The sequence below is a fragment of the Akebia trifoliata genome, chromosome 5, assembly GCF_017979445.1.
Source record: "Akebia trifoliata isolate Shusen 1 chromosome 5, ASM1797944v1, whole genome shotgun sequence".
Lineage (NCBI taxonomy): Eukaryota > Viridiplantae > Streptophyta > Magnoliopsida > Ranunculales > Lardizabalaceae > Akebia > Akebia trifoliata.
In genome coordinates, this window is record NC_141379.1 from 2,572,373 (window position 1) to 2,633,320 (window position 60,948).

The 60,948-nt window shown below is 34.6% G+C and overlaps 2 protein-coding genes and 1 pseudogene across 3 annotated transcripts; all 3 read left to right on the forward strand.

The window, feature by feature from the left end:
• Positions 1-20,449: 20,449 nt before the first annotated feature.
• On the forward strand, positions 20,450-22,976 carry LOC147400967 (cytochrome P450 71A1-like). Its single transcript, XM_086442034.1, has 2 exons — positions 20,450-21,407; positions 22,261-22,976. Exons 1-2 carry the CDS (start codon positions 20,484-20,486, stop codon positions 22,870-22,872), a joined length of 1,536 nt encoding a protein of 511 aa, XP_086298160.1. The 5' UTR covers positions 20,450-20,483; the 3' UTR covers positions 22,873-22,976.
• A 20,448-nt stretch (positions 22,977-43,424) lies between these two features.
• Positions 43,425-47,515, forward strand: LOC147400968 (cytochrome P450 71A1-like; annotated as a pseudogene). Its single transcript, XR_015178195.1, has 2 exons — positions 43,425-44,364; positions 46,880-47,515. The product of XR_015178195.1 is annotated as a cytochrome P450 71A1-like (transcript).
• An 8,291-nt stretch (positions 47,516-55,806) lies between these two features.
• On the forward strand, positions 55,807-60,734 carry LOC147400969 (cytochrome P450 71A1-like). The gene is made up of 2 exons (XM_086442035.1): positions 55,807-56,753; positions 60,106-60,734. Exons 1-2 carry the CDS (start codon positions 55,824-55,826, stop codon positions 60,712-60,714), a joined length of 1,539 nt encoding a protein of 512 aa, XP_086298161.1. The 5' UTR covers positions 55,807-55,823; the 3' UTR covers positions 60,715-60,734.
• Positions 60,735-60,948: the final 214 nt, after the last annotated feature.

Genomic DNA, 60,948 nt, shown 5'->3' on the forward strand with positions numbered 1-60,948 from the left:
GCTGAACGGGACCCTATATATATATATATGTGGGAAATGTTCAGCACCCTAAGTTTTACCACACACTTTAACAAACGTTTTTTGTCCTACATGGGTTAGAAGTTTTGGAATGAGCTGATTTTTGGTGAGGATGATCTCTATGATTAGAAAGATCATCCTCCCCAAAAATCAGCCCATTCCGAAATGTTAAGCCCCATGTTTACACGTTGAAAAACGTGGACCGTCCATTTTTTGTAAATCAATTTTGATGGGGTTAGAAGTTTGGAATGAGCTGATTTTTGGTGAGGATGATCTCCTCACCTAGAGATCATCCTCACCAAAAATCAGCTCATTCCGAAACTTCTAACCCATGTAAGGACAAAACGCGTTTGTTAAAGTGTTGTGGTATAACTTAGGGTGCCGAACGGGACCCTATATATATATATATATATATATATATATTATATCTATATATATTCTATATATATATGTGTGTGGGAAATGTTCAGCAACAAACATTTTTCAAAAACATGGTTAGAGGTTTTGGAATGAGATGATTTTGGTGAGGATGATCTCTACGGTGAGGAGATCATCATCACCAAAACATCAGCCCATTCCCAAACTTCTAACCCTATCAAAAATGTTTTACAGAAAAGGACGGTCCACGATTTTTTCAACTTGTAAACTGGGGTTAGAAGTTTGAAATGGGCTGATTTCTGGTGATGATGATCTCCTCACCGTAGAGATCAACCTCACCAAAAATCAGCCCATTCTAAGACCTCTAACTCATGTTTTGCCAAAATGTTTGTTGCTGAACGGGACCCTATATATATATATGGAAGCGGTTCAGCAGCCCCAAAGTTTGACAAACATTGTGCCAAACATTTTTCAAAATATAAGTTAGAAGTTTTGGAATGAGCTGATTTTTTGTGAGGATGTTCTCTACATCGTTAAAGATCATCCTCACCAAAAATCAGCTCATTCCAAAACTTCTAACCCATCAAAAGTGATTTACTAAAAATTGGACGGTCCATGATTCTTCAATTTGTAAACTAGGGTTAGAAATTTCAAAATGAGTTGATTTTTGGAGAGGATGATCTCTTCACCATAGAGATCATCGTCACAAAACATCAGCTCATTCCAAAGCTTTTAACCCATGTTTTGAAAAATGTTTGGCAAACCTTGGGACTGCTGAACCGCTCCATATATATATGGGTCAGGTTCAAGGCACATATGAGAAAATATATGTAAAAACAATGTTAACATTAATAAATTTTCAAAATATGAGTTAGAAATTTTGGATTGAGCTGATTTTTTGTGAGGATGATCTCTATGATGGGACAATCATCCGAAAAAAAAAATCAGTCAAATATGAAACTTCTAACCCCATTAAAAGTGATTTAGAATGTGGACCCTCGATTTTTTGTCAATTTTTCTCAATAATTTGTAAATCACTTTTGATGGATTTAGAAGTTTTTGATTGAGCTGTTTTTTGTGAGGATGATTTTCTCATCATAGTGACCATCTTGCAAAAAATCAACTCAATCCAAACCTCTAACCCATATTTTGAAAAACCATTGTTTTTTCATATGTTTTTACATATGGCCCTTGAACCACCCTTATATATATATATATATTATATATATATTAGGGAAATGTTCAGCAACAAACATTTTGACAAACATTTTTGGCAAAAACATTTTTCAAAACATGGGATAGAGGTTTTGGAATGAGCTGATTTTTGGTGAGGATGATCTCTTCGGTGAGGAGATCATCATCACCAAAATCAGCATTTCCAAAACTTCTAACCCCATCAAAACTTTTTACAAAAAAAGGACTGTCCACGATTTTTCAACTTGTAAACTGGGGCTAGAAGTTTTGGAATGGGCTGATTTTTGGTGAGGATGATCTCCTCACCGTAGAGACATCCTCACCAAAAATCAGCCCATTCCAAGACCTCTAGCCCATGTTTTGAAAAATGTTTTGCCAAAATGTTTGTTGCTGAACGCCTCCCATATATATATATATTGGAAATGTTCAACACCCTACATTTTACCCTACGCTTTACCAAATGTGTTTGTCCTACATGGGTTAGAAGTTTTGGAATGGACTGACTTTTGGTGAGGATGATCTCTACGATTAGAAGATCATCCTCACCAAAAATCAGCCCATTCCGAAATTTCTAGCCCAATGTTTACAAGTTGAAAAATCGTGGACCGTCCATCTTTTGTAAACCATTTTTATGGGGTTAGAAGTTTTGGAATAGACTGATTTTTGGTGAGAATGATTTCTATGGTGTAGAGATCATTCTCACCAAAAATCAGCCTATTCCAAAACTTCTAACTCATGTAGGACAAAACACGTTTGGTAAAGCGTAGGGTGGGAACAGGACCCTATATATATATGGGAGCGGTTTGGTAGCCCTAAAGTTTGTCAAGTTTTGTGCCAAACATTTTTTGTAAATCACTATTGATGGGGTTAGAAGTTTTGGAATATGCTGATTTTTTGTGAGGATGATCTCTATGGTGAAAAGATCATATTCACCAAAAATCAGCTCATTTTGAAACTTCTAACCCTAGTTTACAAGTTGAACAATTGTGGACCGTCTAATTTTTGTAAATCACTTTTGATGGGGTTAGAAGTTTTGGAATATGGTGAGTATGATCTCCTCATCATAGAGATCATCCTCACAAAAACTCAGCTCATTCCAAAGCTACTAACCCATATTTTGAAAAATGTTTGACACAAAACTTGGCAAACTTTAGGGCTGCTGACCCTGTATATATAATATATAGGGTGGCGTTCAAGGGCCAACTTTTTAGCAACTTTTTGGCAAAACATTTTTCAAAACATGGTTAGAGGTTTTGGAATGGGCTGATTTTTGGTGAGGATGATCTCTACGGTGAAGAGATCATCCTCACCAAAAATCAGCCCATTCCAAAACTTATAACCATGTTTACAAGTTGAAAAAATCGTGGACCGTCCATTTTTTTATAAATTTTTTTTGATGGTTAGAAGTTTGGGAATGGGCTGATTTTTGGTGATGATGATCTCCTCACCGTAGAGATCATTCTCACCAAAAATCAGCCTATTCAAAATCTCTAACCCATGTTTTGAAAAATGTTTTGCCAAAAAGTTGGCCCTTGAACGCCCCCCTATATATATAGGGTCCCGTTCGGCACCCTAAGTTTTACCACACACTTTAACAAACGCGTTTTGTCTTACATGGGTTAGAAGTTTCGGAATGAGCTGATTTTTGGTGAGGATGATCTCTATGATGAGGAGATCATCCTCACCAAAAAATCAGCTCATTCCAAAACTTCTAACCCCATCAAAATTGATTTACAAAAAATGGACGGTCCACAATTTTTCAACATGTAAACATGGGGCTAAAACATTTCGGAATGGGCTGATTTTTGGGGAGGATGATCTTCTAATCATAGAGATCATCCTCACCAAAAATCAGCTCATTCCAAAACTTCTAACCCATGTAGGACAAAAAACGTTTGTTAAAGTGTGTGGTAAAACTTAGGGTGCTGAACATTTCCCATATATCTATATATATATGGGAAATGTTCAGCAACAAACATTTTGGCAAAACATTTTTCAAACATGGCTTAGAGGTTTTGGAATAGACTGATTTTTCGTGGGGATGATCTTTACGATTAGGAGATCATCATCACCAAAAATCAGTCCATTCCAAAACTTTTAACCCCATCAAAAATGGTTTACAAAATATAGACGGTCCATGATTTTTCAACTTGTAAACATGGGGCTAGAAGTTTTGGAATGGGCTAATTTTTGGTGAGGATGATCTCCTCATCGTAGAGATCATCCTCACAAAAAATGAGCCCATTCCAAAACCTTTAACCCATGTTTCGAAAAATGTTTTTTATATATAGGGTCCCGTTCACCAACAAACATTTTGGCAAAACATTTTTCGAAACATGGGTTAAAAGTTTTGGAATGGGCTGATTTTTGGTGAGGATGATCTCTACGGTGAGTAGATTATCCTCACCAAAAATCAGCCCATTCCAAGACTTCTAGCCCTAGTTTACAAGTTGAAAAATCGTGGATCGTCCTTTTTTTGTAAACCATTTTTAGTGGGGTTAGAAGTTTTGGACTAGGCTGATTTTTGGTGATGATGATCTCCTCACCGTAGAGATGATCCTCACCAAAAATCAGTCCATTCCAAAACCTCTAAGCCATGTTTTGAAAAATGTTTTGCCAAAATGTTTGTTGTTGAACGGGACCCTAAAAAATGGACGGCCACGATTTTTCAACCGTAGAGATCATCCTCACCAAAAATCAGCCCATTCCAAAACTTCTAACCCATGTACGACAAAAATAGTTGGCTAAAATGTTGGCCAAAATGTTTGATATTATATATATATATATATATAGGGTCCCTTTCAGCAACAAACATTTTGACAAACATTTTGGCAAAACATTTTTCAAAACATGGGTTAGAGGTTTTGGAATGGGCTGATTTTTGGTGAGGATGATCTCTACGGTGAGGAGATCATCCTCATAAAAAATCAGCCCATTCAAAAAAAACTTCTAGCCCCATGTTAACAGGTTGAAAAATCGTGGACCGTCCATTTTTTGTAAAACCATTTTTGATGGGTTAGAAGTTTTGGAATGGGCTGATTTTTGGTGATGATGATCTATTCCCTGTAGAGATCATCCTCACCAAAAATCAGCCCATTCCAAAACCTGTAACCCATATTTTCAAAAATGTTTTGCCAAAATGTTTGTCAAAATGTTTGTTGCTGAACATTTCCCATATATATATATATATATATATATATATATATATATATATATATATATATACACCCGTTCATCAACAAACATTTTGGCAAAACATTTTTCAAAACATGGGTTAGAGGATTTGGAATGGGCTGATTTTGGTGAGGATGATCTCTACGGTGAGGAGATCATTCTTGCCAAAAATCAACCCATTCCAAAACTTCTAGCCCCAGTTTACAAGTTGAAAAATCGTGGACCGTCCTTTTTTGTAAATCATTTTTGATGGGGTTAGAAGTTTTGGAATAGGCTGATTTTTGGCGATGATGATCTCCTCACCGTAGAGATCACCCTCACCAAAAATCAGCCCATTCCAAAAACCTCTAACCCATGTTTTAAAAAATGTTTTGCCAAAATGTTTGTTACTGAACATTTCCCATATATATATATAGGGTCCCGTTCAGCACCCTAAGTTTTACCACACACTTTAACAAACGTGTTTTGTCTTACATGAGTTAGAAATTTTGGAATGGGCTGATTTTTGGTGAGGATGATCTCTATGGTGAGGAGATCATCCTCACCAAAAAGCAGCTCATTCCAAAACTTCTAACCCCATCAAAAATGATTTACAAAAAATGGACGGTTCACGATTTTTCAACATGTAAACATGGAGCTAAACATTTCGGAATGGGCTGATTTTTGGGGAGGATGATATTCTAATCGTAGAGATCATCCTCACCAAAAATCAGCCCATTCCAAAACTTCTAACCCATGTAGGACAAAAAACGTTTGTTAAAGTGTGTGGTAAAACTTAGGGTGCTGAACATTTCCCATATATATATATAGAGTAGCGTTCAATGGCCAACAGTTTGGCAAACATTTTGGCAAACACATTTTTCAAAACATGGGTTAGAGGTCTTGGAATGGGCTGATTTTTGGTGATGATGATCTCTATGGTGAGGAGATCATCATCACCAAAAATCAGCCCATTCCAAAACTTCTAACTTCATCAAAAATGGTTTACAAAAAATGGACGGTTCACGATTTTTCAACTTGTAAAATGGGGCTAGAAGTTTTGGAATGAGCTGATTTTGGTGAGGATGATCTCCTCACCATAGAGATCATCCTCACCAAAAATCAGCCCATTCCAAGACCTCTAACCCATGTTTTGAAAAAGTGTTTGCCAAAATGTTTGCCAAACTGTTGGCCACGGATAGGGATATATATATATATATATATATAGGGGCAGATCATGGGACATACGTAAAAATATATGTAAAACCAATGGTTCTTCAAAATATGGGTTAAAAGTTACGGATTGAGCTGATTTTTTGTGAGGATGGTCTCTATGATGAGAAGATCACCCTCACAAAAAATCAGCTCAATCTGAAACTTCTAAATCCATCAAAAGTGGTTTACAAATTATTGGTAAAAAAATTGACGGTCCACATTCTAAATCACTTTTGATGGGGTTAAAAGTTTCAGATTGGACTGATATTTTTTTAAGATAATCTTCTCATCTTAACAAACTTTTAACCCATATTTTGAAACTTTATTATTATTACATTGTTTTTACATATGTCCCATGATCCGTCCCATATATATATAAAAAGAATGATTTTTTCAAAATATGAGTTAGAAGTTTCAAATTGAGCTGATTTTTTGTAAGGATGGTCTCTATGATAAGAACATCATACTCACAAAAAATCAGCTCAATTTGAAACTTCTAAGTCCATCAAAAGTGATTTACAAATTATTGGTAAAAAATCGACGGTACACATTCTAAATCACTTTTGATGTGGTTAGAAGTTTTAGATTTGGCTGATTTTATTTTTTTGGATGATCTACTCATTCTAGAGATCATCCTTACAAAAAATCAGCCCAATCCAAAACTTCTAACTCATATTTTTAAAAATTATTATTCTTACATTGTTTTTACATATGTCTCATGATCCGTCCCCACATATATATAAAGACCAGGATCAACCGCCAATGTTTTGGCCAACGAATTTTGTCTTATATGGATTTGAACTTTCGCAATGACCTGATTTTGTTTTAAGACGATCTCTATGGTGAATGGAAAATCCTGTCAAAAGAGCAGCCCATTATGAAACTTCTAACCTTCTGATAGCAAATTAAATGATCATTCTGCATTTCTCATCGACTGTATCGAATCCAGATAGCACTCATGTCAGGAAATTGCATTCCAAAGAAAATAGCAAACTGATTCTATCTTAATCTCTATAATAATAAAAAAAAAAAAATTGATTCGATTGGCTTATTGCAATTCTAATACTCTAACATTGTGAGGTGCCTCGAAAATGGATAATAGACATACATGGCAAGATGGTTCTCTGCATTGCAGAGTAGATTTCAATGTTGTTGATGGAGTGATGATTCAAAACCTTGTAGGAGAGGAGAAAGAGAATTGGATAAATGAGAGATAAGAGAAGAAGAAAGAAAAATGAGACGAGGGGATTAAGTGTGTGATTTTTTAATTTTTTTGGGAAGATCTAAAATCCAATTTATTCCATAAATAATTGAGATGGGAAGATATTATTAAGGACCCCTCATTAATGCATTCTGATTCCCTAAAAAAAAAGTTTATGCATTGTTACAATAAGATTATAGAAATTGATTTCAAGAATTCAAAATCCCATTTATTGGCTAACACTTCCATCTGAAAATTGATCTTACCGGAAAAAATTATCCAATTGTACATTTAGATTAAAGATGAGTTTAAATATCCTTAAAATGGAAAGAGTTGATATCACATAGGCTGTTTCCTTCCTACAGATAGGAATGGTGTCTACGTGGCTTAATTTGATTAGAAAATGAATACATTAGACTGCATGATCTGCTTGATTAAGAGCCTGAGGTGTTTTAAACTAAACACCAACTAAATCATGCCGCATAGATACTTAACCTATTTTTTTAAGGAACGGGACACCATATTGGATCAGTCAAATGGAAAACGTTGTGTTTTGGGGAGAAAAATGTCAATGGCCTTGGGGAAGAGGTTAAAGAAGAGGGCATTTAGTTCTAATTTTTATATTAGCTTTTAAGAAAGAGAAAACCTTTCCTTACCAAGATAGTGAGCGAAAAGGCCTTACTAAGGCTCATCCACTGACAAAAGTATAATGATTTTATGTGGCCCGCTCAAACACACTCCCCCCTATGCCCTCATCACAAAAATGTAAATCATTTACCTATGGATGTGTAAATCATAAATATTTTCTTGTGTATCCCAAGCTAATTGATCAACGACTGTGTGATGGGGGTGTGTGTTAGAGGGGGCATCATAATATCACGACTCATGATAAAAAGACCTCGAGATGTGTAAAACAAGACTTTGAGATTTTTTTACAAATCTCAAGAAAATGTATGATGTGACGAGGCCCTCCCTCAACTGTCAACTCCCCTTGTAGGGAACGGTAAAGAAAACAAATTACAGAGGATCTGCTCCCATTAAGAGCCTAGATCGTATGCTCCCAGGGTGGAGGATTGAAACGCTCCTCCCACACCTCAACACATGACACGTAAGCCCCAATCCAAAAAATTAATGCCTAAAATCTCTCTTTATCAAAATTTCGTTGGATTGTGGCCTAGGTGGCATGTGTTGAGGTATGGGAGGAGGGCTTCAATTCTCCATCCGGGTGCATATTATCCGGACTCTTTTATTAGTAATGCTGAATTGACCTCATTTCGCATTTTACTGATATGGAGGTGTGTACGAACCATAGATATTGTTCATCGAGATACGAGTGAAAAACATCCGAGGTTCTGTGCACATCTCCACATAAAAAAAGTGCAAAATGAGGTCACTCCCTCACAACTCACATTTTATTACGCACTTTGGAAATTATAAAAGGAGATTTGGTTTTTAATATTGCGCATGGGGTACATAAGAGGTTGGAAAATCATTTTCCTCCTAGTGAAGTATTCAGAAAAAAAAATTCCCTTCTAAGGGGAAATCACTCTGGGTGGGAATTCATTTTTCAAGAAAAAATAAATCCCAATCGTACACTTGAAAATGTATTTTCTGGGAAAATCATTTTCTTGCCCTTTTTTCATGCATGTTCATACGTATCCTTCATTGCAAAGTAGTTCGTTATATGCTTAAATCATTTGAATTAGAGAGTATCTAGATTACCCCAATCGCATGGACATTTGTCATCCAGATTCATACAATGAAGAGGTCTGTCATAGACATGATCACTTAACCAAAGTTGGGTGATTAATTGTAAGTCAATCAAAAGACATCAATTGAAATTTATGGGTATTTTTATAGTTAGTTATCAACTTGTAACTTGTTAGTGCCAATTAATTGCTCTAGGCCGCCATTGATGTTGTGAGAGAATTGGCTTGTTTACCCTATCAAATCAATTGGAGTGATCTTTTGTTTTTAATCGAAAATTCTTTCTTTCAATAAATAAAAAAAAGTCTTAAATTAGATTGGTTAAAATGTATATCAACTAATTTTCATGAATTGATTTTTTGATATATATATATATATATATGCACCCAACCATTTACCCAATAATTTGCCTAACTTGTTTTGTCCTACATGGGTTAGAAGTTTTGGAATAGGCCAATTTTGGTGAGGATGATCTCTATGGTGAGGAGATCACCTTCAACAAAAATCAGCTAATTCCAAAACTTATAACCCCATCACAAATGGTTCACAAAAAATTGACAGTCTATGATTTTCAACTTGTAAACATGGGGTTAGAAGTTTTTTTGGAATAAGCTGATTTTTGATGAGGAGGATCTTCTAACCGTAGAGATCATCCTCACCAAAAATCAACTCATTCCAAAACTTCTAACCCGTGTAGGACAAAACATGTTGGGAAAATTGTTGGGTAAATGGTTGGGTGCTGAACATTTCCCTACATATATATAGGGAACAGATCAAGGGACATATGAAAAAACATTGTAATATTAATAAACTTTACAAATATGGGTTGAAAGTTTCGGATTGAGCTGATTTTTGTGAGGATGATCTCTATGATCGGAAAATCATCCGAAAAAAAAATCAGTCCAATTTGAAACTTCTAACCCCATTAAAACTGATTTAGAATGTGGACCGTCAATTTTTTGCCAATAATTTGTAAATCACTTTTGATGGATTTAGAAGTTTCAGATTGAGCTGATTTTTTGTGAGGATGATCTTCTCATCATAGTGACCATCCTCGCAAAAAATCAGCTCAATCCCAAACCTCTAACCCATATTTTGAAAAACAATTGTTTTTACATATGTCCCATGAACTGCCTCCATATATATATGTATGTAGTGTTCGGAGGTCTTAACGAGAGCCAAACATTGTGCCAAGCATTTTTTCAATGTATAGGTTATAAGTTTTGGAATGGGCTGGTTTTTTGTGAGAATGATCTCCATTATGAAGAGGTCATCCTCACTAAAAATCAGCCCATTCGAAAATTTCTAACCCCATTAAGGGTGGCTTACAAAAATTGAATGGTCCACGATTCTTCAATTTGTAAACTAGAGTTAGAAATTTCTGAATGAGTTAATTTTTTATGAGGATAATCTTTTCACCATAGAGATAATCCTCACAAAAAATCAGCTTGTTTTGAAACTTCTTACTCCTATTTTGAAAAATGCTTGGGTTTGAAGTTTCAGAATTGGCTTATTTTATTGAGTATGATCTCTATGATGAGGAAATCATCCTCACCAAAAATCAGTTCATTCTGAAACTTTTAACCCCATCAAAAGTGATTTACAAAAATCAAATAGTCCACGATTCTTCAACTTGTAAATTAGGGTTAGAAGTTTTCAGAATGAGTTGATTTTTTGTGAGGATGATCTCTATGATGAAGAGCTCATCCTCACAAAAAATCAGCTCATTTTGAAACTTCTAAACCAAGTTTACAAGTTGAAGAATTGTGGACCGTTTGATTTTTGTAAATCACTTTTAATGGGATTGGAAGTTTTAGAGGGGGCTGATTTTTGGTGAGGATGATCTCCTCATCATAGAGATCATCCTTACAAAAATCAGCCTATTCCGAAATTTCTAACCAAGACATTGAAAAAATGTTTGGCACAATGTTTTCCTCTCTTTAGGGCCTCCGAACACCACCCATATGTATATAGATATGGGTGACGTTCTTTTGACAAAATCCTAGACAACATTCTAGGCAAAGTTTTGTCTTAGATGACTAAAAAGTTTCGGAATGGACTGATTTTTTGTAAGGATGATCTCTATAGTCAGTAGATTATCCGCACAAAAAATCAACCAATTCTAAAACTTCTAACCTCATAAAAAGTAGTTACAAACTAACGGTAAAAATTGATGGTTCACAATTCCTCTTCTTATAAACTGAGGTTAGAAATTTCAGAATTTGTTGATTTTTGATGAGGATGATTTTCTCATCATAGAGATTATCTTCACAAAAAATCAGCTCATTCAGAACTTTTTAGTTTATATAAGACAAAATGCTTTCTCTACAATGTTGTTTAGGGTTTTGTGAAAAGAACGCCACCCAAAATATATATATATATATATATATATATATAGGGTCCCGTTCAGCACCAAACATTTTGGCCAATATTTTAGCCAACCTTTTTTGTCCTACATGAGTTAGAAGTTTTGGAATGGGCTTATTTTTTGTGAGGATGATCTCTACGGTGAGGAGATCATCCTCACCAAAAATCAGCCCATTTCAAAACTTCTAGCCCCATGTTTACAAGTTGAAAAATCATGGACCATCCATTTTTTGTAAACCATTTCTGATGCGGTTAGAAGTTTTGGAATGGGTTGATTTTTGATGATAATGATCTCTTCACCGTAGAGATCATCCTCACCAAAAATCAGTCAATTCCAAAACTTCTAACCCATGTTTTAAAAATTGTTTTGCCAAAATGTTTGGTGCTGAACATTTTCCATATATATATATATATATATATATAGGGAGCGGTTCGACAACCCTAAAGTTTGCTAAGTTTGGTGCCAAACATTTTTTGTGAATCACTTTTGATGGGGTTAGAAGTTTTGGAATAGGCTGATTTTTTGTGAGGATGATCTCTACAGTGAAGAGATCATCCTCACAAAAAATTAACTTATTTTGAAACTTCTAACCCTAGTTTACAAGTTAAAGAATCGTGGACCGTCCAATTTTTGTAAATCACTTTTGATAGGGTTAGAAGTTTTGGAATAGGCTGATTTTTGGTGAGAATGATCTCCTCATCATAGAGATCATCCTCACAAAAAATCAGCTCATTCCAAACTTCTGACCCATATTTTGAAAAATGTTTGGCAATATATATATATATATGGGTCCCGTTCGGCACCCTAAGTTTTACCACACACTTTAACAAATGCGTTTTGTCTTATATGAGTTAGAAGTTTCGGAATGAGCTGATTTTTGGTGAGGATGATCTCTATGGTGAGGAGATCATCCTCACCAAAAATCAGCTCATTCCAAAACTTCTAACCCCGTCAAAATTGATTTCCAAAAAATGGACGGTCCACGATTTTTCAACGTGTAAACATGGGGCTAAACATTTCGGAATGGGCTGATTTTTGGGAGGATGATCTTCTAATCATAGAGATCATCCTCACAAAAAATGAGCTCATTCCAAAACTTCTAACCCATGTAGGACAAAAAACGTTTGTTAAAGTGTGTGGTAAAACTTAGGGTGCTGAACATTTCCCTATATATATATATAGGGGACGGTTAAGCAGCCCTAAAGTTTGCCAAGTTTGGTGCCAACCATTTTTCAAAATATGAGTTAGAAGCTTTGGAATGAACTGATTTTTTGTGAGGATGATCTCTATGATGAGGGGATCATCCTCACCAAAAATCAGCCTATTCCAAAATTTCTAACCCCATCAACAGTGATTTACAAAAATTGGATGGTCCACAATTCTTCAACTTGTAAACTAGGGTTAGAAGTTTCAAAATGAGCTGTTTTTTTGTGAGAATGATCTCTTCACCGTAGAGATCATCCTCACAAAAAATCAGCTTATTCCAAAACTTCTAACCCCATCAAAAGTGATTTACAAAAAATGTTTGGCACCAAACTTGACAAACTTTAGGGCTGCCGAATCGCTCCCATATATATATATATAGGGAAATGTTCAGCAACAAGTTGTAAATTGGGGTTAGAAGTTTTGGAATGGGCTGATTTTTGGTGAGGATGATCTCCTCATCGTAGAGATCTTCCTCACAAAAAATTAGCCCATTCCAAAACCTCTAACCCATGTTTTGAAAAATGTTTTGCCAAAATGTTTGTTGTTGAACGGGACCCATACATATATATATATATATATATATATATATATATATATATATATATATATATATATATATATATAGGGTCCCTTTCAACAACAAACATTTTGACAAACATTTTGGCAAAACATTTTTCAAAACATGGGTTAGAGGTTTTGGAATGGGCTGATTTTTGGTGAGGATGATCTCTACGGTGAGGAGATCATCCTCATCAAAAATCAGCCCATTCCAAAACTTCTAGCCCCATGTTAACAGGTTGAAAAATTGTGGACCGTCCATTTTTTGTAAACCATTTTTGATGGGTTAGAAGTTTTGGAATGGGCTGATTTTTGGTGATGATGATCTATTCCCTGTAGAGATCATCCTCACCAAAAATCAGCCCATTCCAAAACCTGTAACCCATATTTTCAAAAATGTTTTGCCAAAATGTTTGTCAAAATGTTTGTTGCTGAACATTTCCCATATATATATATATATAGGGGGCGGTTCAAGGGCCATATGAGAAAACATATGAAAAAACTTTCGTTTTTCAAAATAAGAGTTAGAGGTTTTAGATTGAGCTGATTTTTTGCAAGGATGGTCACTATGATGAAAAGATCATCCTCACAAAAAATCAGCTCAATCAGAAACTTCTAAATCCATCAAAAGTGATTTACAAATTAGAGATAAAAATTGGTAAAAAATCGACGGTCCACATTCTAAATCATTTTTAATGGGGTTAGAAGTTTTAGATTGGGCTGATTTTTTTTTTTTTTTTTGGATGATCTTCCCATCATAGAGATCATCCTCACAAAAAATCAGCTCAATCCAAAATTTCTAACCAATATTTTAAAATTTTATTAAAAACGAAAGTTTTTACATATGTTTTCTCATATGACCCTTGAACCTGACCCATATATATATGGGAGCGGTTCAACAGCCCTAAAGTTTGCCAAACATTGTGCCAAACATTTTTCAAATCATGGGTTAGAAGTTTTGGAATGGGCTGATTTTTTGTGAGGATGATCCCTATGATTAGGAGATCATCCTCTCCAAAACTCAGCTCATTTTGAAATTTCTAACCCTAGTTTACAAATTGAAGAATCGTGGACCGTCCAATTTTTGTAAATCACTTTTGATGAGGTTAGAAGTTTTGGAATAGGCTGATTTTTAGTAAGGATGATCTCCACATCATAGAGATCATCCTCACAAAAAATCAGCTCATTCCAAAACTTCTAACCCATGTTTTGAAATTTTTTTGGCACATGGATATATATAGGGAACGGTTCGGCAGCCCTAAAGTATACCAAGTTTGGTGCCAAACATTTTTTGTAAATTACTTTTGATGGGATTAAAAGTTTTGGAATAGGCTGATTTTTTGTGAGGATGATCTCTACGGTGTAGAGATCATCCTCACGAAAAATCAGCTCATTCTGAAACTTCTAACCCTAGTTTACAAGTTGAAGAAACGTACACTGTCTAATTTTGGTAAATCACTTTTTATGGGGTTAGAAGTTTTGAAATAAGCTGATTTTTGGTGAGGATGATCTCTATGAGGATGATCTCCTCATCATAGAGATCATCCTCACAAAAAATCAGCTCATTCCAAAGCTTCTAACCCATATTTTGAAAAAATTTTAGCACCAAACTTGTGACCCTAATTTACAAGTTGAAGAATCGTGGACCATCTGATTTTTGTAAACTACTTGTGACAGGGTTAAAAGTTTTAGAACGAGATGATTTTTGGTGATGATGATCTTCTCATCATAGAGACCATCCTTACAAAAAATTAGCCAATTTCGAAACTTCTAACCCATGTTTTGAAAAATGTTTGGCTCTCTTTAGGACCTCCGAATATATATTTATATATATGGGTCGGGTTCCTACGACCCCCATTACGACTCACCGTTTTGTCTTATATGGGCAAAAATGTTTGGAATGGGCTGATTTTTTGTAAGGATGATCTCTATGGTGAGGTGATCATCCTTGCCAAAAATCAGCTCATTATGAAACTTCTAGCTCATGTTTATAAGTTGAAAAATTTTAGACCGTCCTATTTTTGTAAATCAATTTTGATGGGGTTAGAAGTTTTGGAATGGGATGATTTTTTGCCAGCATGATCCCCTCATCACAGAGATCATTCTCACAAAAAATCAGTCATTCCAAACATTTTTGCCCATATAAGACAAACGGTGAGTCGTAATGGGGGTCGTAGGAACCCCACCCTATATATATGTAGGGTCACGTTCCTAAGACCCTTATTACGACTCACATTGCGACACCGTTTTTGTCTTATATGGGCAAAAAGGTTTGGAATGGGCTGATTTTTTGTGAGGATGATCTCTGTGATGAGGGGATCATCCTTGCAATGTGAGTCGTAATAAGGGTCGTAGGAACCCAACCCATATATATATATATATATATATATATATATATATATATATATATATATATATATATGAAGTGGTTCGACAGCCCTAAAGTTAGCCAAACATCTTGCCAAACATTTTTTTGTAAATCACTTTTGATGGGGTTAGAAGTTTTGGAATAGGCTGATTTTTTGTGAGGATGATCTCTACGGTGAAGAGATCATCCTCACCAAAAATCAGCTCATTTTAAAACTTCTAACCCTAGTTTACAAGTTGAAGAATCGTGGACCGTCCAATTTTTGTAAATCACTTTTGATGGGATTAGAAGTTTTGAGATATGCTGATTTTTAGTGAGGATGATCTCCTCATCATAGAGACCATCCTCACAAAAAATCAGCTCTTTCCAAAGCTTTTAACTCATGTTTTAAAAAATGTTTGACAAACTTTAGGGCTGCTGAACCGTCTCATATATATATATTATCTCTATGGACCACGTGCCAATGTGGTGCCGCCTGAACCCACCATCAGGTGCCATCTGTATGTAGCAAATGAAATTTTATGAACTTCCAAAATATATATATTCATTGTTTGATTTAAATTTTATAATCGTGAGAATTCATTGGTTCTCCATCTTCAAACTCAAGATCTAGTCAAAAAAACAAATTAAAAATGAGGAATTTTCTTTTCAAACCTAATTTAGACCACAAATCAAGAGGGGTGGGTATCATTTGACAAACGCAACAGTCCACACGGCTCAATTGTGGATCTTTGAACATGCAACATTTTCCAATATTTATATGTTATAAAATTGAGGAAAGCAAATCAAGTGGAACACGAAATAAGTCTAAATTTAGATGAGTGGAGATCCCATATGGTGTCCTATTTATATAGATAGATTAGGTGTCTATGTGGCACAATTTGATGAGGAAACAAATGCCTGGGGCTGCATGAACAGCTTGATTAGAAGCTCAAGGTTTCAACACCAATTAAATTGTGCCACATAGACACCTAATCTATATAACGGGACACTGTATTGGACGCTGAGTCAATTTAAATAGTGTAAAATGTACGTCAGCTTGTTTTCAGTAATTAATATGACCATCCATCCGAGGAAGAAAAGTTAAATTAATAAAATATAATAAAACTGAGGACAGCAAGTCAAGTCGAACGCCAATAAAGGGGAGGGTTGGACAAGAATAATGTGGTCCGGTGTAGAAAAACCTACCACCTCCCACATAAATCCAAATCATATATGATGATGGGTTGACAAAGTCACAATAAGGGGGAGGGTTTTACAATATTAATGTGGCTGGCGTGAAAAAACCTACATAAATCCAAATCATATATGATGATGATTGACAAAGTCAAGTTTAACACGACGTCCCTTTCATAACAATAGAAAATGTAGAAATATATCACTAAAGCCCAAACCACATTTAAAGATGTGCGTCAAAGATAAAACAAACAAGAAGATAAGACATACCCGGGGCTTCCTAGGCAAGCAATTATATAGGGAAACTATTTTATTTTTCCATCCCATTTACGATTTTATTGGTTAAAAAATTTTTGTGACTAGAAAATTTTATTTACAATTCCCACATGTATATAATCCGTCGAATCCAAAATTTTTAAGGCATATAGGACAAATTTTATCTCTCAATATTATTATCTTAAGATTGTCTATTGAACTCTATCCTCTATATATATATATATATATATATATATATATGTGGAAAGCGTTCAGAGACCCTAAAAAGAATCAAATATTATGTTAAACATTTTTCAAGATAGGGGTTACAAATTTCGAATAGGCTGATTTTTTGTGAGGATGATCTTTATGGTGAAGAGATCATCCTCGTCAAAAATTAGTTACTTTCGAAACTTTTAACTCTAATTCAGAAGTTAAAGAACCGTGGACTGTCCAATTTTACTAAACAACTTTTTGACGTGCTTAGAAGTTTCGGAATGGGTTGATTTTTGGTGAGGATGATCTCCTCATCATAGAGATCATTCTTACAAGAAATCAATTTGTTCTAAAACTTCTAACCCATACATTGAAAAAATGTTTGGCATTCTTTAGGGCCTGAACACCACCCCATATACATATATATATGAGTCAGGAAAATTTGATTTACCCACGTGACATACTCAATCAACAAACTTGACGTGACAAGTTTGAAAATCGTAGATCTGCTCTCCGTAGGATATAAAACCACACCTTTTTATGGGGAACCATAGTTTTATATCCCGAGGAAAGCATATCTATGATTTTCCAAGCCTGTCACTTCAGGGATGTCGATTGAGTATGTCACGTGAGTAAGTTAGATCATAGAATCGTAGATTATTTGCCTAGGGATATACAAGAAAAAGATTTATAATTATACGTATCGTAAGATAAATGATCTACAATTCTGTAATAGGGGCATAGGGGGCAAATGTCAAAGAGGGGTGTTAGGAAATCATTACACTATATATATATATATATATATATATATATATATATATATATATATATATTAGGAAATCATTACACTATATATATATGGGGACGGTTCGAGGGACGTGCTGAAAACCAGCTGAGAAACAGACGGACGAGAGACGTTAGATTTGAGAAAACGGACGGCGCAGATGGTTCAACACGTCACTTCCAACTAAAGAAACGGAGTTTCTTTTATTTAAAACTAACTCCCTCCTCTTTTCTGTTTTTTCATTTTTTTTTAACTAACGATCTCTGTTTTTTCGTTCTCTCTCTCGACAGACGTTGTTGTTTCATAAGGTTTTTCAACGAAGAAGATGAACTCAACCTTCGGCTGAAAACCCATTATTTCTGTTTCATTAAACACCCTTCGTTTTCTCACTCAACGGACGACCCAACCTTCGTTTTCCTTCGACCCAACCCTTCGTCTCTTCTCTAAATCTCTTCGTCTCTTTGTTTCCTTCGTCTCTTCGTCTCTTCTGTAAATCCAAATCTCTTCGTTTCCTTCGAACCCTTCGCTGATTGCCTTGACTTTTCCCTCGTTTCTCCTTTTTTTTTTTTTTTTTTTGTAAAAACAACTCTCTGTTTCATTGAAACTCGACAGAAAGAAAAAACAACTCTCTGTTTGTGTTCCATGGTGTGGATTATTGGTATTTGGATTAATCTTATAAGTCATTGCTTATTTCTTGCAATTTTTATCTTTTACATGCAGATATTAATAGTTGTAATCGAAAGAAAAGGAAACAAAAGAATACATGATTCATCTGTAGTTTGGTTGTTGGAAACTTGGAATTTATGTTAATCTGCATCGATCCAAGACAAGATTGATATTTAAGGATTCTTTTAGGGTTTTGCAACGATATTTAAAAATATTTCTGGGTTATTAGCTAGAAGGAAAGACAAGATGAATGTGGTTGGTAAAGTTCGGAGCCTAATTTCCCAGAGTGTGTATTCTGTTGCCATTCCTTTTCATCCATTCGGTGGAGCCGTTGATGTAATTGTTGTTGGACAGGAGGATGGTTCCTACCATAGCACACCTTGGTATGTGAGATTTGGTAAATTTCAAGGTGTTCTCAAAGGCGTCAAGAAGATCATTGGAATCTCTGTAAATGGTGTTGAAGCCAGTTTCCATATGAACCTTGATAATTCAGGTGAAGCTTATTTCATAAGAGAGGTTGTTTCTAGTAAAGATAATGATAAGGAAGCAGTTGTTAATGAATCAGATACTTTGGAAATTATTGGAGAGGATAACGATAACAATAATGGTGATAGTGTTAGTCTTTATTGAAATGAGATCGATGTCTCCAACGCTGATAATGTTTAGTTCTCAGATGAACGTGTTTCGTTAAGTACAGATGAAATTGAAAATGACGAAGTTGAAAATGAAAGACAGTTTTGTGAATTTCAAGAATACCAGAAAAGAGGAGGGAGTTATTTTTAAATAAAAGAAATTCCGTTTCTTTAGTTGGAAGTGACGTGTTGAACAATCTGCGCCGTCCGTTTTCTTAAATCTAACGTCTCTCGTCCGTCTGTTTCGCAGCTGGTTTTCAGCACGTCCCTCGAACCGTCCCCTATATATATATATATATGAGAATGCTAACGTTTAAGACCTCATGAGACATTATCATTCTCCAACACTTTTTTTCCAGTAGTACTCTTATCTTTTTTGTCATTTAGTGAAAAAGATAAGAGTATATTAATTTACATAATAAATACTTATTTATGTAATTAATAATAGTCTATTTCATAATAAATGCAAATGACATTTAATGTTAATAAATATTTACTATGTAAAAGATCAACATATCCCTATTTATTTTTAGTAGAAGATAAAATTAATAGAGGCATACTCAAATGACTTCATGACATAGCAAGTTTGGGTATCGTAGATATGAACACCTCAGGATACACAATTGCACTTCCCCAAAAAAAGTGTATCCCGAGATAATTGTGTATTCTTAGGTGTGTAGATCTATTATTCCCAAACTTGTCAACAGCATGGAGTCATTTGAGTTTGCCACTTGGCGAGTCATATTATGAGTGATTGTTTGATCACATCACTATGAGCAAATTTGCTCACATACCAACACCGTTTTGACATGTGACGTTGATGACATAAACAATAATAAGAGAATTTTTCTCTCTTGTCCTTAGTAAAAAAAAATTGAAATTTTCCAATAAGATCATCTTGTCACATTCAAAAATATGATCCAATATAGAAGTGTTATAGAGGAGGAAATTTTATGAATTTCAACACAAATATATATATTAATTATTTTTTACTGTTGTATTTTAATTTTAAATTTGAGTGCTCGATAGTTATCCATTTCCAACGTCATTAATTAAGTTTGAATTTTTATTTTTTTATTTTTTTTACTATGAACTTATTTATAAAATCTAAGAGGTTGTGGTGTTCAATTGTCAATATGATAATTCATGTGGATCCCACAATAACTTTTAAGATTTGAAATCTAAAATTAAATATTCCTGGTCAGTGGATTTATGCATAGGAGAGAGAAATTTTCTTCTTATTACCTACGTCATGAACGTCGCATGCAAAAGTGTATTGATCTTTTAGCAAATTTGCTCAAAGCACTAAGAGCCACTCGTTATATTATCAGGCCTCTATATATATAAGAAGATAACATTTTGGTTCCTATCTGAGAATTGGTAAGCAAATGGCTCTAATATCGCTGCTTCTGCTCCAAGGGATATTGCTCCATCCCTTCTCACTCACTCTTCTACTCTTCTTCTCCATTTTCTTTCTACTTCGTCCCAATCGAGCTTCATCGAAATATGGCCCTCTTCCACCTTCTCCGCCTAAGCTTCCTTTTATAGGAAACCTTCATCAAGTGAGCAATCTTGCTCATCGATCTTTCCGAGATCTCTCTCAGAAGTATGGCCCTTTAATGCTCTTACACTTGGGTCAGGTTCCTACTCTTGTTGTTTCATCTGCTGAGATAGCTAGAGAGATCATGAGGAACAAGGACATAGTCTTTACAAATAGGCCTATTTCAACTGCCTCTGAGATGCTCCTATATGGAACTATGGACGTATCATTTGCGCCTTATGGTGAGTATTGGAGGCAAGTGAGAATGATTTGCATATTGGGGATGTTGAGCATCAAGAAGGTGCAGAGCTTCAAGTTTGTAAGGGAAGAAGAAGTCGCGCTTATGATCAAGAAAATATCTCGTTCATGTTCATTAGGAACACCAATTAATCTAACTGAGATGTTGATCGCTGTCTCCGTCGATGTAGTCTCTAGATGTGCACTTGGTGGAAAATATGAAGGAGAAGATGGTAAAATCAGATGTGGGGAGTTGTCAAGAGAATTACCAAGGCTTATGACTGCCTTTTGTTTTGGCGATTTATTTCCATTATTACGATGGATGGACACTCTCACTGGCTTGGTGAGGAGATTTAAGAGGGCTTCCCAAGAAATGGATACCTTCTTCAATCAAATCATTGACGAACATCTAATTCAAAGAAAACATAGTGATCCAGACTACAAAAAAGACTTTGTGGATTTTTTGCTCGATGTTCAAAACGATAACACGCTTGGCATCCAACTCACTCGAGACAACATCAAATCGATATTATTGGTCTCATCTTCTCTCTCTCTCTCTCTCTCTATCTATATATCTCTCTCTCATTCTGTACATATATTGCTTTGCATTTATTATGTAGAGAGCCATGCTGGAGTAAATTCAAGATTGACATCAATGAAAAGCATGCATCTATGGTTCTGTGCGCACCTCCACAGTAAAATATGAATTGATATCAATCTTGAGGTCACTCCAGCATTATTCATAAACTAACATTCTTTTTACGGTCTATGACGTGGCAAGTGAACAAAACCAGAATTTTTTTCCCTTGGGTATCAAAGAGAAAGATCTATGGTTCTATGAACTGTCACATTAGAGAGCGTACAAAGAGTGTCAATTCATCATGACACTTAGTCTTACGTAAAAGACGATTATTTATTATGTAAACAAGTATTTATTGGGTAAAAGGCAAACATATCTTATCATTTTTACTAAAAGACAAAATGAACAGGAATATAATTGAAAAGTAAATGTGTTAGAAAATGTTAACATTCCCATGAAATCTTAGTGTTAAGAAAACAGGTGCAATTGAAATAAGAAAATAAATCAAAAAAACAAGCACAAGACAAAATGTAATCATAAAGAGATTTTACGTAATTCCCTCAAGATTAAGGTACGACCATGAAATACCGATTCTACTATGAAAAGAAAACTCGCAGTTACATATTTAATACTTCGGATTTTATATAATATTAATGAAATTACGAAAATACCCTTAGGAAGGTGTGGCTTAATTTATAGTATCTCCTTGTTGACCACTACTATCAAGCTCCACAAATCACAACACTTAGATGTTAACATTCCCCAAAACTATATATAGTACTAAAGCTCTCGCATTTTTCATTATTAGGACATGTTTGTAGCTGGAAGTGATACGTCATCAACAACTATAGAATGGGCTATGGCAGCGCTTGTCAAGAATCCAAATGTGATGAACAAAGCCCAAGAAGAGGTAAGAAGAGTAGTTGGAAACAAATCAAAGGTGGAAGAGGAGGACATTAATCAAATGAACTACTTAAAATTTGTTGTCAAAGAGACTTTGAGATTACATGCTCCTACCCCGACATTGCTTCCACATGAATCCATCACGAGTACAAATCTGAAAGGTTACCATATTCCCGCGAAAACAACAGTATTCATTAACGCATGGGCAATTCAAAGGGACCCCAAATTATGGGACAATCCTGAGGAGTTTATGCCAGAGAGATTTAGCAACAACACTATCGATTTTAAAGGTCAAGACTTTGAATTCATCCCTTTTGGATCAGGGAGAAGGGGTTGTCCTGGAATCGCATTTGGCATCACAATCATTGAATTTGTTCTAGCCAACCTCTTATATTGGTTCGATTGGGAGTTGCCTAGTGGTGCAAAGATGGAAGAATTAGACATGACTGAAGCCTCTGGCCTTGTAGCCAATAAGAAAACTCCTCTTCATCTTGTTCCAGTTGCTCACTTTTATTGATGGCTGTCTATCATTTAATGGTTAATATAGTTTGTATGGAGAATATATACTATGTACATGTCTCCTTTCCTTTTATATATATAAGTGGTTTTTAGTAGTATAAATCTTCTACCCAACATGCCGCTTTCATTCTCGGAATTCTGCTTTTAGTAATTCAAATTTTATTTATTTCATGAATTTCAAGCACAACATAAAGGCGCTTCCGATGACTAATTAATAAATTAAGAGTCGCAATACAGAACAGTGTCCTGCACCAAAAACAACATACGATGTCTACGTGGCACGTTTTTATTGCAGATTAAACACATCGGTCTACATGTCCGTACTAATAACACTATAATTCAATTACAGTATACTTGAAGCTTTAATTTCAATATCATTCTCCAGTTAAAATTTTCATGGTTAGAGAGAGAGAGAACCATTTTTGTATTAAAGCAAATACTGCAAACTTAGAGGGCACTACGTGAAAACTAGAAATTTTAACAAGAAAATTCGACAGGTCAAGGCCCACGAGTTTTAGTAATTGAATTTCAACGATCAGGGCCGTTGAAATTGTTGATGTTCCCCAAATTCAATGGTTTATAGCTGTTGAATTTCTCCCATCTCCATTAATTTGACAATTTCTTCTTGTCAAAAAAAAAAAAAAAAAAAAAAGACCATGAAAAATTCGACATCTTGATCTATGAAAATTTATAAAATTTGACGGCCTTGGACCGTAAATTTGAGTTTTTTTTTCATGCTGGGGCTGTTGTGTTGAATTTCTGAAGTGATAATCCATTTGAGCAAAACAACCCTTCTTAAGGCTCAAAATCTTTTTATGTTAGTTAGGAAAGAATTTCATTTCTATTTGAGTAGCTGAAAAGGTTGGACATAGTCATCATGTACGTTACATTGCCCTGCTCACTGAGTAATGTGAAGTACACTGCTTTACACTCTACACTGACGCGGAGGTGCTCCGAATCATAGATGCTTTTCACAAAGGCAGTTAATCTGGGCTTTTTCTTCACTATTTCATTGGTTTGTTGGACAGCCCAATCGATAATGAGTTGACTCATCACAATTAACTTGTCAAACGAGTTATACTGTTTAAATCGGTTTAAATTGTTTAATATTATATATAAATAATGATATTTTTTTTATATTAGGTGGATAAGTACTCACTCATCATAAATATATATTTTATATAGTTAAATTTATAAAAACTAATTATTTTCATAAAATTGGATGTGACATATGATGGATGATTCACATTGACCATCTTGCCCGCTTGCATCCTTGACCAAGATGACCCAGGAAAAACAATTCCAAGAAATTTAATTAAAATTTTGAATAATCCCAATAAAATAATAAAATAAAATAAAAATCCCATTACAATGATTTAACTAGGCTCTAAGTCTTCTTGTTTTACTTCATCTGTACTCCCACTATAATTATTCATAATAGTAAACTTTTCTCAATATAATGACCTTTTCAATAACAGTAAAACCAAGGGCTGTCAAAGGATTGGATTGGGGTCGATTTGGTACCAATCCAATAAGGATTGGGATCGTGACTGATCTGACAAGTATTGGATCGGACCCATGTCGGATCTCAATTTTAAGATCTGATCCATTAATATCGGATCGGGCCAAACCCGATTTTATATACAAAATCTAAATAAATTTTATATATCTCAACAAATTTATATATTTTCTAACATATTATCGGATCGGGATATGGTTGATCCAAATCTGATCCAATAAAATATCCCTTATCGAATTGGATCTTTGTTGAAATCCAAAACATCAATCCAGACCGGAAGTTATCGGATCAGATTTTGGGTCTGATCCAATCCATTGACAGCCCTTAGTAAAATCTTAACTAGACTAAAACTCTTTACTAAGTTTAAAATAGCACTACATGAAAACTGAAAAATTCAACAACAAATTTCAATGGGCCAAGGCCCACGAATTTTACAAATCAAATTTCAATGTCCCAAAGTTGTAGAAATTTTTTACGTTCCCCAATTTGACGGCTAAGAGCTGTCAAATTTCTCCCATCCTCCATTAATTTGATGGTTTCAACTACTTAAAAAAAAATTCTACAATAAAAAAATTCGACGCCGATAGCCGTCGAATATGGTTTTTTTTTTTCACTTGTGTAGCTAATGTCAATCTTCTAAAATAAATAAACCAAAATAAGTGAAACTGAAAATTACAAAAAGGGTCGGGATCCAGTGACTTGTGAAATCTAACTCATGAAAAAGCACATGATCTCAACCATGTAAACATGAAATCCAATAGTCCGGATATTTACATACCCATATAGTCAGTCTAACACAGAAGAAGAAGAAAAAAATTACCTTGAAACGATCTCTTTTTACCTTGATCTCAAAACCCAATCAGTATAAGCGGATTATCCTGGCATTGGCATAGAACTCATCAAGCTGTTGATTTATGATCATTTGAAGTTAAGGTGCATATTTAACCCTTTGACCCATCCTATTTTGGTGGTACGAACACCCCATATACTCTTCTGGGGCTCATCCTATATCAACGTTGCTAACTAATAAAGCTATTTTAATTTGATTAATATTAATATCTCGATGATGGTGGTTTTCTAAATTACCAAGGAAATAACTTGTTTTATTTTTTTCTTCTTCCCTCGTTGGTTTCAAGCGGATGTGTCACCTCATAACCCAGGTAATGCTCGAGTAGCTCCTCGGCTACTTAGATAAAAAAAATTCAGTCTATTTTCCCTTAATGAGATAGAATCCCACACAAGGTCATATATGGCTTCCTCATAATATAATATACATTTGAATCGTGATAATCTGACTACCCCACGTGGCATATACAATCGACTACCTGACGTAACTAATTTGGAATCGTAGATCTGCACTCCTCGGGAAACAAGTTTCCCTCGAGATACACTATACTATGGGGAACTGCAGCTGTGTTTCCCAAGGAGCGCAGATCTATGGTTTCAAACTTGTCAGGTTAGGATAGTTGATTGAGTTTGCCACTTGGGGTCACGATTATATATATATATATATATATAGGGTCCCTATCCGTGGCCAACAGTTTGGCAAACACTTTTTCAAAACATGGGTTAGAGGTCTTGGAATGGGCTGATTTTTGGTGAGGATGATCTCTACGGTGCGGAGATCATCCTCACCAAAAATCAGCTCATTCCAAAACTTCTAGCCCCATTTTACAAGTTGAAATATCGTGAACCGTCCATTTTTGTAAACCATTTTTGATGAGGTTAGAAGTTTTGGAATGGGCTGATTTTTGGTGATGATGATCTCCTCACCATAGAGATCATCCTCACCAAAAATCAGCCCATTCCAAGACCTCTAACCCATGTTTTGAAAAATGTGTTTGCCAAAATGTTGGCCATTGAACGCTACTCATATATATATAGGGAAATGTTCAACACCCTAAGTTTTACCACACACTTTAACAAATGTTTTTTGTCCTACATAGGTTAGAAGTTTTGGAATGGGCTGATTTTTGGTGAGAATGATCTCTATGATTAGAAGATCATTCTCCCCAAAAATCAGCCTATTCCGAAATGTTTAGCCCCATGTTTACAAGTTGAAAAATCATGGACCGTCCATTTTTTGTAAATCATTTTTGATGGGGTTAGAAGTTTTGGAATGAGCTGATTTTTGGTGAGGATGATCTCCTCACCATAGAGATCATCCTCACCAAAAATCAGCCCATTCTGAAACTTCTAACCCATTTAGGACAAAATGCGTTTGTTAAAGTGTGTGGTTAAAACTTAGGGTGCTGAACGGGACCCATATATATATATATATATATATATATATATATATATATATGGGAAATGTTCAGCACCTTAAGTTTTACCACACACTTTAACAAACGTTTTTTGTCCTACATGAGTTAGAAGTTTTGGAATGGGCTGATTTTTGGTGAGGATGATTTCTATGATTAGAAGATCATCCTCCTCGAAAATCAGCCCATTCTGAAATGTTTAGCCCTATGTTTACACGTTGAAAAATCGTGGATCGTCCATTTTTTGTAAACCATTTTTGATGGGGTTAAAAGTTTTGGAATGAGCTGATTTTTGGTGAGGATGATCTCCTCACCATAAAGATCATCCTCACCAAAAATCAGCCCATTCCAAAACTTCTAACCCATGTAAGACAAAACACGTTTACTAAAATGTGTGGTAAAGCTTAGGGTGCTGAACGGGACCATATATATATATATATATATATATATATGGAAATGTTCAGCAACAAACATTTTGACAAACATTTTGGCAAAAACATTTTTCAAAACATGGGTTAGAGGTTTTGGAATGGGCTGATTTTTGGTGAGGATGATCTCTATGGTGAGGAGATCATCATCACCAAAAATCAGCCCATTCCAAAACTTCTAACCCCATCAAAAATGGTTTATAAAAAATGGACGGTCCACGATTTTTCAACTTGTAAACTGGTGCTAGAAGTTTTGGAATGGGCTGATTTTTGGTGAGGATAATCTCCTCACCGTAGAGATCATCCTCACCAAAAATCAGCCCATTCCAAAACCTCTAACCCATGTTTGAAAAATGTTTTGCCAAAATGTTTGTCAAATGTTTGTTGCTGAACGGGACCCATATATATATATATATATATATATATGGGTGGGGTTCAAACGACACAAATTGCGACAACATGGTTGTCTTATATGGGCAAAAATGTTTGGAATAGGCTGATTTTTTGTGAGGATGATCTCTGTGATGAGGGGATCATCCTGGCAAAAATTCATCCCATTCCAAAAATTCTAACCCCATCAAAATTGATTTACAAAAATTGGACGGTCTAAAAATTTTCAACCTGAAAACATGGGGCTAGAAATTTCATAATGAGCTGATTTTTGGCAAGGATGATCTCCTCACCATAGAGATCATCCTCACAAAAAATCAGCCCATTCCAAACATTTTTGCCCATATAAGACAAAACACGTTGTCGCAATGTGTGTTGCAATGTGTGTGGTTTGAACCCGACTCTATACATATATATATGGGGGGCCATCAATGGCCAACTTTTTAGCAAACTTTTTGGCAAAACATTTTCCAAACACATGAGTTAGAGATTTTGGAACGGGTTGATTTTTGGTGATGATGATCTCTATGGTGAGGAGATCATCATCACCAAAAATCAGCCCATTCCAAAACTTCTAACCCCATCAAAAACAGTTTACAAAAAATGGACGGTCCACGATTTTTCAACTGGTAAACAAGGGTTAGAAGTTTTGGAATGGGCTGATTCTTGGTGAGGATAATCTACTCACCGTAGAGATCATCCTCACCAAAAATCAGCCCATTCCAAAACCTCTAACCCATGTTTTGAAAAATGTTTTGCCAAAAAGTTTGCTAAAAAGTTTGCCCTTGAACACTACCCTATATATATATATATAGGGTCAGGTTCAAACGACAACCATTTCAACACACATATAGACAACGTGTTTTGTCTTATATGGGCAAAAATGTTTGGAATGGGCTGATTTTTTGTGAGGATGATCTTTGTGGTGAGGAGATCATCTTTGCCAAAAATCAGCTCATTATGAAACTTCTAGACCGTCCAATTTTTGTTGAAAAATTCTAGATCGTCCAATTTTTGTAAATCAATTTTGATGGGGTTACAAGTTTTGGAATGGGATGATTTTTTGCCAGGATGATCCCCTCATCACAGAGATCATCCCCACAAAAAATCAGCCCATTCCAAAACATTTTTGCCCATATAAGACAAACACGTTGTCGCAATGTGAGTCGTAATAGGGGTCGTAATAAAATATATATATATATATATATATATATATATAGGGTCCCGTTCGCCACCCTTAGTTTTACCACACACTTTAACAAACGCGTTTTGTCTTACATGGGTTAGAAGTTTCGGAATGAGCTGATTTTTGGTGAGGATGATCCCTATGGTGAGGAGATCATCCTCACCAAAAATCAGCTCATTCCAAAACTTCTAACCCCATCAAAATTAATTTACAAAAAATTGACGGTCCACGATTTTTCAACGTGTAAACATGGGGCTAAACATTTCGGAATGGGCTGATTTTTGGGGAGGATTATCTTCTAATCATAGAGATCATCCTCACCAAAAATCAACTCATTCCAATACTTCTAACCCATGTAGGACAAAAACGTTTGTTAAAGTGTGTGGTAAAACTTAGGGTGCTGAACATTTCCCATATATATATATAGGGTCCTGTTCGCCACCCTTAGTTTTACCACACACTTTAACAAACGCGTTTTGTCTTACATGGGTTAGAAGTTTCGGAATGAGCTGATTTTTGGTGAGGATGATCTCTATGGTGAGGAGATCATCCTCACCAAAAATCAGCTCATTCCGAAACTTCAAACCCCATCAAAATTGATTTACAAAAAATGGACGGTCCACGATTTTTCAACGTGTAAACATGGGGCTAAACATTTCGGAATGGGCTGATTTTTGGGGAGGATGATCTTCTAATCATAGAGATCATCCTCACCAAAAATCAGCTCATTCCAAAACTTCTAACCCATGTAGGACAAAAAACGTTTGTTAAAGTGTGTGGTAAAACTTAGGGTGCTGAACATTTCCCATATATATATATATATATGGGTCCCGTTCAGCACCTTAAGTTTTACCACACACTTTAACAAATGTGTTTTGTCTTACATGGGTTAGAAGTTTTGGAATGGGCTGATTTTTGGTGAGGATGATCTTTATGGTGAGGAGATCATCCTCACCAAAAATCAGCTCATTCAAAAAACTTCTAACCCCATCAAAAATGGTTTACAAAAAATGGACGGTCCACGATTTTTTCAACGTGTAAACATGGGGCTAAACATTTCGGAATGGGCTGATTTTTGGGGAGGATGATCTTCTAATCATAGAGATCATCCTCACCAAAATCAGCCCATTCCAAAACTTCTAACCCATGTAGGACAAAAAACGTTTGTTAAAGTGTGTGGTAAAACTTAGGGTGCTGAACATTTCCCTATATATATATATATATATATATAAAACGATTTGGTAGCCGTAAAGTTTGCCAAACATTATTTGTAAATCACTTTTGATGGGGTTAGAAGTTTTGGCATAGGCTGATTTTTTGTGATGATGATCTCTATAGTGAAGAGATCATCCTCACCAAAAATCAACTCATTTCGAAACTTCTAACCCTAGTTTACAAGTTGAAGAATCGTGGACCGTCCAATTTTTGTAAATCACTTTTGATGGAGTTAGAAGTTTTGGAATAGGCTGATTTTTGGTGAGGATGATCTCCTCATCATAGAGATCATCCTCACAAAAAATCAGCTTATTCCAAAGCTTCTAACCCATGTTTTGAAAAATATTTGGCACAATGTTCGGCAAACTTTGGGGTTGTTGAACCCGCGCGCGCGCGCGTACACACACACACACACATATATATATGGAAATGTTCAGCAACAAACATTTTGGCAAAACATTTTTCAAAACATGGGTTAGAGGTTTTGGAATGGGCTGACTTTTCGTGAGGATGATCTTTACGGTGAGGAAATCATCATCACCAAAAATCAGCCCATTCCAAAACTTCTAACCCCATCAAAAATGGTTTACAAAAAATGGACGGTTCACGATTTTTCAACTTGTAAATTGGGGCTAGAAGTTTTGGAATGGGCTGATTTTTGGTGAAGATGATCTCCTCATCGTAGAGATCATCCTCACCAAAAATCAGCCCATTCCAAAACCTCTAACCCATGTTTTGAAAAATGTTTTGCCAAAATGTTTGTTGCTGAACAGGACCCATATATATATATATATATATATATATATATATGGGAAAAGTTCAGCAACAAATATTTTGGCAAAACATGGGTTAGAAGTTTTGGAATGGGCTGATTTTTGGCGAGGATGATCTCTACGGTGAGGAGATCGCCATCACCAAAAATCAGCTCATTCCAAAACTTCTAACCACATCAAAAATGGTTTACAAAAAATGGACGGTCCACAATTTTTCAACTTGTAAACTGGGCTAGAAGTTTTGGAATTTGCTGATTTTTGGTGAGGATGATCTCTACGGTGTAGAGATCATCCTCACCAAAAATCAGCCCATTCCAAAACCTTTAACCCATGTTTTGAAAAATGTTTTGCCAAAATGTTTGGCCTCAAACGAGTCTAAAACCTATGGATGTGGCTGAAGTAAAAGTTGGGTTGACAATAAAAGGTTTCTAAATTTATTTATCAAAGAATACTTTCCGTCTCTTGGAAACTTACGCCCTATTTGGTATCCTTAAATCTATTTTTTGGGTGCGTATAGGTTACACAATGCAAATGATTTGAATTGCGAAAAATTTGCATGAATCACCTTAATTCTTAATAAATTTCAGCAAAATAATTCAACGCCCACCTATGTATATAACAATTACAAATATATCCCTTATAAAACAAATAATTAAATTAAGAAAATATCCACAGTCCTTGTTATATACATAAATTTACAAAAATGCCCCTCGTCAAAGTTATATTGAATTACACATTGTAATTACAATAATTCCCCTAATTTCATAAAATTTTAAATTATAAGAATTAACAAAAATACATCTCATCAAAGATACATTTTCTTGCATATTAAAATTACAAAATACATCTCATTAATGTTTTCATAAAAACATCCCTCGTTATAGTGGTATTTTCATAAATTTATATGCATGTTATTATAACAAGTGCTATAAGTATTTTTGTAGTTTGAATAGGTTTTTTTTATAATAAATATTTTTTAATTTCAATATGTGTAGACACTCCAATTTGCATGAACTCATTAAAAAAAAATTCAAATTTTCAAAAATTCCAAGTTGATTTCGATTAATGGTCAAAAACCCTTCAACAAGCCGACTTTTCATAATAATTGCAACTTGGCACTTTTCTTCATTAATACGTGCACACATGCATCATTTCACATTAATTTGCATTCCTAAATCTTATCCCTAGTCCAACCCCATCCAACTTCATGACCCATTTTCCATCCAATTTTATAATTCATTCTCGATCAAATTCCATAACTCTTAATCCAATTCAATTACATACCCATTTCCCTAATTCAATTCAATTACATACCCACTTCCCTAGCCCATTTCTTTGAATTTAGGACCATAACCTCTATCTAGAGTGTCAAAAATCTAAGGTGGAATATGCGACATGGGCAAGCAATGAAGAGCCGTGTTGGAAGTAAAAATCAAGAGTTTCTTGGCTCAAGGATGGTGACAGAAACACAAAACTCTTTCATCTTTCTGCTAAGATTCGAACTATAAGAAATTTGATTAGAAAAATAAGAAAACCTGATGGGTCTATTATAAAAGATACAGAAGAAATTGGTCGTGAGGCAGTCCATGTTTTTAAAGAGCTTCTTAATTCTTCTCAAAGATGCAATTACAGTAATTTGTTGGAGGGGTTGAAATGTAAAGTAACTTCTCAACATAAACTTCGGTTATGTGTTATCCCTACTGAAGTTGAGGTTTTGCAAGCTGTCCAAAGTGTGAATGCACAAGGAGCAGCAAGTCTGAATGGTTTTTTGGGATTGTTCTACATCAAATGTTGGGACATCATCAAGAAAGACTTGTTAAAGGCGGTTACAAATTTTTTTTAGGAAGGCATCATTCCTAAATCTGTCAATACCACGTTTATAGCCTTGATTCCCAAGGTTGAGGTATCCCTTTCCTTTTCAAATTTTAGGCTTATTAGTTTATGCAATTTTTTGGATAAAATTTTGTCCAAAATTTTGGCTTCTAGATTTGAATAGATTCTTCCTTCCTTGATTTCTCCTGAACAAGGTGCTTTTGCGAAGGGAAGGAATGTTTATGATAACATTGTGTTGGCTCATGAAGTGTTAGATGACTTTAACTTGAAAGCAAGAGGCAATAATTTGGCATTGAAAATTGACATGAAGAAAGCTTATGATAGGCTGGAATGGCTTTTCTTGTTGGCAGTCCTCTCTAAGATGTGGTTTCCAAGAGATTTTCTGAAAACGGGTGCATGCGGAGTGTTTCTTATTCGGTGCTAGTCAATGGGTGCTCTTATGGATTTTTTGGAGGTAGTCATGGCCTAGGACAAGGAGATCCATTATCTCCTAGTCTTTTCATCCTTGCGGAGGAGACTCTAAGTGTGGGGCGGAATAATATTGCACTAACTGGAAAAATGGAGAGATTTGCAGTTTCAAAAAAAGGAGTAGCTCCAAGCTATCTATTATTTGTGGATGATTTAATTATTTTCTCAAAAGCTACAATAAAATGTCTTAAGTCTATCAAAGATTTTTTAGAATCTATGACCAAGCCTCGGGTCAGCAAGTTAGCTTAGAGAAGAGTTGTTTCTTTGTGTTAGATCATGTGGAATAAAGGCAAATAGATCTTATTAAGACAATTTTTAGTTTTACTAAGGGATCTTTACCAACCAATTATTTGGGTGTTCCATTATTTTATGGTAGAGTAACGAGAGAAATGTATAGAGGCTTGGTTTTGAAGATATCGAGGAAGATGATGGGTTGGAAGTCTAATCTTCTATCCGAGGGAGGACGTTTAACTTTGCTCTCACATGTATTTTCCTCCATTCTAGTGTACCTTATTTCAATTCTTCCTATCCCAAAGTATATTTCAGATTCTTTGGAGTCGTGCTTCGCAAAATTCTTTTAGGGAAGCACTGAGGGAAGGAGAAAGAATCATCTTGTGGCTTGGAATAAAGTTTGCAAACCGAAATTAGAAGGTGGGCTGGGTGTTAAAACTCTTGCTGAGGTTCACAAAGTAGGCTTAATGAAAATTTGTTGGAGATTGACTAATGAGAAAGGGCTATGGATAGACTATCTCAAAAACAAGTATGTAAAGGATGGAAATTAGTGGACTCCTTCAAAAACAAAAGGTTTGAAGATTTGGAGATCTATTCGGAGTTTTCTTCAACTTACAATTAGCCTTTCAAAAACGTTGATCGGAGTTGGTGCAACGACTTCTCTCTTTTTACACAACTGGCGAGGATCCGCTCCATTAATTGAAAACTATCTGGAAGCAAATAAAGAAATTACAATGAAGGAGGTATGGAGTAGAGAGGGTTGGAATGTTTCTAAACTTAGAGAAATTATCCTGGATGACAATGCTGTGGAGGATATAATTGCTTCGAATGTCTAGCAAAGTAGTATTGACAGAACAATTTGGATGCCATCTTTATCTGGAGTGTTTTCATCTAGCTCGGCAAGGGAATTAGTGAGGGTAAGGGGTATTACTTCTCAAATCTGTAAGGCAATTTTGAAGGCTCAAGTTCCCACTAATATGAAGACTTTGGTGTGGAAAATATATCACAAAGCGTGCTTGGTAGACCAAGTTCAGAAAAAATGGGGTATATCCATGGCGTCAAGATGTCCGTGCTGTGAAGATGAGAAAGAATCCATTGATCACCTCTTCTTTCAGTGTTCTTTTACAATTAAGGTGTGGAATTTTTTTAGTTGCCAACTTCTAGATGAGCAAAATAGATTTTGGTCGTTAGCTTCAATGCTGAAATGGGGTCTATCGAAAAACAACTTAATTTGGTATTATCACTGGTATGATTCCATGGGTAGTATGCTGGAACATATGGTTAGAAAGAAATTGGTCCATTTTTTATAGTAGGAAGCCTACTGCCCAATGAGTTATCAACAGATGTCTTAAATGGTTAATGGAACTCGAGAAGCATCAAGTGATCAACCTTCCTTCCTCAGACGCGACAATCTGTAAGTTGAAAGATATTGGAATAGATAGGAAACTGATTTCTCATAAAAGTATTGTTAGAATTTGCTGGAAAAAACCGCCTCCAGGCTGGTTTAAACTCAATACAGATGGTTCAGCTAGAAGTAATTCAGGCCTTTCAGGAGGAGGGGCTATTATCCGTGATGAAAATGGTGATCTTGTGGAAGCGGGGCATTGGTTCTTAGGAGCAACGACAAACAATATAGCAGAAATTCGAGCTTTAAATGCTGCATTGGAAAGTTTCGATTTAGTTGAAAAAATCACTTATAGAAATAGACTCAGCAATAATAGTAACGAGTCTAGTACGTCAAGTCGTCTCTTGCAGACTGGACCATTGGTTGCACAAGGCAAGAACAACGTTATCCAAACTTGAAGTATGAGTAAATCATGTCTGGAGAGAGGCGAATGTTGTAGTAGATACCCTTGCTACTGCAGTTCTCCATAACCAACATTCTTTGATAGTTAAAGAGTAATGGATTTTCCTCTAAATGTAAAACATGCTTATTTTGGAGATAAGTTATATCTTCCGCAATTCCGATCTGTATTTCGTTAGGGCTAGTCCTATGTATCAATTTTTACATATATAATATATCTCCCCTTGCTTGCTTAGCAAAAAAAAAATGGACCTAACCAATTTCACACTTGTTCCCTAATCTAAACTTATTCTCCATCAACCAACAATTATCCATAGCCTAACCCAATACCAAGTTCACAGTAAGTCTAGTCCAAATACCTAAACATAAATCATCTTAAGCCCCATACCCCAAGCCCAAAACTAAAATTCAAAACTAAGCTCATTTCAAATTTATTCTAAGTCCATAGTCTTACACCTCCCTCAAAAAAGAACATATGGTGGTCTCTTATAAGTCCCAATGCCCAATATTCTAACCTAATTGGAGAGTAAACTATCTTTAAAAAATTCAAGAATATTCTAAAAAAATAAGGTCAAACAAAAAAGGTGTTTTGATTTTTGATAAAAATCTCAAAAATTTAGAGAACTTTCAAATATACCCTCAAAAGTTAGGAATCTTTAAATAATAAAAAAAAATCATAAAAGAAACAATAAAAACCTTATGTTCATTTTCTTTATTTTTAGGATTGGACAACTTTCTTCTTAAAAATTTTCCAACACTTTATAAATAGTTCAATTTCCTATGAGCAATTCATGCTTTAAAGCCCCATCTCTCAACTTTAAACTCTATTAAAATCCGTACTCAACTCAAGCCCTCATTTTTCAACCTTCAAGCTTTTAAACAAAAATCATTACTAATCTCTTACCTTCAACACTTAGTCAAAATTCTAACATCAAATTATTTACTCAAGACAATTTCATTCAAGATTATAAAGAAACAAGGTGGGTTAGGATTTAATTTCATTTTAAATATTTGCAACTTCTTCTTCTATTCCTTTCTTAAAAAATCTTAGAATGTAATGGAGAATCCTTCTTCCTCTCGAGTAAGTTGAACATCAACTTTGGGCATGAAATGTTTGAGACGGTTTAGAAGAAATGATGGAGGTTGAAACCTTATTTTCCTTACGATATATCTCATGTATCATATTGTACGTCATGCACTCACTCACATATGCTTGACAATGATGAAAAAATGTGTCACCCTCTTGTTGGGGTTGTAACACTAAGTTTTGAGCCTTACATACATGCATTAAGGTTATGGTATTAAGAGAACTCTACCATGAAGTTTCTCTAAAAAGTCCAAATCAACATTCCTACTCATGAAAAATAATGTAGACTAAATGAGTCATCCTCTTTCATAAGATATTCCCAATGTCATATTGATATAAAAACCTTTTTTCTAAGGGAACATTTCCACATATTGCACATATCACCTCTAAACATGCACTTTTGTCCATTTTTTATTATTTTCTTAAATTTCAAAAGATTTGCCAAGTTCTTTAGGTAACCACCTTAGGTGGAGAAAATGGAGTGCCTAACACCTTCTCCATTCTCTAATCAAATCCCTTTACCATAGATTTTAGATAGATCATACTCCTTTTCATAAACGAGAGTCATTACACTAATAAAACCAATTTCAAAATTATTTCAGGTGCCCATTCACATCCATTTCTAAAAAGAATGGTAGCGACTCCAAATAACATAGCATTCAAATTCTATGATAAACATCTCATGTTTACAATATATAATAGGAATATTTTTGTAAATGCATATGTATGTTAATATAGTAAGTACTTGAGGTACTTTTGTAATGTAGATCATTTCGTTTATGAGATCGAATTAGTTAAAGTTATTTCCATGTTTTACTTTAACAATAAATCACTTTAAAAACTTTGCATGACAAATATAAAATTATCAACCAAAGAAAAAAAAATGATTTCGCAAGAGATTTTCCAATGACTACCAAACATGATATAGTAAATGTTTCCATCACATAACATTTTTTTTATAATAATCCAGTATCCTTGTAGATAGCGGGCCATGATGGGCTTTGCCCAGTCCATAGACCATGGTCTTGTTCAAGGACTAGAACGGAGGCACGTGCAACACCCGCATTAGATAAGCGAGAGTGCAACCTCACGAGTGTCCCCTAAGGTATCGAACTCACGACCTACATGCATTAACCGCTTCTCAGTTTGAAATTGTCATTGAACCAACCCTCAATGTTTTCTTCACAAAACATTTGCTATGCAAATGATTTGTAGTGTACCAAATAAGACCTTAATAGGAAAATTTCAAGAGAGAAACTATCCCTAAATCAATCAAATCATTTGTTGTTGCCTATCAATTAAGCATAAGTTGAAATGTTGGTTTAGACGTGATAAACACTTTATTTAATACATTTGGGAGTAGATGATAGGAATGGGAAACATTAAAAATACTATTCTATATGTTTTCTTAAGTGATAGGATTTTAACTTAGAAAATACACTTGAAAATCGTATTTCTAGGAAAACATATTTTTTTTCACTTATTTTCCATTTTCTATACGCAATTGTATAGAATCTATAGACTTTTTATTTTTCTTTAGAATCGTGCTGGAGTGACCTCAAGATTGTATCTCACAACACACTTTCTTGACGTGAAAAGTGCAATGTGAGGTACAATCTTAAGGTCATTTCAGCATTATTCTTTTCTTTAAGACTGATAGTACATAACATTGTAATATGAATTCAGACCAAAAGTAATTTTATTATAAGATCGCACCATATAAGAAGCAATTCTATTATATAACTTCTATTACTTGCGGTGTGATTTTATATTATAATGGTGTGGTAATATCAACACCCTTTATTTATTGCCACGTATCCTAATGAAGACATCGTTATGATATTGTAATGGATAATGATTTTCTAATGCCCCCACTCTGACAATCGCCCCCATCACAAAATCTTAGATCATTTACCTCAAGATATGCATAACCATATATATTTTCTTGTGTATCCCGAGGCAAATGATCTACGGTTCTATGATTGGGGGTGTGGTGGTGCATATGTTAGAGGGGGGCATCAAATTATCACGACTCTTGTGTATATGTGCTTATTGTTACTCTAAAATGTCTATCGTCTAAGAGTCGTGCTGGAGTGACCTCACGCTGGAACTTGATCATATTGTACTTCTTGACATGACAGTGGATGAGTACCATAGATGCTTTTTCTCTTGTATTTTGATGAAAAGCATTTATGATTTCCATACACTTTCACGTCAAGAAGTGCGATATGAGGTTTCAGTCTGAAGTAGTCAACATTATTCGACTAAATACTTATCAAAATGGTGGGTCAATGATTGGACCCTGGCCAATCTGATATATATTTTATAAAACAATAAAAATATGTAAATATTTTAACTAAAATTCCTTTTTTTTATTTTATATAATCGTAAATGAAAAAAAATACTCACAACCAACTGTTCATTAGCTGGACCATTTTTATTACAAAATCTGGTCGAACCTGATTCAACCACCAATTCGATCAGATTTTTAAAACATCTGAGCCGAATGCATAAATTGAACTCTTCTAACTTATTCTGATAATATCTAGTATAGCTTATTAGGGAAAAGAAAACAAAAAAGTACAAGCAGTCGATATAGAATGAAGATTTGTAAATTAAATCAATCACCAACAATAGACATCAATCAATCGTCGGAAAGCGACTTTAGTGGCACACACAGGATTTCTAAAAGTAAAAGTCCTCCACCACACAATATTTATTGTACAATATTGGAAAATATAGCCACATCAAAAACATATTTTGAGTGTTTGGTAAGTTTTTTTGATAAAATCTCTTCATGAAAACTGACTTGGGGATTTCTTTCTAACCACCCCCTTAGCTTTTTCTTGGTAATTTGATAGTTCATTTATTAAATTCTATTTTTCTTTCTTAATGCCCTCTCATCCCCCATTCAATTGGTGAGATAGGTGAAGATGAAAAATTCAAATCATGCATTGAGCTCAAACCTTTGATCCAATTGTAAAGATTGATCGATCTTTTATAATTGCCGATTTCAACATGCATTTGAACATGAATCATTATAGATCCACGTTTAGATTGTCAAGATCGACCTCGGTACAATGAGTACATACATGGAGCTCACATCACATTTTTCTAACATAAAAAGTGCAATGTGAGGTACAATCTTAAGGTCATTGTAGCATTTTTCTTTTCTTTAAGATTGATAGTACATAACATTATAATATAAATTCAGACCATCAGTAATTTTATTATAAGATCGCATCATATAAGAAGCGATTCTGTTATGTAACTTTTATTACTTCCAGTGTGATTTTATATTATAATGGTGTGGTAATATCACCACCCTTTATTTATTACTACGTATCCTAATGAAAACATTGTTATGATATCGTAATGGATAATGATTTTCTGATGCTCCCACTCTGACAATCGCCCCCATCACAAAATCATAGATCATTTACCTCGAGATATGCATAACCATAAATCTTTTTCTTGTGTATCCCGAGACAAATGATATACGGTTCTGATATTGGGGCGTAGGGGCACCTATGTCAGAGGGGGCTATCAGATTATCAAGACTCTTGTGTATATGTGCTCATTGTTACTCTGAATTGACTATCGTCTAAGAGTCATGCTGATCATAATGCACTTTTTGACGTGAGAGTGGATAAGTACCATAAATGCTTTTTCACTTGTATCTTGATGAAAAGCATCTATGGTTCCCCTATACTTTCACATCAAGAAGTGTGATATGAAATTCCAGTCTGAGGTCACTTCAACATGACTAAATACTTATCAAAATGGTGGGATAATGATTGAATCTTAGCCAATCCTATATATATGGATTAGGATCCGTATACACATAAAGTTACTCATAAAGCTACAACGTGTTTTGTCTTATATGGGCAAAAATGTTTGGAATCGGCTGATTTTTTGTGAGGATGATCTTTATGGTGAGGAGATCATCTTTACCAAAAATCAGCCTATTATGAAGCTTCTAGTCCCATGTTTACACGTTGAAAATTTTTAAACCGTCCAATTTTTGTAAACCATTTTTGATGGGATTAGAAGTTTTTGAATGGGATGATTTTTTGCAAGGATGATCCCCTCACCATAGAGATCATTTTCACAAAAAATCAGCCCATTTCAAACCTTTTTAACCATATAAGACAAAAATGTTATAGCTTTATGAGTAGTTTTATGTGTCTACGGAATCCGACCATATATATATATATATATATATATATATATTAAATATTAAAATAATTAAAAGTATGTAAATATTTAAACTAAAATTCATTTTATTTATATTCTTAAATAAAATAATACTCACGACCGTTGGTCATTAGCTGAACCATTTTTATTACAAAATCTGGTCGAACCCAATTCAACCACCAATTCAGTAAAATTTTTAAAACAATTGAGCAGAATGCATAAATTGAACTCTTCTGAGTTATTCTGATAATATCTAGTCTAACTTAGAGGAGACCAAAAAAAACGAAAAACAAAAAAGTAGAAGCAGTCGTCATTTGCTTCTGTTCGTTAATCAAATCAATCACCAACAATGATATCTTATTTACATTAGCACAATATACATCAATCAATCTTCGGAAAGCTAGTTAAGTGGAACACAGAAGATTTCAAAAAGTAAAAATCCTCCACCACACAATATCTGTTGTACAATATAGCCACATCAAAAACATTTTTGAGGGTGCGTTAAGTTTTTTGATAAAATCTCTTGATGAAACCTGACTTAGGGATTCTTTTTAACCACCCCCGAAGATTTTTCCTGTGAATTTTACAGTCCATTTATTAAACTCTGTTTTTCTTTCTTAATGCCCTTTCATCCCCATTCAATTGGCGAGATGGATGATTCAAATTGTCAAGACGAACAATTCAAATCATGCATTGAGCTCAAACCTTTTTGTAAAGATTGATCGATATTTTATAATCGCCAATTTTAACATGCATTTGAACATCAATCATTATAGATCCACATTCAGATTGTTGAGATCAACCTTTGTACAATGAGTCAAGTTAGCTTGATTAAGTAGGATTTCAAATCTTATTGAGGGTAATTGGGTCCACATGGATAATCCAACACCAATTCTCTCCCAATTTTAGTGAAAAAACACATATTCAAAACAGATCAAAAACTCCTTGGCCACTCATTAGAATTTATCCCTACTTACTTAGTATATGGAGTTTGTGGGATATTGTATTATGTACCTGAGGGATTTGAGTGACATATGGTGTTTTAAGAGGTAAGTTGTCCAACCCTAATTAATCGGGCCTACGTATCTAAAATCCCGTCATAAAAATTAAATAAAAATAAAAAATTGGACTTGATCCAAGGTGTTGAAAACATACTGCCACCAACTCCTAAATTGAAAAATAAAATTTAATAGTAAAAAATAACTTTTTTTTTTTTTTTCAAATTTCTTAGAATTTGTCCTCCACCTCCTTTTGTTATGCGATCATTTTAGATGAAGGTACCACTTGGCTAATTGGTTAAGGCTTGAGGAAAGTAAATCCCATGACTTTGATTTAAATCCCGTTGAACCCATCTTTATCTCCATTAGCCACTAACACCTTGCTTGCTTAGGAAAAAAAATGGGATCATTTTAGATGCCATAGGTGATGTAGTCAAAAAATTTTCCTTACCAACTTAGTAGGTAAAGTATTTTTATTTTACAATAATTTATCCCATTGAAATATCTAATGATTTAAGTTTATCACATGGTATCTTTTCCCCGTAGAACTTCTCACTTGAAAGGGACAATGTCAAGTTGGAAAAATACCACATCTACTATTTATGGTCTAGATAAGATTTTAAATCAAAAATAAAAATAAAAAATTAGGTTACCTAGGGCCTATCCCCACCTTAGATGAGACTAATCTACGTGGGGTCACACACACACCATCCCACCTTGTCATGTGTTACGACAGGTAAATAGTCACTTTATGTGGAGCCACATACAAAACCTTGAAGTAACGACATAGGGAACTATTCGCTTCTTACCATCTCAATTAATCCTCAGTGAGTATCGTTTTGAACTTGATTAAAGGCTTTTGAATGTTTTGTTGACCTGGCTCTTTGAACACCACCAGCTACTAGATGAAAAAAGTACAACAAATGCTAAGGTGAGGCCATTATAAGGAGTGTGCTTACTAAACTAATTAAAAAAACATGCTCAAATACACTCAACTGACATGGAATGTGCATAAAACAACAGATTTCCTTGAGATACATAAGAAAAAATCTATGGTCCTGTGTAAATTCTGCGTCAATTGATTTTTTTTTCGAAGTCAATTTAGTGGTATTCTTATAAGAAAGAAAGATTTTACAAAAGAATAATGATACATGCATGTGGTTTTGCTAGGCGGTAGGGTACGTGGATGACATCGTAAGGACACATAACCTTACATCTTTTTCTTGTGTATCCTGATGAAAAATATCTATGGTTATGTGCTCTTGCCATGTCAGGCGCATATTCAACCGCGTGCATTCATCACAACTCTTTACTACATGAGTCGTGATGAATGCACACGATCTTGGTACGCGGTAGGATATGCGGCTAATGTGATAAGGGCACAAAACCTTAGATCGTTTTCCTTGAGATACACAAGAAAAAGATGTGTCATGTGTGCCCTTGCCACGTCGGTCTCATACCATCATTATTCTTATTACATGCATGGGTGGTTAAGATGTTAATTACCTCAAAACTCAAGGTGCATTTAGAAAGCTATCCTTACCGTTGCTTTAAATAAGGAGTGTTGTTAATATGAAAAACTTTTAGTGGACAGACTTGACACATGTTGACGTGGAAGCACATAATTTATTAAAAAAAGTGAGAGAAAATTTATCCATCTTGCCTATTCTTTATTCACATTTATTTTTTGTATATTTCAAATCATAAAAAAAATCATTGGGCCCACATTGATTATTACATTGACAATTCAACAACACAAACATCTAAATTTCATTAAAATATTCATATTCAAAATTTTCGAACTTGATCCACTATGTATAAAACGGACGACTATCGAGTACCCACATTTAAAAATAAAATTCAACGATGAAAAATAATTATCTTTTTTTAATTTCATATAATTTTATTCTTTACTACTCCAATATGTTGGATCATAATTTTGAAGTTGAATATGAAATCATTATTATTATTATTATTATTATTATTATTATTATTATTTCACTATGGTCTGGAGAGACAACTCTCTTTTTCATTTTTTTTTTTTTTTTAATAAATTAGGTGCTTCCACGTGTTAGCATGTGTCAAGTCCGCCCACCAGAAGTCTTTCATATTATCAGCACTCTTAAATAGGATGACACGTTTGGGCTCCAATGAAAAAATTAGTAAGCAATGGCTCAGTATTGCCACAGCTGCTTCATGAAATGTTGCTCCATCATCCCTTCTCTCTCACTCTTCTTCTTTTCTTCTCCATTTTCTTTCCTTTTAGATTCCTTCTAGCTTCACCGAAAAACTCTTTTAAACTACCGCCTTCTCCACCTAAGCTTCCATTTTTTGGAAACCTTCATCAGGTGAGCATGCTAGCTCATCAATCTTACCGTGATCTCTCCGTGAAATATGGTCCACTAATGCTCCTATACTTGGGCCATGTTCCAACTCTTGTTGTTTCATCTGCCGAGATGGCTAGTGAGATCATGAAGAGTCAAGATATGGGTTTTGCAAATAGGCCTGATATCACTGCTGCAAGGATTCTTCTATATAAATATAGCAATATATCTTTTTCGCCTTACGGTGAGTATTGGAGAAAAGTAAGAAAGATTTGCATTATGGAGCTGTTGAGTATGAAGAGGGTTCAGAACTTCAGGTTTGTAAGGGAAGAAAAAGTCGCGCTTATGATCGAGAAGACATCGCGTTCATGTTCGATGGGAGCACCAATTAATGTAAGCGAAATGGTGCACACTGTCACCAGTGACATAGTCTCTAGATGTGCTATCTTGGTAGGAAATATGAAGCAGAAGGTAATAAAAAAAGTTATGGAGAGTTGTCAAGGGAGGTGATGACGCTTATGGGTGCTTTTAGCTTTGGAGACTTCTTTCCAACATTGGGATGGATGGACACTCTCAGTGGCTTGGTTAGGAGACTGAAGAGGGTTTCTAAAGAATTGGATACCTTCTTTGATCAAGTAATTGAAGAACATTTGATTCGAGGAAAACATGATGATCAAGACAGCAAAAAGGACTTTGTGGATCTTTTGCTCCGTGTTCAAAAGGATAACACGCTTGACATCAACCTCACCAGAGAAAACATCAAAGCAATAATATTGGTACCTCTCTCTCTCTCTCTCTCTCTCTCTCACACACACACACACACACATGCACACACTATCCTTACTATATGGCTGATAGCGTTTGCTAAACATTGTGAAATTCCCTTCCAGTACATCATTCATTTTAGAGTCGTGATAAACCGACTTCCCCACAGGGAATACTAGACCGCCTCCGCTGACGTGGGGTGTGGCAAAACCATAGATTTCCTTTCAACGGGATACACAACTTAGATTTATGGGAATATATGGTTGTGTGTCCCGAGGCATAAAATATGATTCCAACATTTTAGAGTCGTGGTGGAGTCATACTATAACCACTCTTCATTTTAGGGCTGTGCTAGAGTGAACTCAAGATTGTACCTGACGTTAGGAGTGAAAAAGCATTTATGGTTCTTATGCACTTTCATGTCAGCATGTATGATGTAAAGTACAATCTTGAGGTATTTTCAATAACATTCTTCATTTTAATTCTTAAAATAACAAATTATTATTATTTTTAAAGAAAAATGCAAAAGAGACTTCCCATCCACATATTTTACGGGGATGTGAAATTGTGTATCCCGAGGTGAAAATCTACAAATTTATTTTGCAGGATACACGTTCGCATGAAAATCATTAAATGTTTTTCCTACAGATACAAATGAAGGGCATCTATGGTTCTGGAGACACCTCCCAATCATTTCCATATTGAATGCAGTGTCCTATGCAACATTGCATTGATATGCTAGTTTACACAACCATAGATGCTTTTCTCTCTTACTCTTAAGGAAAAGCATCTATTATTCTATACATACCACCACGTCAGCAAGTATTCTAATAGGTCTGTTTAGCATTAATCTTATAACAATGCTTGAGAACACTGACTCACCAAACTTCACCTTATCAACTTTGTCACCCAAGAAACCCAGGAAACTTTGGTGTGGGGATCCACATCATAAAATTCAAATTAATGCAGTTAATTTCTTATTTAACATACCTTTTTGAGTGGATCCTAACTCGCATCAATTTGTGGCATCCGAAAACATGATTTGATGACATAGAGTTATAAAAGACAAAATTCTAAAAATTTGAAGAAATTTTTTTTTTTTTTAATTTTACCATTAAATTTTAGTGTCAAATTTGGGAGTTTAGTAACTATCCATTTTCAACCTCATTGATCAAGTTCAAAAAGATTTTTTTGTTTTATTTAGAATCAGACTTTCTCCATAGAATCTAGAAGTTGTTGTGTTGGATTGCCAATTTGATAATCCATGTAGTAAGATTTAAAATATTACTAATCATGCTAGCCTGATAACTAAAAGAAAAGTTTTCTCAATAACAAACTTGATAAAGTAATGGAGTTTTAGTAATGATATTGCAACAGGTAGGTCTACCCGGTAAATCTTTCGTTTTCTTTTTCTCAATCTTTAAGCAAGGTAGTTTCTATTGCCAAACCAACTTTTGCTAACGCCACCGCAAGGTTGTGCAAATTCTTCCATGATTTACATATGAATTGAAGTGGCATTAGCAAAAGTTGGTGTGGTAATAGAATCTCTCTTTAGCAAATAGATAAAAAAAATCAAGCTGAATTACAAAAATACCCTTCTAAAAAATCTGATGTTAATAATAAACACTAAAGGTATGTTTGATTGCAAATGGAAAATAGGATGGAAAATCAATTTCCATGGAAAATGACATTTTTCAAGTATTTGATTGCACATGGAAATGGAAATTCATTTTCCACCCCATTCAAAAAGTTCACTAAATCATGGATTTCACTTTCCCACCCATATGGGTGGGAAAATGAAATCCACCCATATTTTCCATCCACAATTCTTCCCTACTACCACTACTACCACCACCACCATTACACTAACCTCGTCGTCGTCGTCGTCGTCATCGCCGTCGTCACCATCGTCGTCGTCGTCGGCTCCGTCTCCGACCACCTTCTCTCTCTCTCTCTTCTTTTTCTTCTTCTACTTTTTCTCCATCCCTCACCTCTTCCGCCACCACCACCACCATGTTCTCCCCCCATCTTTCTCACTTACCTCCGTCACCATCGCCGTCGTCATCGTCTTCGCCGCCACCGTCGTAGCCGCCATCGTCGTTGTCGCCACCGTCGTCGCCGTCGCCACCGTCGCAGCCATCGTCGCCGCCGCCACCGTCGCCACATCATCCCCCCTCCCTCTTCCTCATCATCTTCTTCTTCCTCTCCCCCTCCTCTCATCTTCTTCCTCCTTCTCCTCTTCTTCTTTTTTCTCATATTTTTCCATGATTTTATCCAAGTGAAATCAAACAATGGAATTTGATTTTCCAACCCTACCTATTTTCCACAACTAATTTTCCATAGATTTCAAATTCCATGGAAAGTGACTTTCCATGCAATCAAACATACCCTAAGAGAATATTTTAATAATTTAAAATAATTTTTTTGTAAATTATCATTTTCAAAATTTAAATGAATAGTGCATTAGATTAACCGAGATTTTAAAATTTTCTATAGTATTAAATATCTCATATATATCATGCACAGGACATGATTGTTGCTGGAAGTGATACATCGTCAACAACTATAGAATGGGCTATGGCAAAACTTGTCAAGAATTCAAAGGCGATGAAGAAAGCCCAAGAAGAGGTAAGAAGAGTCGTTGGAAACAAATCAAAGGTGGAAGAGGATGACATTAATCAAATGGACTACTTAAATTTTGTTATCAAAGAGACTTTGAGATTACATGCCCCTGCCCCAACATTGATTCCACGAGAATCCTGCACAAGTACTAATGTGAAAGGTTACCATATCCCTGCTAAAACAAAGGTCTTCATTAATGTATTGGCGATTCATAGGGACCCCAAATTATGGGATAATCCAAATAAGTTTATTCCTGAGAGGTTTAGCAGCAATGCTATTGATTTTAAAGGCCAAGACTTCGAATTGATCCCATTTGGAGCGGGGAGAAGGGGTTGTCCTGGAATGTCGTTTGGGATCGCGGTGGTTGAGTTTGTAGTTGCGAACCTCTTATATTGGTTCAATTGGGATTTGCCTGATGGTCCAAACAAGGAAGAGCTAGAAATGACTGAAGTTTCTGGGATGGTTGTCAATGAGAAAAGTCCTCTTCTTCTTGTTCGAACCATTCACTTCTATTGATATGGTTGCTTATAATTTAATGGATATATACTCTTCTGGAGCTCATCCTATATCAACGTTGCTACCTAATAAAGCTATTTTTAATTTGATTAATAGTAATATCTCGATGATGGTGGATTTTTACGTTACCAAGGCAATCATTTAATTTTTTTTTTCTTCTTCCCTCATTGGTTTCAAGTGGGTGTGTCACCTCCTAACCCAGGTAATGCTCCAGTAGCTCCAGTCTTTTTTCTCTTAATAAGACAGAGTCCCACACAAGGTTTGTAGGGATGCCCCTCTCTATTGATGCACTTTTCAAGGTCGTATATGGCTTCCTCATAATATAATATATATTTGAGTCGTGATAATCTTACTACCCCACGTGGCATATTCAATGGACTACCTATCTGCACTCCTCAGGAAACATGTTTCTCTCGAGATACACTATTTTATGGGGAAGTGCAGCCGTGTATCCCAAGGAGTGCAGATCTACAGTTTCAAACTTGTCACGTTAGGATAGTTGATTGAGTTTGCCACTTAGGGTCATGATTCTATATGTATATTTTTAAAAGGTCAACAGGATTAAGGTAGACCAAGACCTACTACAACCTCAGGTCATACATGACTTCCTCAAATATTATATATTTTTAGGAGTGCCATTCATGTAAGGGTATTGAAATCTAGGATGTCCTATAAGATTCTTTGTTGATTCTAAAATTCTATATATTGGATGTGTCCATGCTTTTAAAACTTGTTTTGACATCTCATCTTGTCCATGAATGAGACCAAATTGCCTTGGATGAATTTTTCGATACATTTGTGTCGTCTCATTCAACAATGAGACAAATGAACCATGGGTTTAAATCTCGTCCGATGCGTTTGACTCTATCCGTCTCGTTGGTGGACAATATAGAGACACATTAGACAAGTCGTCTCGGCCTCAGATGAGATTCAAAACCATGGATATGACTGAAGTAAAAGTTGGGTTGACAATAGAAGTTTTCTAAATTTATTTATCAAAGAATACTTTCCTGTCTCTTAGAAACTTAGGCCCTGTTTGGTATCCTTAAATCTATTTTTGGGTGCGTATAGGTTACACAATGCAAATGATTTGAATTGCGAAAAATTTGCATGAATAACCATAGTTCTTAAGAAATTTCAGCAAATGATTTGCAATTGGGAGGTACTGCAAGTCATTTGAAAAATAATTCAACGCCCACCTATGTATATAACAATTACAAATATATCCCTTATCAAACAAATAACTAAATTAAGAAAATACCCACAGTCATTGTTATTGAAAAATATACATAAATTTACAAAAATACCCCTCGTCAAAGTTAGATTGAGTTACACATTGAAATTACAATAATTCCCCTAATTTTATAAAATTTTAAATTATACAAATTAGCAAAAATGCATCTCATCAAAGATACATTTTCTTGCATATTAAAATTACAAAATACATATCATCAATGTTTTCATAAAAATATCTCTCGTTATAAGGGTATTTTCATAAATTTATATGCATGTTATTGTAACAAATACTAGACGTATTTTTGTAGTTTGAATAGTTTTTTATGATAAATATTTTGTAATTTCAATATGTGTAGACACCTAATTTACACAACCCATTAAAAAAAGTTCAAATTTTCAAAAATTCTAAGTTGATTTCGATTAAAGGTTGAAAAACCCTACAACGGGCTTAAGTTGTATAATTGAAATTTTCTTTATTCATACATGCACACATGTATCATTTCATATTAATTTGCATACTCAAATCTTATCCCTAATCCAACCCCATCCACTTTCATGACCCATTTTCGATCCAATTTTATAACTCATTCTCGATCAAATTCCATAACCCTTAATCCAATTTAATTACATACCCATTTCTCTAATCCAATCCAATTACATACCCACTTCCCTAGCCTATTTCTCTGAATTTATGGACTGACACATTTTCATACTCATTCCCTAATCTAAACTCATTCTCCATTAACAAATACATTATCATATCCTAACTAATACCAAGTCCGCATTCAAACCTAATCCAAATACCCAAACAGAAATCATCCTAAGCCTCATAACCTAAGTCCAAAACTAAAATCTAAAACAAAGTTTATTCTGAGCTCATTTCAAACTCATTCTAAATCCATAATCTTACACCTCATCCAAAAAAGGACATATGGTAGTCTCATAAGTCCTAATGCCCAATACTCTAACCTAATTAGAGAGTCAACTCTCTTAAGAAAACTCAAGAATACCTTCTTAAAAAAGTAAGATTAAACAAAAAAATGTGTTTTGATATTTGGTAAAAATCACAAAATTTGAGAGAACTTGCAATCATATCCTAAAAAATAGGAGTCTTCAAATACATACATTAAGCTCTCCTATTAATCAATTTCAATATATATGCACACTCTTGTTTTATGAGTTATTTACAAATGAATCCAGATCTACTTTTTATTTACTATTTCATCTTTATAAATGCCACTCCTCTACTCATCCTCCCAAAAGTACTTTTGTTTTCTTATCTCTATTTATCAAAAAATCAAAGATCAAAAATGATTTTAGGATTTGATCTTACAAATTCCACCTTTACCCTTACAAAATAAAAAATCCTAAAAGAAACAATCAAAATTTTATGTCATTCTTTTTATTTTTAGGATTGGATCACTTTATTCCTAAAAAATTTCAAAGAACTTTATAAATAGCCTAATTTCTTATGACTAATTCATGCTCCAAAGCCCCATCTCTCAACCTTAAATTATACTAAAATCCCTATTTAACTTAAGGCCTAATCTCTCAACCTTCAAGCTTTTAAACAAAAATCATCATTAATCTCTTACCTTTAACACTTAGTCAAAATTTTTAACAATTTACTTAAGATAATCTCATTCAAAATTATCAATAGATAAGGTGGGTTAGGATTTAATTTCATTTTAAGTATTTACATCTTCTTCTATTCCTCTTGGTTTTTTTTTTTTTTTTTTAATAGAAAAACCTTTGAATGTAATTAAGAATCCTTCTTCATCCCGAGTAGGTTAAACCTCAACCTTAGGCATGGAATGCTCGAGGCAACTTAGTTGAAATGATGGAGGTTAAAACATTATTTTACTTACGATATATCTCATGCATCATATTATACATTATGCATCCACTCACATATGATTGCCAATGATAAAGAAATGTGTCACCCTCTTATTGGGGTTGAAACACTAAGTTTTGAACCTTACATACATACATTAAGGTTATAGCATTAAGACAACTCCACCATGGAGTCTCACTGAAAAATCCAACCAACATTTCTATTCATGAAAAATAATGTAGACTAGATAAGTCATCATCTTCCATAGGATGTTCCAAATGTCACATTAATATCAAAACTCTTTTCTAAGAGAACATTTTCACATATTACATACATCACCTCTAAACATGCACTTTCATGTATTTTATATTATTTTCTTAAGTTTCAAAAGATTGGCCAAGTTTTCAAGCTAACCACCTTAGGTGGAGAGAATGTGGTGCCTGACACTTTTCCCACGCCTCATCATCTAATCGACCCCCTTACCATAGATTTTAGGTAGACCATACCTTTTTCTATGAATGAGAGTCATTACAATGGTAAAATCAATCTAAAATTTATTTCATGTGCCCATTCACACTATTTCTAAAAAGAATGGCGGCGACTCCAAATAACATATCATTGAGGTTTTATGACGAATATCTCATCTCTACAATATATAATATGAATATTTTCTATACGCGATTGTATAGAGTCTAGAGACTTTTTATTTTTTTTTCTTTAGAGTTGTGCTGGAATGACATCTAAATTGTACCTCACATCACATTTTCTTGACGTGAAAAATGCAATGTGAGGTACAATCTTAAAGGTTACTTCAGCATTATTCTTTTCTTTTAAGACTGATAGTACATAACATTATAGTATGAATTCAAACAAAAAGTAATTTTATTATAAGATCGCACCATATAAGATGCGATTCTATTATGTAACTTCCATTACTTGCAGTGTGATTTTATATTATAATGGTGTGGTAATATCACAACCCTTTAATTATTTCCACATATCCTAATGAAAACATTGTTATGATATCGTAATGAATCATGATTTTTTGATGCCCACTCTAACAAACGCCCCCATCATAGAATCATAGTTCATTTGCCTCGAGATATGCATAATCATAAATTTTTTTCTTGTGTATCGTTAGGCAAATGATCTATGGTTCTGTGATTGGGGTGTAGTGGTGCATATGTCAGACGGGGGGCGTCAGATTATCACAACTCTTGTGTATATGTGCTTATTGTTACTCTAAAATGTCTATCGTCTAAGAGTTGTGCTGGATTGACCTAACGTTGAAACCTGATCATATTGCACTTCTTGATGTGACAATGGATAAGTAGCATAAATGTTTTTTCTCTTGTATCTTGATGAAAAGCATCCATGGTTCCCCTACACTTTCACGTCAAGAAATGCAATATGAGGATCCAATCTAATGTCACTTCAGCATTATTCAACTAAATACCTATCAAAATGGTGGGACAATGATTGGATCCTGGCCAATTCGATATATATTTAATAAAACAATTAAAAATATGTAAATATTTTAACTAAAATTCCTTTTATTTATAATCTTAAATGAAAAAATACTTACAACCAGTTCATTAGGTGAACCATTTTGTTAGAAAATCTGGTCAAACCCAATTCAACCACCAATTCGGTCAGATTTTTAAAATAATTGAGCCGAATGCATAAATTGAACTCTTCTGAGTTATTCTGATAATATCTAGTATAGCTTATTGGAGACAAGAAAACAAAAAAAAAAAAAAAAAGTCCAAGCATTTGGTATAAAATGAGGTCATTGGCTTCTATTTGTCAATCAAATCAATCACCGACAATAATGTCTTATTTACATCGTTTACAACAAGCAATCTTTGAAAGGTGACTTTAGTGGCACACAAAGGATTTCTAAAAATAAAAGTCCTCCACCACACAAAATCTATCGTACAATATTGGGAAATATAGCCACATCAAAAACATATTTTGCGTGTGCTTTAAGTTTTTTGATAAAATCTCGTGATAAAAACTGACTTAGGAACTTCTTTCTAACCACCCCCTTAGCTTTTTCCTGTTAATTTGATGGTCCATTTATTAAATTCTATTTTTCTTTCTTTATGCTCTCTCATCCCTCATGCAATTGGTGAGATAGATGATTCAAATTGGCAAAATGAAACATTCAAATCATAAATTGAGTCCAAACCTTTGATCCAATTGTAAAGATTGATTGATCGATCTTTTATAATTGCCGATTTCAATATGCATTTGAACACAAATCATTATAGATCCACGTTCAGATTATCGAGATCGACCTCTGTACAATGAGTCAAGGAAGCTTGATTAAGTAAGATTTTAAATCTTATTAAGGATAATTGGGCCCAAATGTGATAATCTTATGTAGACACCCCATTTTTGCACTCGCCTGATAAATCAATTCGTCAACCCGATCGCGACGATTCCAAATGATGGATGATTATTCCAATGCTTTATTTGTTACTAGATATGTTTCAGAAATTCAGATGAGGTATCTCAAACTAACAAAACTGTAGAAGCCATGCTACACTAGAAAAATATAACCTCAAAAATATAGAAATCACCATCTTGCAAACAAAAAGAAGCTTTACAATAAAAATCACTAAAAAATGACCAAATTACCAAAATACCCCTAACATCAAAACATCCTTAGAGCCCCCCTTACGCTTAGGGAAACCCATTCAAATACATAAAATAACAAAATGAAATCAAATAAACCATTTCACCAATTTTCACAAAATTTGACAAAATTACGAAAATACCCCTCATAAGGGTTGACAATCATTTCACGCCAAAAAATTTCATAAATAACACAAATTAATAATCTCATTGAATTCTTTATGAAAAATTGATTCCATAACATCCTAAAACATCGAAAACCGATTTAAAACGCAAAAGTTCTATTCGGGGGCAAAACAGTAATTTTTCAAATTTTAAAATTTTTAATTTCGAAATTAATAAATAAAATATTAATTAATGTAAAGTAAAATCTTAATAAAATTAATTTAAAAATCTAAACCAAGTCAATCTCATAAGACTTAAGTCAAAATCCTAATTAAAATCCTAATCTATAAAAAAATCAAGTCAATATCTTAAGACTTAAGTCAAAACCCTGATCTAAAAAGACCAAGTCAATCTCATAAAACTTAAGTCAAAATCCTAATTAAAATCATAATCTAAATAAACCAAGTCAATCTCATAAGACTTAAGTCAAAATCCTAATTAAAAATCCTAATCTAAAAAGACTAAGTCAATCTCATAAGACTTAAGTCAAAATCATAATTAAAATCCTAAAGGAAACCTAATTAAACACTAATTCTATCTAAAAAAGTTTATAAATAAGAGACACCACACCCTAATCTCGTATCCAAGAGAAAATCCTAGAAAAAGTAAGTCAAGGAGCCTCCCCAACCTTCCCAAAACCCTAATTTTGAAGTCCTAACCCCTTACCTATCATCCAACCCCCAACTTTTGCTCAAAAAAACACCTAAAGACTCTTCAAAAACACCCAGAAATCCATAAAAACTCAAAAAATTCACAGATCTAAGAAGAAGATATCTCAACTTGGAGATTAGAATCAGATCCGGTGACGGGTGAATAGTAAGGAAATACATACGAGGATACTTTCCGCCAGTGTTGAGGGAATCGTTGTAATTCGCAAGGTAACTTTATTTTATTTTTTTTAATTATTATTTGTTGTTTTTAGTCTATTTTGCAATGTAATCATTTTTGGGAAGTAGTAGAGACCGGCGTTTGTCGGACGGGGTTGGTGCCTAATATCTTCCAACCCCATAACATGATCCCTGGATCTAGTTTTTTTTTTTAGATTAGTTTTCATTATCTGTTTAGAGTCGATGTTCGATTCCTAGATCGTAATAACTAGGTGGCGACTCCGAAACCTCGAAAATCAAAAGCAGATCCGCACACCCCGCGGATCGAGGGCGTTTTCATCCCACACCAATTCTCTCTAGATTTTATAGAAAAACACATATTCAAAATAAAACAAAAGCTCCTTGGCCACTCACTAGGATTTATCCCTACTTATTTAGTATGTGGAGCTTGTGAGATATTGTATTATGTACCTGAGGGATTTAGGTGAGATATGGTGTTCTAAGAGGCCAATTGCCCAATCCTAATTAGTTGGGCCTACATATTTGGAACCCTATCATAAGAAAAAAAAAATTACACTTAATTCAAGGTGTTGAAAATGGACTGTCACAAACTCGTAAATTGAAAACTAAAATTTATCAGTCAAAAATAACTTCTTCTTTTTTTTTCAAATTTCTTAGAATTCGTTCTCCACCTCCCTGTGGCATGGGATCATTTTAGATGAAGGTGTCACTTGGCTAAATGGTAAAGGCTTGAGGAAAGTAAATCCCATGACTTTGATTCAAATCCCGTTCAACCCATGTTCATCTTCATTAACCACTAATCCCTTGTTTGCTTAGGAAACAAAATAGGATCATTTTAGATGCCACGGGTGATGCAGTTAGAGAACTTTCCATACTAACTTGGTAGGTAAAGTGTTTTTATTTTGCAGTCAGAGAAAGTTTCTCTCTTTTGCCTGATCTCTGCTCACATATTTATATTTTTTCCATTGACAATCCAACAACACAAACATCTAGATTTCATGAAAATATCTATATTCAAATTTTTTTGAGCTTAATCCATGATATATAAAACAGACGACTATCGAGCACCCACATTTAAAAATAAAATTTAACAATGAAAAATAATTGTTTTTATTTATTTATAAAGCTTCATATAATTTTAGAGTCATGCTGGGACGACACATAATTTATTGTGATTCTCACAATTCTGATGTGGACATGCATACATAATCATAGATGATTTTACTCGTATCACGAAAAAACACATCTATGGTTATGTGCACAACCATGTCAGACTTGTGAGAATCGTAGTAAATTCTTTTTATCATTTCAACGTTTTTCATAAGTTTATCCTTTACGATGGCATTTGATCGGATCATAATTTTAAAAGTCAAAAGATCACATGTGAAAGTTTTTTTTTTTTTTTTTTTTTTTTTTTTTTTTTTTTTGTTTTTTGTTTACACTAAGGGTTGGAGAGAGAAACTCTCTTTTTTAATTTTTTAATAAATTGTGCGCTTCCACGTGTAAACATGCGTCAAATCGATCCACCGAAGTCCGTGACATTATCAGCACACTTAAATAAGATGACAACGTTTGGGTTCCTATGAAAAAATTAGTAGAGCAGCAAGCAATGGCTCTAGTATTGCCACAGCTGCTCCATGAAATATTGATCCATCATCCCTTCTCACTCACTCTTCTTCTTTTCTTCTCCATTTTGTTTCTTCTTAGATTCCTTCTAGCTTCACCAAAAAACTCCATTAAACCACCACCTTCTCCACCTAAGCTTCCATTTATTGGAAACCTTCATCAGGTGAGCACGCTAGCTCATCGATCTTTCTGTGATCTCTCAGTGAAATATGGTCCACTAATGCTCCTATACTTGGGCCATGTTCCAACTCTTGTTGTTTCATCTGCAGAGATGGCTAGTGAGATCATGAAGAATCAAGATATGGGTTTTGCAAATAGGCCCGATATCACTGCTGCAAGGATTCTTCTATATAAATATAGCAATATATCGTTTTCGCCTTACGGTGAGTATTGGAGAAAAGTGAGAAAGATTTGCATTATGGAGCTGTTGAGTATGAAGAGGGTTCAGAACTTCAAGTTAGTAAGGGAAGAAGAAGTCGCCCTTATGATCGAGAAGACATCACGTTCATGTTCGATGGGAGCACCAATTAATGTAAGCGACATGGTGCTCACTCTCTCCAGTGACATAGTCTCTAGATGTGCTCTTGGTAGGAAATATGAAGTAGAAGGTAATAAAAAAAGTTTTGGAGAGTTGTCAAGGGAGGTGATGAAGCTTATGGGTGCTTTTAGCTTTGGAGACTTCTTTCCAACATTGCGATGGATGGACACTCTCAGTGGTTTGGTTAGGAGGCTGAAGAGGGTTTCTAAAGAATTGGATACCTTCTTTGATCAAGTAATTGAAGAACATTTGATTCAAAGAAACCATGATGATCAAGACAGCAAAAAAGACTTTGTGGATATTTTGCTCCGTGTTCAAAAGGACAACACACTTGACATCAACCTCACCAGAGACAACATCAAAGCAATAATATTGGTACCCCTCTCTCTCTCTCTCTCCCACCCACCCACACACAGCCACACACACAAGCGCAAGCGCGCACATGCACACACTATCCTTACTATATTGTTGATAACGTATGCTGAACATTGTGAAATTCCCTTCCAGGACACCATTAATCTGAAACCCCCTCCCCCCCCTGCCGGGGCATACTCAACTGACTCCCCTGAAGTTGGGTGTGCCAAAACCATAGATTTCCTTTCATCAGGATACACAACTTAGATTTATGGGGATATATGGTTGTGTATCCCGAGGCATAAAGTTTATGGTTCTGCCCATCCCACGTCTGAGGAGTCGATCGAGTATGCTACATGGTAGAGTCATATTATCACCCCTCTTCATTTTAGAGTGGTGCTGGAGTGAACTCAAGATTGTACCTGACATTACGAGTGAAAAAGCATCTCTAGCTTAGCTCCTATGCATTTTCACGTCACGATGTATGATGTGAGTTAGGTCACTTCAATAATATTCTTCATTTTAATTCTTAAAAGAGCAACCAAAAATAAATAAATAAAAGAAAAATGCAAACACGACTTCCCATGATGTTGTCTTCAACATTGCACTAACGTCGATTTTGTGACTCAACTTGACATGGTAACTCACTAACGTGGTAAGTGCAAGAACCGTAGATTTTTTTTCCTTTGGCATACACAACTGCACATGTTTTACAGGAATGTGAAATTGTGCTTCTTAAGGTGAAAAATCTACATTTCTTATAGGATACACTTCAATTGAGTTTTTGAGTTACCCTGTCAGGTTGAGTTACAAAATCATTATATTAAATGGTTTTCCTAAAAATACAAATGAAAAGCATCTATGGTTTTGGGCACACCTCAGAGTCATTTCCGTATCAAATGCAGTGTCCTATGCATCATTACGCTGACATGCTAGTGTACACAGAACCAGATGCTTTTCTCGCTTACTTTGAGGAAAAGCATCTATTATTCTATACATACCACCATGTCAGCAAGTATTCTAATAAATCAGTTTAACATTATTCTTAGAACAATGCTTGAGAAACATGTTTAACACTGACCCACCAAACTTTACCTCATCAAGTTTGTCACTCAGCAAACTTTCGAGTGGGGATTCACATTATAAAATACAAATTGATGCAGTTAATTTGTTATTTAACATACCTTTTTCGAGTGGATCCAAACATGGTTTCTAAACTCGTCTGAGACCGAGATGTATCGCCCGAGTTAACTTGATATCGGAGCCTAACGAGACCAACTCACAATGTGTCATGAGACGACCGCGTATCGTGAGATAAGTGAGTCATCTCGGACGATATTTTCGCAAAACTCGGGCGATACGAACGAGATATACGAGACAACGCAGATATTATGTTAACTCACGAGATAAACGAGTTGTATCAGACGAGATTTTCAAAATCTCATCCGAGTTAACCGAGACAACCGAGTTTTACCTCAATCCTCAATTATTTACCCCCAAATCGATTTTCCTCCATTATTTCTTCATCTTCTCCACCAAGTGAACAAAAAAATATAAGATTTTGGGAGAAAACTTCATTTTCTCCATCAAGTTAAGCCTCAATCCTCTATTATTTCACCCCTCAAATCAATTTTTCTCTATTATTTCTTCATCTTCTCCACCAAGTGAACAAAAAAAAGTTAAGATTTTGAAGAAAACTTCATCTTCTTCATCTTTTGTGGTTAAGTTGATGATTTTTAGTGATTAATTGGGAGATTTGTGTTTCTTAATTTACTCTCAATATTGACATACTGAATTGGGGTATTTTATTTATTGTTCCTTTATAGATTAGATTCAATTGCAGAATAGTACCCATTATCTGACTTAGTTATGAAGACATAAGGTCAAGGTTATTGTGTTCAGTTGTACTTCACAATCAACCATCAAATCTTTAGGTTTCTTATTAAATTTACAATCCCAAGTGATTTTTTTGATTTTTTCTATCTTGGATTTGAGCTTGTTTGGTAGGTGCATCAGTGCAAGTGGTTTTGGCTATTTTATTTTCATGTTTCAATAAATTTTGTGTTAGTTTCTCTTAATTTAGATATTGAATTTATAGAGAGCAACTAGAGAAGGACAATTTATGGAGGTCCCCATTTGCCAAAAAGCATTAAATACAAGAAAAAAATACTTGCTAAAATCATTAATTTTGGATTGATCTATATGAATTTGTTTTACTCATTTGTTTGATTATTATAAATATCATCACAAATGAAGAATATGTTTCTTCTAGATTTTAATGGTAGTGATTTAATCTCTATGGTTCAGGTTTAAGATCCATGATTAATTTCCAAGATGTTCATGGAAGAAAGACTTATAAATGTTTACTTTATTTATTTTGATAGGTATATTATGAAATTTTTTTTTTTAATTATATATATATATATATATATATATATATATATTTGGGTTCATTTTTTAATAGGAATCATTTCTGATTTTTTCCTGAATTTTTCAGATTTTTTAAATGGTTAAAAACCATTGTCTCAATGTCGAACGAGACGAGACGTATCGTCCGAGTCAACTCGATATCAAAGCTGAACAAGACGAGACCAAATACCGAGTTTAAAAACCATGGATCCAAACCACATCAATTTGTGGTATCCGAAAACATGATCGGATGATATAGGGTTATAAAAGACAAAATTCTAAGAACTTTGAAAAAAAATATTGAAAAAATGTTAATTTTTACCGTTGAATTTTAGTATCAAATTTGGGAGTTCACTAGCTATTCATTTTCAGTCTCATTGAACAAGTTCAAAATGATTTTTTATTTTATTTTTAGAATCTGACTTTTTCCATAGAATCTAGAAGTTGTGGCGTTTGATAGCCAATTTGATAATCCATGTAGTAAGATTTAAAATATTACTAATCATGCATGCTAGCCTAATAAATAAAAGTAAAGTTTCCTCAATAACAAACTTGTTAAAGTAATGAAGTTTTTGTAATAATATTGCAACAGGTAGGTCTGGCCCAATAAATGCCTCTTTTTTTCTCAATCTTTAAGCAATTGCCAAACCAACTTTTGCTAATGCCACCCTAAGGATGTGCAAATTCTTTCATGATTTACACATGAATTGGAGTGGCATTAGCAAAAGTTGGTGTGGTAATAGAATCTATCTTTAGCAAATAGATAAAAAAATCAAGTTGAATTATAAAAACGCCCTTCTAAAAAAATCTGATGTTAGTAATAAACACTAAGGGGGTATTTTAATAATTTAAAATAAAGTTTTAGTAAATTATCATTTTCAAAATTTAAATGAATAGTGCATTAGGGTAACAGGGATTTCAAAATTTTATATAGTACTAAATCTCTCATATATATCATTCACAGGACATGTTTGTTGCTGGAAGTGATACGTCGTCGACAACTATAGAATGGGCTATGGCAGAGCTTGTCAAGAATCCAAATGCGATGAAGAAATCCCAAGAAGAGGTAAGAAGAGTGGTTGGAAAGAAATTAAAAGTGGAAGAGGATGACATTAATCAAATGGACTACTTAAAATTTGTTATCAAAGAGACTTTGAGATTACATGCCCCTGCACCGACATTGATTCCACGAGAATCCTGCACAAATACTAATGTGAAAGGTTACCATATCCCTGCTAAAACAAAGGTCTTCATTAATGCATGGGCAATTCATAGGGATCCCAAATTATGGGATAATCCAAATATGTTTATTCCAGAGAGGTTTAGCAACAATGCTATTGATTTTAAAGGCCAAGACTTCAAATTGATCCCATTTGGAGCAGGGAGAAGGGGTTGTCCTGGAATGTCATTTGGGATTGCAGTCGTTGAGTTAGTAGTTGCGAACCTCTTATATTGGTTCGATTGGGATTTGCCTGATGGTGCAAACAAGGAAGAGCTAGACATGACTGAAGTTTCTGGGATAGTTGTCAATAAGAAAAGTCCTCTTCTTCTTGTTCCAACCATCCACTTCTAATTATATGGTTGTTTATAATTTAATGGATATATATATTTCTATTGATATGGTTGTTCAGTAATTTTTCCTAAAAAATATTGAAAATGGACAACTCAAATAATTTTTTGGTGTGACCTGACCTTTCTCCTATGAATAATAAGTTTCTAAACACCTTCCCTCCTCTGACATACTCCCCAATACTCTCTTGACGTGGCATGTGCTAGGACTATAGATTTTTACTCAAGATACACAACT

What these genes read in the sequence shown, in the direction of transcription:
- LOC147400967 (XM_086442034.1), top strand. Translation starts at nt 20,484, where the DNA reads ATGGCTCTAATATCGCTGCTTCTGCTCCAAGGGATATTGCTCCATCCC. An exon ending in ACATCAAATCGATATTATTG is followed by an intron (nt 21,408 to 22,260) that starts GTCTCATCTTCT and finishes TTTCATTATTAG; the next exon opens with GACATGTTTGTAGCTGGAAG.
- LOC147400969 (XM_086442035.1), top strand. Translation starts at nt 55,824, where the DNA reads ATGGCTCTAGTATTGCCACAGCTGCTCCATGAAATATTGATCCATCAT. An exon ending in ACATCAAAGCAATAATATTG is followed by an intron (nt 56,754 to 60,105) that starts GTACCCCTCTCT and finishes TATCATTCACAG; the next exon opens with GACATGTTTGTTGCTGGAAG.